The sequence below is a fragment of the Rhinoraja longicauda genome, chromosome 17 (genome assembly GCF_053455715.1).
Source record: "Rhinoraja longicauda isolate Sanriku21f chromosome 17, sRhiLon1.1, whole genome shotgun sequence".
Lineage (NCBI taxonomy): Eukaryota > Metazoa > Chordata > Chondrichthyes > Rajiformes > Arhynchobatidae > Rhinoraja > Rhinoraja longicauda.
Genome location: NC_135969.1, coordinates 30,812,006 through 30,884,094, shown reverse-complemented (window position 1 = coordinate 30,884,094; position 72,089 = coordinate 30,812,006). Strand labels below are relative to the sequence as shown.

The 72,089-nt window shown below is 43.0% G+C and overlaps 1 protein-coding gene across 1 annotated transcript; it reads left to right on the top strand.

The window, feature by feature from the left end:
- Positions 1-11,794: 11,794 nt before the first annotated feature.
- Positions 11,795-60,252, top strand: lrrn1 (leucine rich repeat neuronal 1). Its single transcript, XM_078414471.1, has 2 exons — positions 11,795-12,468; positions 55,269-60,252. Exon 2 carries the CDS (start codon positions 55,463-55,465, stop codon positions 57,611-57,613), a length of 2,151 nt encoding a protein of 716 aa, XP_078270597.1. The 5' UTR covers positions 11,795-12,468; positions 55,269-55,462; the 3' UTR covers positions 57,614-60,252.
- The last annotated feature ends 11,837 nt before the right edge of the window (positions 60,253-72,089 follow it).

The following is a 72,089-nucleotide window of genomic DNA, read 5'->3' as shown; positions in this document are numbered from 1 at the left end:
CTGAAATATCAGTTACATAACTATTCAGGCCCTTTACTCAGTACTTTGTTGAGGCACCTTTGGCAGCGATTACAGCCTCAAGTCTTGGGTATGGTGCTACAAGCTTGGCACACCTGTATTTGGGTAATTTCTCCCATTCTTCTCTGCAGATCCTCTCAAGCTCTGTTAGGTTGGATGGGGAGCGTTGAAGCACAGCTATTTTCAGGTCCTTCCAGAGATGTTCGATCTGGTTCAAGTCCAGGCTCTGGCTGGGCCACTCAAGGACATTCACAGACTTGTCATGAAGCCACTTCTGCATTGTCTTGGCTGTGTGCTGAGGGTCATTGTCCTGTTGGAAGGTGAACCTCTGCCCCAGTCTGAGGTCTAGAATGCTCTGGAGCAGGTTTTCATCAAGGATCTCTCTGTACATTGCTCCGTTCATCTTTCCCTCGATCCTGACTAGTCTCCCAGTTCCTGCCGCTGAAAAACATCCCCACTGCATGATGCTGCCACCACCATGCTTCACCGTAGGTATGGTATTGGCCAGGTGATGAGTGGTGCCTGGTTTCCTCCAGACATAACGCTTGGCATTCAGGCCAAAGAGTTCAATCTTGGTTTCATCAGACCAGAGAATCTTGTTTCTCACGGTCTGAGAGTCCTTTAGGTGCCTTTTGGGAAACTCCAAGTGGGCTGTCATGTGCCTTTTACTGAGGAGTGGCTTCCATCTGGCCACTCTACCATAAAGGCCTGATTGATGGAATAGAAACATAGAAACATAGAAAATAGGTGCAGGAGTAGGCCATTCGGCCCTTCGAGCCTGCACCGCCATTCAATATGATCATGGCTGATCATCCAGCTCAGTAACCTGTACCTGCCTTCTGCAGATATAGTTGTCCTTCTGCAAGGTTCCCCCATCTTCATAGAGGAACTCTGGAGCTCTGTCAGGGTGACCATCGGGTTCTTGGTCACCTCCCTGAACAAGGCCCTTCTCCCCTGGCTCAGTTTGGCCAGGCAGCGAGCTCTATGAAGATTCCTGGTGGTTCCAAAGTTCTTCCATTTAAGAATGATGGAGGCCACTATGCTCTTTGAGACCTGCAAAGCTGCAGAAATTGTTTTACACCCTTCCCCAGATCTGTGGCTCCACACAATCCTGTCTCGGAGGTCTACAGGCAATTCCTTCATCTTCATGGGTTGGGTTTCGCTCTGACATTCACTGTCAACTGTGGGACCTTATATAGACAGGTGTGTGCCTTTCAAAATCATGTCCAATCAATTTAATTTATCACTGGTGGACTCCAATCAAGTTGTAGAAACATCTCAAGGATAATCAATGGAAACAGGATGAACCTCAGTTCAATTTTGAGTATCATAGCAAAGGGTCTGAATACTTATGTAAATGTGATATTCCAGTTATTTCTTTTTAATTACTTTGCAAAAATTTTGAAACACCTGCTTTTGCTTCTTCATTCTGGGGTATTGTGTGTAGATTGATGATTAAAAAAAATTGAATTTAATCCATTTTAAAATAAGGCTGTTACGTAACAAAAAGTGGTAAATGCGAAGGGGTCTGAATACTTTCTGAATGCACTGTATCAAGCTATTCAGTTCAAGGGCATTTAGGAAAGGCAGCAAATGCTGACCTTGCCTATGGAACCAAATCTTGACAAATGAGCAAGTAAAAATAGATGCAGAATGCAGGATACACAAATATAGGGCTTTTTATTCTTTCATTTTAAGTACGATAAATGTCCATCCTACTAAAATGAAATCTTAAACTAATACAAAATACCAAAGCCAAATGATTGCTAAAAGGAATTTTCTTCCTGGAGAAGGAGATATCCCTCTTGACACAATTTCCAATTGAATTTATTGGACTGTCAATAAATGAAAATTGCCTTGATTAATTATTAATTTCATGATTTATTAGTGTAACAAATCAGCTCTTCCTGCAGAAATCTGATCCATGTCATTAAGATGAAAATGTTTATATTTTATTTGAGAGATGTGATTGTAAAATCAAAATCAACTAAAGAATTGCAGCGATTGTACAGGGTAAATGTTCCAATCCAACAGACCACTGCAGTCCGTTTGGTTTAGTTTGGTTTAGTTTAGTTTAGTTTAGTGTATTGTCAACAGGGAAAAGCTTTGGTTGTGTGCCAACCAGTCAGCGGAAATTCACAGTGTACAGATACATGATAAAGGGAATAACGTGAAAAACGTTTAGTGCAAGCTCCTTGTTTCCACTAATTTAGCTAATGTGATTGGCGAGTCACCATGTATACCATGCATCACATCACTGACCAGCAGACCCCTGTATCTGATGCTGCTCTCTCAGCATCACTTGAGAGGAAGAACAAGTTGGGCGGCATGTTTTCAGTTGGGCAGCATGGTGGCGCAGCAGTAGAGTTGCTGTTTTACAGTGCTTGCAGCTCCGGAGACCCGGGTTCGATCCTGACTATGGGTGCTGTCTGTATGGTGTTTGTACATTCTCCCTGTGACCTGCGTGGGTTTTCTCCAAGATCTTCGGTATCCTCCAAAGATGTACAGGTATGTAGGTAAATTGGCTTGGTGTATGTAAAAATTGTCCGTAGTGGGTGTAGGATAGTGTTAATATGCGGGGATCGCTGGTCGGCACGGACCTGGTAGACCGAAGGGCCTGTTACCGCACAATATCTCTAAACTAAATTAAACTAATACAGCATGGAAATGAAGCATTCACCACATTCTGGCAAAAAAATACTGATGAACTGAAAGTCGATGTGAGAAATTTCCCACCCATTGTTTCATTTCTAATTTTGGAACCATGTAAATCAATAGATGATGTTATAGCCATGCAAAAAGAAAATGAGAACTTTCTGTACTATCCTGGAGCCATGTTGTGTTGCATTGAGCAGAGGATCCATCCTAGTGCTTACTGGCATTCACTGGAGATTAATAAATATTGAAATGCAGGCATTTCTTAGCATACGTATTAGTGTCCGCATTACTCACTTTAGCTAGGCTGTACTATGCAAAACTGCTTATCACTAAAGACAGACCAAGGTGCTCAAGTATGACGTGACTTCCTTCAACATGTTACTTCTTGCCAGGTTGTTAAAGGTTATCACTTGGTAAATGCTTTGATATACGTCTGTGGGAGAAGGTTGCTTCAATACAAAATATTTCCTGAGTTCCATAAGAGCACTGGTTTGGATTATTTTTCCTTCGGTCCCGTTGTAAAGAAGGAAACCACTTTATGTCTGGCGGCTCTTTGCTGGAACAATATAAATCTTATTTCACTGGCCCATCTTTCTTCAGTGCTCTGTAATATCCTTGGCTTTATATATATATATATATACAACTGGCTCAGCCATTCCTTTTGAGTAGTGATATCTGCTCCGACAACTTTTGTCTCCAGTCGTTTAGTTTAGTTTAGATTAGTTTGGTTCAGTTTAGTTTAAGTTTATTGTCACATGTGTCGAGGTACAGTGAAAAGCTTTTGTTGCATGTTAACCAGTCAGCGGAAAGACAATGCATATGTATATGTAATATAAATGCCAGTGCCCCCTTGAGGCCAAGAGCAGAAGCTGGCCAATGGGCTTGTGCCTCGTGACTGAGGTCAGGTGACCTTCTAGAAGTTTCCTGGTGAAGGTTCATTAGTAAAATCTTCTTACAAGATGTCGGGCGTATATTCATTGTGCTAGCCACAACAGGGTCTTACAGCGGACATTACAATTACAATCGAGCCATCCACCGTGTACAGATACATGATAAAATAAATAACGTGAATAATGTTTAGTGCTAGATAAAGTCCAGTAAAAGAGCAGTATCCACAATGGATTTTATCAGTCCGTTTTACTGACTTACTGTTTATAAGTCAGTAATTGGTGGAAAAGACATGTCTCTGAATCTCCAACTTTATTACCTTGGGACAATTTGATTTTCTCTTTATCATAAACAGGATGCAAGGATTGGTGCCAGCATTTAATTCCCAACCCTAATTTCCATTAATAAGGTGAGGCTGTGTCATCTTCTTAAACTCCTGCAATCTTTGGAGTGCACACAGTGGTATTTGGTGAGGCCTCCAGCATTGTATCAGTGAGCGGATGAGAGCCCACTCGTTTGGATGTTGTGCAAATTGGAAGGGGATTTGCAAGTAATGTTGTTCCGAAACACTTGCTGCTTTGGTCTTTCCAGCTGGTAGAGGCAGGGCCGTCTTAACGCATGGGCCTGATGGGCACTTGCCCGGGGGCCCACGAGCATAGGGGCCCCATGCTGATCTGTGTATGTTAAGTGACTTGCAATAAATAAATACTACTTTCAAAATGTAGGTTCAATAAGTGCTTTTTTCGCAACATTTTCGCTCACTAAGTGCTTCTCACAGCGATCTGTAAGTGCTTTTCGCAACAATGTAGCACCGTAAGTCCATCGCTAAGTGCTTCTCGGTAAGTGCTTTTCGCCCGCACGACAGTGGGGGGGCTGGTAGGGAAAGGGGGGTGGGGGAGAGTAACGGTAGGGGCCCCAGTACACTGCTTTGCCCGGGGGCCCATAATGCTGTAAAAACGGCCCTGGGTAGAGGCCATGTGCTTGGGTCGAACTGTTGAAGGCAAATTACAACAGTCCATCCTTAGAGGGTACACATCACTGCGCATTCACTACACATTAGTAAACAGCAATATTTACTGAAGAAATTTTAGAATGATCGCTATAGTAGGCAGTGTAGGAAAATAACTGCAGATGCTGGTTAAAATTGAAGGTAGACACAAAATGCTGGAGTAACTCAGCGGGTCAGGCAGCATCTCAGGGGAGAAGGAATGGGTGACGTTTCGGGTCAAGACCCTTCTTCGGACTGATGTCAGGGGAGGGGGCGGGACAAAGATAGGATGTAGTAGGAGACAGGAAGACAGTGGGAGAACTGGGAAGGGGGAAGGGAAAGAGAGGGATAGAGGAACTATCTAATGCTGGAGAAGTAGTAGGTAGGATATCCAATTAGATGGAAGCAATAGCCAAGAAAACCCACCAATGCCTCTACTTCCTTAGGAGACTTTGGATGTTTGACATGTCCCCATCAACTCCCACCAACTTCTACAGATGTGCTGCATAAAGCATTTTATCGGGATGCATCGCAGCATGGTCTGGGAACAGCTCCATCCAAGACCGCAAGAAATTGCAGAGAATTGTGGACAAAGCCCAGACCATCACACAAACCAACCTCCCTTCCATTGACTCCATCTACACTTCACACTGCCTTGGCAAGGCCACCAGCACAATCAAGGACGAGTCTCACCCTCCTCTCTCCTCTCCAATCAGTCAAGAGGTATAGATGTGTGGAAATGCACACCTCCACACTTGTGGACAATTTCTTCCCTGCTATTATCAGGCAACTGAATCATTCTATCACCAAGTAGAGAGCGGTACCATCAACCTCATTGGAGACCCTCAGACTACTTAATCGAAATTTACTGGACTTCATCCACGGTGATTCCCTTTATCCTGTATTAGTACAGTGTGGACAGTGTGATTGTAACCATGTATTATCTTTCTGCTGGCTGGATAGCGCACAACAAAAAAGATTTCCACTGTACCTTGGTACACGTGACAATAAACTACACTAAAATAAAATTTCTTAGAAGGTGATGTGCTTTTTGATCAATGGCTGTGAACTCACCAAGGCAAGTGCATCGTATTCTGGTGTTGTATTGTAGATTTTGATAAGCACTCCATCCTCTAATCTGTTTCTATAGCCACTGTTATGTGGTTGCTTGAGTCAAGCTCTCAGTCAGTGGTGATACCAAGGATGTTGAAAGTGGGGATTAGATGTGTGGGAAGGAACTGCAGATGCTGGTTTAAACTGAAAATAGACATAAAATGCTGGAGTAACTCAGCGGGACAGGCAGCATCCTTGGAGAGAAGGAATGGGTGACGTTTCGGGTCGAAACCCTTCTTCAGACTGTAGGGGATTATATGGTGCTTATACAACTGGATGTCATGAGAAGGTAATTATATTGTCTCGTGTTGGAAATTTACCAAACCTGTCACTGCCTATTAAGTTAAATCTGTTAATTAGCTCAAAAAATTAATTAACTAAATGTGAATCAAACAAAGGAGATGCATTTGCAAGGCAAGTTGCAAAAGCTGCCATTCAACAACAACAACTCATAAATGACCAATCAGATTATATTTAAATAAACAGCAAATTGTCAGGCAGAAAATATAACAAAACTGACCAAATGTAATAATTTTTGTTCCAGCTCTCCTTAGTATGTTAACTATTGTAATTTGTAAACCAGATCCATCTATATATCACCATTTACTATTTGGTTTTAGTTTTTAGTTTTAGAGATACAGCGTGGAAACAGGCTCTTTGGCCCACCGAGTCTGCGTTGGCCAATGATCACCCGTACACTAGTTCTATCCTACACACACAGGACAATTTACAGATGCCAATTAACATACAAACTTGCATGTGTTTGGAGTGTGGGAGGAAACTGGAGTACCCGGAGAAAACCCACGCGGTCACAGGTAGAACGTACAAACTCCATACAGACAGCACCCATAGTCAGGATCGAACAGGGGTCTCTGGTGTTGTAAATCAGTAGTACCACCGCTGTTCCACTGTGCCGCCCCACTAGTGAAAGCATTCCAGCCCAAAAATTACCCCTTTATTCCAGCTCACTGGATAACTACCCCTTTATTCTTACTAATGTATCACTTCCAATTTCATGAGCTTTATTTTATGTAATAAAACATGATGTGACACCTCAATAAATGTCTTTTAAACATACTAATAATATTGTGTCTATTGGTTACCACCATTTGATATTTATTGTTACCACCATTTGATATTGATCAAGTTAATGAAGAAAGTTGGGTCCAATTGCCTAAGGAAATCTCCACTGTGATGTCCTGAAGCAGAGATGATTAACCTCCAAAAATCACAACTGTAATCTGTTGAGCAAGGAACCATTCTATTAAACATATTTTGATAATTAGACTGCGGTTGTTCATATTGTGGATAACATTTAGTGCAGGGAATAAGGCGTTTTTATCTATTTGTCCATTGTGTGTGAAGGATTTAATAGGTTCTATTTTGAAATTCAAATGGTTAACATTTGGTTGTCTAACATTTAAAATAACATTAGAATTTCAAAATGGAAGATATACTTGTCACCGGCAGCCATCCATTCTTCTCAATGCTTCTTAATACGTGGATATTATGATGAAAGTTCAAAGAATTTAAATGTCACCAGATAGCTCAATGTTATATTAACTTCAGTGAGGCTTGAAGTAAACAGTCCCATTACACTTTCCATCTGTTTTTCTTTCCATTGACATTAACAATCCCCTGTGTTGTTTTTCCTATTGAATGTGCTTGATGACTGGTCCCTGACAATAAAACTTTACTTTCTGAAGCACGACATCCATGGAATGGCAGCACAGTGGTGTAGCAGGTAGACCTGCTGACTCAGAGCACTAGAGACCCAGGTTTGATCCAGTCCTCAGGCGTTATCTGTGTGGAGATTGCACATTTTCCCTGTGACTATGTGGGTTTTCTCCGGGTGCTCCCGTTTTCTTTTCACACCCCGAAGACGTGTGGCTTTGAAGGCTAATTGGCCTCTCTCTGTACATTGCTGCTAGTGTTTAGGGGTGGATACGAAAGTGGGATGACATATGACTAGTGTGAAAGGGTGATCGATGGTCAGCATGGATTCGATGGGCCAAATGGCTATATCTTTCAAACAATTTCAATCAAAAATGTTATGGAAATGGAACTCTCATTGAGGTGTGCACTTACTGAGCCTGACCTGTGTTACCAAAAGATGTCACATTTATCTTTCTTTTCTTCCATTCCTTGGAATGCATTCCCTATTTTAGACCCCCCTCTCACACTTTATACCAGGGACAGACTCTTATTCTAGATTACAGGCTTTGGTCCAGTGTTGATCCTCACCCTAGCTTTCCTCCAAAGGATCATTCTCAAGATAATTATTGGGAGAATCTCCAATGAATTTCTCAGGTCAGATCGATGGCTGGGATTAATGTTAAAGAGGAAACCCAATGGATTCAGACTGGGCAATCCAAGTCAAACGTGAAAGAGAAAGACACAAAATTTCACAGATAAAAGGAGGCGAAAGTGGGGAAAATAAATCACTCTCTTTCCTTCTGGAATAGTGTTCAAGTCCTATCAAAACTCTAATAATCTATTTATGGATCATACAGCAATCCTGATGGTTTGGTATCTGCATCCCTTTCCGCTAACTGTGACCTTGGTTCTCACACTCTCTTTCCATGTACCTGGACCGCAGATCACATGCTCCTTTTAAACCTATCTTGTTCATTGGAAAATGTACCTCAAGACTGTGTACTATCTAATAAAAACAATGAAATGGAAACATGACCTTTACCCAAATAATGGGTTTCCAATCTCAGGTACAGACCGAGAAAGATTCTGAATAGTACCCAATTATTTACCCACATTGGACGAGATTCACCAAGAGAACTTACCCTGTAGTTGGTTTATGATGCAGCCTCAGTGGGGAAGGGGATAAATAGTTAAAGTGGTGGATTTAATGTCATCAGGCAAATGGTTTGTTCCTGGGTCAATGTAACCTTGTATTCAAGCACACGTGTCAGGTTCTCCCCTCATCAGGGTTCATGGATGGCAATTGGTTATTGCCAAGTCCGCACCATTCATGACCGCATGTGGCAGTGCAGCAAACCTTTGATCGGATCTGGCGGCTGTGGAATCACTTAGCATTGTCACTGGCATGCTGCTTCCATCATTAACACACCATTGGCAAAGCTAAGCAATGTTACTGCCTTCACTGTACAGCTGCCCATCAGATTGGCACCACATATTTAGGTGCCAACCCTGGCATGTCTTTCTATATTGCTTATTAAACCTGGGTAAGTCCCCTGCTTGGTGGCAATGATAAAGTGAAGGATAGACCTTGACAGTAATTGTGTCAGAATATAATTCTACTGCTGCTAAAGATGGACAAGTTTGGAGGGATATGGACCAAACGCAGGCAGGTGGGACTAGTGTAGCTGGGACATGTTGGCCATTGTGGGCAAGTTAGGCCGAAGGGCCTGTTTCCACACTGAGTTTGGTGGGCAGGTGTGCCTGCAGCAGGTTGACCGGTAAGAAGGACCTCCTCACGTTGGTTCTCTCATTACCTACTGTCCGTATGGAGGAAGTGGACATCAGCAGAAGGTTGCAGTGTTCATATTGGGTTGACATCATGGAGCTCCATAGGGTTCAGGAACAACGTTAGAGACTGTTACACCCACTTCCTTCTATGTGTGTAGCACAGTGCTGACAGCATGATTCAACGGCCAATGTCAGTGGAACAGGGACAGTCTTAGGGATTATGATGGAAACTATGAGCCTGCCATTCAAGGGTGGCGCAGTGATGTAGCAGTGGAGCTGCTGCCTTACATGCCAGGGACCCGGGCTCGATCCTGACTATGGGTGCTCATCTGAACGGAGTTTGTACATTCTTCCTGTGACTGCGTAGGGTTTCTCCGGGTGCTCTGGTTTCCTCCCACATTCCAAAGTTAAGGTTTCTGGGCTAATTGGCTTCAGTAAAATTGTTCCTAGTGGGTAGGATAGTGCTAGTGTACGAGGATCGCTGGTCAGCATGGACTCGGCGGGCCAAAGGGCCTGTTGCCTTGCTGTATCTCTAAACTAAACTAAACTCACTGGATTGGATTTGGGGACAGCTATAATTTAGGGTATATTCCCAGACATTAATGAGGAGGACTTCACATAGCAAATAGGCTATGTTCATATTTGCCAGTGCCTACACTCAATGCTGAGGTCAATGCTGGGTGGCCTGTCCTTATTACAATGTAGGAGCTGTTCAGTTGAGTCTTTGACTGCATCAGAGGACAGTTACAAGCTAATAACTCTGGTGTGTCAGAAGGAAGTGCAGATGCTGGTTTGATAGACACAAAGTGCTGGTGTAACACATGGGACCGGCAGCATCGCTGGATAGAAGGAATGGGTAAAGTTTCAGGTCTCACCCATTCCTTCTATCCGTGAGTTGCACCAGCATTTTGTGTCTAATAACTGGTGTTAGTCTGAAGCCACATATAGGCCAGAATAGGTGACCCTGGCAGATTTTATTTTCGCTAAATGAGGACATTAATAACTTTGAAATATAATTTGTTAGTTTCATTACTGTAGTTACTGCTGCAGTCTTTAACTTCGGATCTATTTAAAATAATAATATAAATGCCCAAATCTCCACTCTGGGATTGGAATTCCCATGACATGATCTCCTTCTCCACCATTTAAACAACTAATAAACTGAAGTTTCCAAAAATAAAGAAAACACCACAAAATTAACAATTTCAATGCCTTATAAGCTCCCCCCCTCCCCCCCCCCCCCCCCCGTCGTTATTTTCACCATGGCGTTAACCAAGAGTTTAATTTTTAGCTCCATGAGGTGTCAGTTATTCCCGATGGGCTAATTGCCCCAGCAACGATGCTAACCCTCCTTTGCAAGCACTGATCGCTCTGCCTTTATCTCAAGGAGAAAGGAAATAAGAAAGAAAATACTAAAAATAAAACTGCAGGATTGCAAAAGAACATTTCGCTCTGTCAGTGACGCTCCGTTTGACCTTCACCATATTCATGGAGGTACCAAGCTGGATTGGAGGCGAGAGTTACGTCTCAGCAGTCACAAGAATAATGGTGTCGGTAGCCATGTGTGGAGATGGAAAGAAAGTAGAAGGGCAGAAAGTAATTAGACGAAGGAGAAGATCTGGATATCCTGCACGTTCAACGTGATAAATCCACTGTCATGCATGTTTTCAGGCTTACAGAAGCCATCAAAACTACCAGAGATCTTTAATTTAAGTTTCAAGAAAATTTACAAGCAAGTCCAATTATATCAGGAAGCAGATCGTGCATTCCCGGCTGCTGCAGAACAAAAACATTTATTTCCTCGCTCATATATATCTTGTTTAAAAAAAAACACCTAAAGGGACAAATACATGCACAGATGACACATTTTAAAGAGGTCACTACTTTGTAAGTTGCATTGTATTAGCGTTAATGTGCACAATGGCTGCTTCAAGCCACCAAAAGAACCAATTATTAATTGAAGCCGGCAGCATTAAAAGACGGATTCTGACCCTCTTTTCATGCCGAGGGTGACATTTGGCCAAAAAAAATCAGCGTTCGGATTTCTGCACTGCAGTGCAAAAAAAAAACCTCAGGCTAGATGTTTTTCCAAGCAGTTCCTAAAACTAACTGGGCATCTTATCAAATGAGTTGCCCCCTAATCTCCTTGGACGCCAGCGGTCCTTACTTGGGAGTTTTAAAACAGAGGATAAGACTTCAGACATAACTCTCAGTCTGAAGAAGGGTCTCGACCCGAAAACGACACCCATCCCTTCTATCCGGAGATGCTGCCTGTCCCGCTGAGTTACTCCAGCATTTTGTGTCTACCTTCGGTGTAAGCCAGTATCTGCGGTTCCTTCCTACACACTCAGTATTGTAACAAGGGAGTCTCTAGACCCAAAGCGTCACCCATTCCTTTCCTTCTCTCCAGAGATGCTGCCTGACCCGCTGAGTTTCCCCATCTTTGTGTGTGTGTGTGTGTGTGTGTCTATTTTCGCTTTAAACCAACATCTGTAGTTCCTTCCTGCAAATTGTAACACACACAGAGGGCTGTCGCGTTTGGTCGGTTACCTTGAACGCTCAGGGAGAATAATGCTCGAGGGCATCCCTGACTACGCCGGCTTCCCCAAGCCCAAACTCTGCCTTGTTCTCACGGTAACTTCTCCCCACTCAAAGCGCCTCTTTTGTGTCCTCGACCGGCTTTGCAGATGGGTTTCTGCTTGACTGTGTTCTTTGATAGGCGGCGGGCAAGCGCCAATCAAGCGCTAGGAGTCATCCGACTGCTGTATTATATAGTCCCAGGTGCTCGCTGACAGAGGCTGTGGAGAGGAGAGTGTGTGTGAGAGAGAGAGAGAGAGGGGGAGAGAGGGAGAGAGAGAGAGAGAGAGAGAGAGAGAGTGTGAGAGAGTGTGTGTGAGAGAGTGTGTGTGAGAGAGAGGGAGAGAGTGTGTGTGAGAGAGGGAGAGAAAGGGAGAGAGGGTGTGAGTGTGAGTGAGGGCGAGAGAGAGAGAGAGAGAGAGAGAGAGAGAGAGAGAGAGAGAGAGAGAGAGCCTGCCTTGGCTCGCTGTCATCCTCCCAGCTGCAAGACTAACTCGCGTGTTGTTGCAGCCCGGGGGAGGGGGGAGAGGGAGGGGGGAGATCGTTTCCCCATGCAGCGATCGCGTCGTTCGTGAATTTGAAGCTTCCAGCTAAATGCTTCTTCTCGGCGATGGGGAGGAAATTGTGCTGAGATCCCGAGAACCGGGAGAGGACTGCGGGGTTGCTTGCAATTAACTAAACGAGCCTCTCACGGTGACTGCACACAAGCCCCGACTCACCGTGCGACCAGTTTGCACCCAGTGTATGACCTGCAGTTGGATGCAACACTTCACCTGACTTGGGTAAGCCTCTGCTATTCTTTCTCTCTTACACGAGTCTTTTGTGTTAGACTTGTGATTCCTCTGACAATTATTAATTTGAACAGTTTATATATATATATATATATATATATATGTATATATATATATATATATATATATATGTATATATATGTATATATATATATATGTATATATATATGCATTCTACCTACATTGTACACATATATATATATATATATATATATATATATATATATATATATATATATATATATATATGTACAATGTAGGTGGAATGCTTGCCTGTGAAACGCAAGGCATGCTCGCCCTCCACCCAGCCTCCCCTAATCTCTGATTTCCATTTAAATGAGGCTACATTCCCCTGCCTTTATTCGCAAGGAGGAATCTAAAGGGACAATGGGCCTTTTAAAGGGGAAGTGGGAAGCTCAGTGTGGGCCCTGTGTTTCCACGATCGTAGAGACCGCTGTCACCTTTCATAATGCTTGGCGAGGAGACTGGACGGAGACCTTCAGCTTGGCTGCTCTCTGTATGTGTCCCACCCTTGAAAGGCGACCCCCTCCCCCCTTCTCCCTCTCTCCCTCTCTCTCTCGGACCTCGAGTTCGACAGCAGACAAGGAAAGCTCACGGACAAAAGACTACTAACAAGTTGCGCGTGTGAACGTGGTTGTCAGAGTGTGACAGGGGTCTCAGACCTAGTCAAAGGGCTATTCATGCACAGGGACACAGTCCTTCACCCAACCCCCCCTCCTCCCACACCCCACCTCCCCCTCTTCGTAGCCTTACAAGGCAATCTTGGAGGAGGGGAGAGAGCGAGAGAGGGTTAACATCCAAACATTGTTGGTGATTTAAAAGGAGTCTGAGTGACCAAATGGAGCTAGTCTAAAGGTATGCAAACAAGCCTGGCAGCTGCTGCGGTGCTCTGTATATAAACTATACTAATGTGCCTCTTGTATTGACTTTGTGCTCCCTTGCCCTTACTCCCCTGAGCAGCTGTTCCTTCTTCGGGAAAGAATGCAGAGGGGTGGGGGGAGACGGGATAAGACAAGGCGCAACTTCTGCACAGTCTGTGGGATGCATCCTTAGACATTTACTTTCCCCACTCTACACAAAGTTTTACTTTGGGGCTCTTCCCTGCCCCCCCCCCCCCCCCTTCTCTTTTGGTTTGTAACGGTACATTTTCCTTTGCAGTTTTGTGTCTCTCTCCCCCCCCAAAAAAAATTCTCCCGTTTTAAGTGGATTAATTAGTGAGAAGACTAGCCTATGTTTCAACTATAAAAGTGATGTTTACAAAGGAAATGCCTGTAAGTTTTTTTTCCCCCAGTGTTTGGTGTTTTTGAAAAAAAAGGGACATATCGCGTTAAACAAACAGCTTATTCTTTTGATTTCCAATGCATTTGGATTAAAACACAGCGCACGTGCAGTAATTTTGGGACCTCCCTATTTTAAACTAAATATTTGTGTTTCCATAGACTGGGAGCGCTTGTGAAGTTATTCTCAGGGTGGGTTTTGATTTGACTCGGCGAGTTCCTGAGTCCCTGCACACATGGGACGTGCTACTCGAAGCGCCTCGATAGCAATGACCCAGGTCATCTTATCAGCAGTACCGGCAATTATTCAGAATGGCTTCCTAAAGCATTTAATAAAACTAACAGTGCAGTGGTCAAAAGGCATTTTTGGCCAACATGGGCTTCTAATTATAAGACAGAAAGTCATTCCACTTCCCAGTGTGTTCGCATGCTTGAGTTTAACACCCAATGCTAATGGTGTCTAATTAATGTAACCTATTGTGTATTTTGCCATCTGAATATGTAAATTTATGAAAAGCTATGCAGAATATCAGCCTTCCTTTTATCGACATGTTTTGCAGTGGAAGTAGGTCGTAGTTCGTGCTCGGAAATCTTCCTTACTTTTAAATGTTTCAATATTGCAATGCACTGCTGTATATTGCGAAGGGGTTTTTTTTTAGAAAATTATCTTGCATTCATGTTGCACGATGTGCATTCATTCAATTGTGCTTGATATTGATCTGTTTTTTTGAGCGTCAAATCCTAATCAATTACTGATATTTAATGGTTTATCAGTGGCTGAATATGTTCGGTGGTTACAATGGTTATTCAAAGCGAATTGCTTCAAACAATAACTTCAGTGACAATACTGCATGTCAGATACCACATTCCCCTTAAATAACGTTGCAGTGTGCAACTGCGAGGCCAATTCTCCTCGTCGAAAGGGCAGCTGCTGCAAACTCTCAGTCCCAAACAATTCACACACAAGTAAGTTTTCAAGTTCTCAGCGATACATGTTGGGGTGATGTCAGTCACTTGGAGACCCACGTGTAGGAAGGCACTGCAGATGCTGGTTTAAACCAAAGATGGACACAAAATGCTGGAGTAACTCAACGGGACAGGCAGTATCTCTGGAGAGAAGGAATGGGATGGGTGACGTTTCGGGTCGGTTGATGTGTTTTGAACATTTGATCTGAGGGTAGCACTCTGCTGCGTTGTGGGCTCGAGTCCGACTCCAGAGACTCGGGTACAAGATCTGGGTGGTGCACTGCTGCTGTTTGGACAAGACTGAGATCACATTTGCAGTCTCGGATGTATGCAAAAGATGTATCCCAAAGCACTATTTTGCAAACAGATGAGCCATCCCTTGTGCTCTTGCCAATGTTTACCCCTCAATCTCACTTACAGATTTATTTATTCCCTCAGGGAATGTGTACAGCACTGGCAAGGCATGCGTTTATCCTTCATGCCCAAGTGTTCCTTGAACGAGAACTTGTTTTTCAATATCAGTGGGCCGTTAAGCATTAATCATCTGGGGAAGGATGGAAAATGTATTTTCCTGGAGGATTATAATGAACCAGAGGGGCCTTTGCAGTCATCAGTAATTCAATATGGATTAGGTATCTTTATGGATAAAGCACTTTATTCTAGAGTTTATTGCTTGAATTTGTATTTCCCCCTGCTCTGTGGTGCATTTGAATGGGCATGTACAGTACTATCATATGGGCACACATGGCAAATTGCCACTTGTTGTTGTTTACTGTGTGCAAATTGGCTATTCCAATGGTGATTGCACTACAGAAATAATTCAATAGCCTGCTACACAGCCTTTTCTTGGAATGTCTCGAGATGTCCCTTAAAAAAACCCCTACATAAAGCAACTTGTACACCCTTGTTGAATAATAATAATAATAATAATAATAATAATAATAATAATAATAATAATAATAATAATAATAATAATAATAATAATAATAATAATAATAATAATAATAATAATAATAATAATAATAATAATAATAATTAATAATAATGCAACTGATGGTATTGCACCTCCTTGTTTAATGCATTGAAAGTTTAAAATTTATTATTCATTTATATCTCAAACTTCTGTCCAGGCTTTGCCAGTAAGCATGGATTTTATTTTAGAGTTCTGATACATTATTGCTGTTGCTACAAAAAAAAAAGCTTCTCGCCAGTCAGTAGTAGTAGTTGTGGTGGGGTTGGGGAACGAGCTAGGTGATGTTTGAAGATGGACACAAAAAGCTGGAGTAATGCTGGACAGGCAGCATCTCTGGAGAGAAGGAATGGGTGATGTTTCGGGTCGAGACCCTTCTTCAGACTGGTTATGGATAAGGGAAATGAGAGATATAGATGGTAACGGGAAACGAGAGATATAGAGAGGGAATGCCGGGGCTACTGTACGAGAGAGAAATCAATATTCATACCACTGGGCTGTAAGCTGATATTTGAGTTCTTGGTTGGGCTTGTCAGTTTTGCCCTGTAAAGCTCTGATGTTGGGGCACTCTAATGAGGGACCCAATACGCCGATCTTGGCTTGCCATTCTTTAACACCATCATGGCACTAAATAAATATTAATGAAGTCATCTGAATTGCTTCTGGCTGCCTTTGCGCATTAGTGCAGAGAAGTTTCAGCAGGAGGTAGTGAGTGCAAGTGACCTCTATTTCATGAACAAGGGATATGCAGCTATTTCTATCTGGGAAAAAAAGACATGCAATTAACACGATCATCAGGCTCCAAGGATGTTGACTTGTTCTAAAGATCTCTGCAGCGCCATTGTGGCTTTCTTTAACTCTATTTTAAAACATTAGTGCCATGTACATTTTTAGCATGATTTTCAGCAATTTGCTACAACCAAGCAGAAACCATTTGCACCAATGCACAAAATATTTGTTGTTGGAAACTGCAGAGCAAGCTCATTTTCCTTCTGCGCATTAAATAGAATTTAACCTCATCCTGGGGTCATGTGCTGTGAACAGCTTGAGTGGATTAAATAATCACAAGGCAGGGTTTAAAGGAAGCCATTAAGTTCATCATGGGTTGTCTAAGCTACATGTTTTGTTGCCCACAACCTCCACATCACTTTGTACAACAGGCAGTCACGTGTGTCAGCTCGACACAATGGTCGATTTCAAATAAGGACTTTCAAACATTTGCGCTAAACTTGTCTTTTGCATTTTGAATCTTTCGTAAAGCGATCAGTTTTATATGACCTTCTTTGAATCTAAAACTCGTGGAAATTAACTTCATTTAAGCCATTTAAAAGTAATCTTAAAAAAAAAACTATGACCTTAACGGATGCAAAGCAACTATATTTTTTAAAAAAAACGTTTTTCTATAGTGCAGTTGGCAGAAGATTGAATGGTCAATAAAAGTTACCATCAAAACCACTCAAAATGCATCTCCCTCATGTCTGTCCGAGACCTATTCCCAGTGACCCCGCAAAACGACTTGCCGGATTGGAAGTGTGGAAGCAGGCCCTTCGGCCCAACTTGTCCGCACTGACCAAAATGTTCCATCTACACTAGTCCAACAAATGAGAATCTTCAATGGTGGCAAAGGATAATTCATGGCTATCCAGGGGCATGTCACCATTCAATTTGTTGCTTCTGGTTAAAATGATCCAACCAAGCCAGTACTTTCGACTTTAAAAAAGTAAACTATTGGTCAAATCCATAATCCAGAAAGCAATAAGGCACTTTTTTTTAAATGGCACAACAGATCTACACTGAAAGATGAATGACAACACCTTTAGTTTAGTTGAGTGATGCAGCGTTGAAACGGGCCCTTTGGCCCACCGAGTCTGCACCGACCAGTGATCCTCGCACATTAACACTACCCTACACACACTAGAGACAATTTTACAATTATACCAGGACAATGAACCTGTACGTCTTTGGAGTGTGGGAGGAAACCGGAGATCTCGGAGAAAACCCACACAGGTCAGGGGGAGAACGTACAAACTCCGTACAGACAAGTACCCATAGTCGGCATCAAACCCGGGTCTCTGGTGCTGTAAGGCAGTAGCTCTACCGCTGTGCCACCGTGCCACACTGTGGGCACATTATCTGTCTCTCCACCTTCTGTTCTTCCGAGTACTTTATAAGCATCATTTGTGGCTTTTCCACTTACAGGTGAAATGCTGCAAGAACAGATTTCAGATTTCAGATTTCCATCAATGTGCGATGTACACACTGTGTACAATATCAACCGTTTGAGTTATTTTTAATATTGCTGGATCTAATATTGGTCTTATTTGTTAGGACGTCAAATATTAGAGGGAAAAGGCAGGAAAATGGGGTTGAGATGGAAATATAGAGCAGCCATGATTGAATGGTGGAGTAGACTTGATGGTCCGAAAGGCCTAATTCTGCTCCTTGGTCATGTGGTCTTATTTAATAACACGGCATTGTTCTTAATTTGCTTTTTCTGTTCGAAAAGTTGATTGCTTTCTTCAAAGCATTGAATGTTTGGCATTCTCTTCACTACTTTCCCCTTTGTCATCAAATGTTCAGGATTTCAATGGCTTCAATTTTTTTGTTTTGTCATTGAGATCAACTTTTTAATCTGAAATGCTGTTTGAGTTGGATTTATTAACTGACTGATTTAATTAGCTGAAGAGAAGCTGTTCCAGACTCGGCATCAAACATGACCGTAAACAAAGGCTTCACAGTCTGGGTGTCTGGTTGTTCTGGCAGGCATGTGCACTGTGCAGATGTCTCTTCACTTATTTCTGAGGTGGACAGTGGTGGCATTTATAGGGCTCCATAGTGATGGAATGAAATGCAGACGCGATGCTCGAAGGAGTTTAACATTGGTCTGGACTAATCTGAGTTCAGCTCAGCCACAGTTAGTCGCTGGTAAAAACCTAGTGGAGAATAGGTCTCCTTGTCTTAATAACCTGCCCATATGACTGAATCAATGGATGGTTAGTTCAGACTGCTGTGAATAAATAATCTATTGTTTTGCCACTACTACTTGTGGGTGTAAATTCTTCAGCTCAAAGTTTTAGTGGTACCTTGGGCTCACCAACAGTCATTTAAATTTGGGAATATGCAATCAATCTAAAAGCTATAACTGCTGTGATTGGGCTGTCTTTCCTTAATTTTGTGCTTGAAGAAAATTAGTGTTTACAACTAGTGTTTAATTTAGAGCCGTACAGTGTGGAAACAGGCCCTTCTGCCCAACTTGCCCACACTGACGAACATGTCCCATCTACACCTGTTCCACTTGCCTGCATTTGGCCCATATCCCTCTGAACCTGTCCTATCCATGTACCTGTCTAATTGGTTTTAAACGTTGCGATAGTCCCTGCCTCAACTACTTCCTCCGGGAGGGCACCAGTCGAGGGCGAGGTTGGCGGCTCGAGGGCAGTTTCAGTTTCAGTTTAGTTCATTGTCACGTGTACCGAGGTACAGCGAAAAGCTTTCTGTTGCGTGCTAACCTGTCGGTAAAAAGACAATACATGATTACAATCAATCCATTTATAGTGTATAGATACATGACAAGGGAATAACATTTAGTGCAAGGTAAAGCCAGCAAGGTCCGGTCAGGGATAGTCTGAGGGACATCAAAGAAGTAGATGGTCGGTTGTGGTAGGATGAATCAGTTGCCTGATAACAGCTGTGAAGAAACTGTCCCTGAAACTGGAGGTGTGCATTTTCACACTTCTATACCTTTTTGCCTGATGGGAGAGGGGAGAAGAGGACATGGCCAGGGTGTGACTTGTCCTTGATTATGCTGATGGCCGAACCGAGGTAGCGTGAGGTATAAATGGAATCGATAGAAGGAAGGTTGGTTTGTGTGATGGCCTGGGCCGTGTCCACAATTTGCTGCAATTTCTTACGGTCCTGGATGGAGCTGTTCCCAAACTGAGCTGTGACCAAACGGGTGGCACAGTCTGGGTCAGGGGCACTGGAGGTGGTGGACAGGTCGGCAGAGGGTGCTGCAGGTTGGACGGGCCACGTGGTGCCAGACATCTGGAAGTCGGACACGCTGCCAGAAACAAAGGGGGACCCAGCATTGGGGGCACCGAGACCATTGGAGACTAGATGGACTACTTTGTAACATAGTCAGCGCCCTATGTGTGGTGACTCTTTGCATACCTTGGGTACGTGAAAAAAAGAATCTCATTGTGGCATGTCACTTGTGACAATAAGGTATTATTCATTCATGCATTTATTCATTCATTCAATGTTACCCCTCAGATTCCTATTAAAATCTTTCCCCCTTCAACTTAAACCTATGCCCGAATCGGTTCTCGAATCCCGGCTCTGGGCTGGAGACTGTGCGTTTACCTGATCTATTCCTCTCATTCTTTTATATGGACTTTCTTGATGAACCCTCGTATTGGGAGAGCAATAGATTGGATCACAGTGATCAGAATGGGCACATCTTCAAATGGCTTGGTCATACTGCAGCGGCAGTATAAAGTGAGATAGCTAATTAACAACCTGCTTCTGCAATCCCCCCCTGTTCTCTGAATTAAAAGTAATCTTTTTACTTGCTAAACCACGTGGCTTGGCAACAGATGCCATGACTATTTCTCTCTGGGTAACCCCCTTCCTCGATTAGAGGCTGAACAAAGTCCCAGCGAGAATGACACAATGGAGACTAAAGAACTTTTAGCAGACCAAGGAGGACCTGCCCCCTATGCATCTGTTATACATGAGCTTGCAATTTGCATTTGCCGTAATTGTTTACCTCCTTTTTAGTTTAGTTTAGAGATGCAGTGCGGAAACAGGCCCTTTGGCCCACCGGGTCCACGTCGACCTGCGATCCCCGCACATTAACACCGTCCAACACCCACCAGGGACAAATTTTACATTTACCAAACCAATTAACCTACAAACCAGTATGTCTTCGGAGTGTGGGAGGAAACCGATGATCTCGGAGAAAACCCACACAGGTCACAGGGAGAACGTACAAACTCTACACAGACAACACCCGTAGTCGGGATGGAACCCGGGTCTCCGGCGCTGCATTCGCTGTAAGGCAGCAACTCTACTGCTGCGCCATCGTGACCACCCAATAATGTGTAATTTGGACAAGGTGGCACAGCTGATAGAGCAGCTACCTCACAGCACCAGAGAACCAGGTTCAATCCTGACATCGGGTGCTGTTAGTGTGGAGTTTACACGTTCTCCCTGTGAGACGTGTGGGTTTGTAGGTTAATTATCCTCTGTAAATTGCCTCTAGTGTGCAGGGGTGTGTATGCAAAAGTGGGATAACATAGAACAAGTGTGAAAGGATGATCGATGGTCATTGTGGATTGGTGGGCCTGTTTCCATTCTGCATCTTTACATCAATTGGGTAATGCGTTTGTTCGCTGATGGAGTGGAAGCTGTGTTGGAATAAATTTAACATGGCCGGCACTCTGACTAAAAAGGCAGCTCTTTGATTGTTTGTCAGCATCAAGAGACTATTTCCATGCTACATGACTCTGACTCTGTACAAGCTGTATACAATGCTTCCAGCCATCTTCTACAGTCGACAAGCCATTAGACTGAACAGTGAAAGACATCTATTTAGTTTAGTCTAGAGATACAGTGGAAACAGGCCCTTTGGACCATTGAGTCCGTGCTGACCAGTAACCAACCTGTACACTAACACTATGCTACACACTAGGGACAATTTACAATTACACAAAGCCAATTAGCCTACAAACCTGTATGTCTTTGGAGTGTGGGAGGAAACTGGAGGTCCCGGCGAAAACCCACGCAGGTCATGGGGAGAACCTGTGGTCAGGATCGAACCCGGGTCTCTGGTGCTGATTGTGCTTGATGTCCTTTGTTAATGGCTGTTGGCACATTGTACGCAATTGTATTTGAATGGGCTGGTGAAAGACTTGCCCCTTTGATATAGCAAGATCCCACAGAATCTGGCAATTCCTCTTAGGGACTACCTGGTGGTTGAGAGAATGATAGGGGATGTTTCCTGATCTATCTTAATCATGAGATGGAGCTTTTGAAGGCTACCTGAGCTAACAGTAAAGACAATTCTACTGCAGATGAATGCAGTCCACACCTCCCATCCTGATAGAAGTTGGGGCAGAGGACATACGTGGACGAAACAAACCACTTTTACATTTGCACTGGTCTTTAACATCCCCTTGCTAAACGTGTTCCCTTCCTGAAGCCTGGTCTGAATCTGCTACACTTTGACTCTAATTACTCTGCCAGCTCATGCCAGGCTGAGCTCAGGTGTCTCTGGTAACAAACTCCATGTAAACAGAAACCGGATTATCTATTCTGGCTGTCACTGCTGATTATCAGCCATCCCCACAGAGTTTGCTTTAGAAGAATCATGCTGACATAATACCCAAAGGTACCACTGCAGCTGCATAAACAGTGTTCTAGATTTGTGTCAAAGGTCCATTGAGACTTGAGTAAATAAATTAAGCCCACTGGTATTCAGGCACCTGAGTAGACCTGGTTACATTTATGCCCTAGATAAAGGGACCTTAACTTGCTGTATCAAGAAGGGTTAACATTTAAAGCATTCTCTTTTTTCGTAATGCCCATAACCAATGGAAGTTGAAGGCTTGTGTTTGCATCTGCTTTCTGCTTGGTTTGAGCTCCTGATTTTACTTCTGCACACCAGTGGGTACCAAGCATCTTCTAATGCACTTTGCGTATTTATTAATATTTTAAACATGTTCAGGGTGGCACAGGGGCACAACGGTAATGGCTCTGTCTCACAGTGCCAGAGATCCCAGCTCGATCCTGACACCAGTTGTTGTCTGTGTGGAGTTTGCACGTTCTCCCTGTGAACGTGTGGGGTTCACTCTGGGTGCTCGGGTTTCCAAAGACGTGCTGGTTTGAAGGTAAATTGGCTTCTGTAAATTGTCCCTAATGTACAGGGAGTGGATGCGAAAGTGGGATAACATAGAACGAGTGTGAACAGGTGAGCAATGGACTCGGTGGCCGAAGGTTGGTTTCCACACTGTATCTCAACTCTAAACTGGAAAGCAGACTAAGTCATTCAAGGGCATGTTTCCGGATGGAATCACTGTTGCATGGGTATTTATTCCAATCCAAATGTTAATCCACCACTTCTCATTAGGCAGTTTCGAACCTACAGGAATATTGGTGATTAATTTCTACAAACAATAAACCATCTTTCTCACAAAGCATGCAATGACTTGAACCAAGAGTAGCCAAGCTGAAGTAGCCAAGCTGATTTCTCAGTGGCGTCCACTCTTGTTTGTGGATTTGCAGCCAGCCATTTTCCTGGCTTAATCTTGCACCAATACCGATTGCAGCTATTCATTCTGTTCTTGGACCAATTACTGGCGAATAAAATAAATTTAAGAGGAGATTTTCATAAATCGGATCTGCAGAGATTTAGGTTGCAGAGGGGGGATTGTGCGTCAGGACTAAAATGTTTCCTTGTCACTGACGCGAGCACACCAAATGTATGAAAAAGGGACCAGTCCTGCTTGTAAGAAAAAAAATGATGGCTAAATCGAATGTTGTAAATTTGATCTGTGACAATTATGCTAACTGGTGTTCACATCCAAAATAAAATGCTTCACTGAGCAAATGAGCTTCTGCCAGAGTTTGTTTATTGTTCAAGTGTCATAGTCAACAAGAACAAACAAAAAACACAATTTATCTTTATCCTGTTTGGAGTAGGGATCATGCAAAACAAAATACCATGTAGCCAGCTGCAATAGGTACAACTGCCCCTTTTACCTCTGTAAATTAATAGTATTTGATGGGGATGATAGAGGGTTAAATTCAATGAGAAATATGAGCAATTGCACCTCTCCAGCAAACTTGATCCAAGTCATTAAGATGGAAGTTGGATCTTAATTTTCTGGAATAGGGTCCTTGTAAGTTTGGTGCCATGCACTAATTAAGCTTTGGATTTCTGATCAACAATTCCTCCTCATGAAAAAGTTTTACTCTAGTTTAACATTGGGTATTCCTTCCCTTCTTCATTCCTGGGGGCACGTGTTAACAAACCAGGCAGTGGCGCTACAGTCAGTTTGCTCTCTACTGTATATATGTACAGAGTATTTGGCAACATACTGAATCTCCTCTGACTTCTGAGGAATGAGAAATGTTATGTTTTTATTGTAATTGCATCACTGTGTTGGGCCCAAGACGGATCTTCAGAGATACTCCAGAACTAGAAACTACTGATCTCTCCACCACCATCCCATTGATGAAGACTGGTGCATTTTCCTTTTCTGATGTCAACAATGAGCTCCTTGGTCTTGTTGACATTGAGAGCAAGATTGATAATATGGTGCCAGTGCAACAATCTCCCCTCTGTGCTCTGATCCATCTCTGATGTACTCTAATCCATCATTACCCATTATTCATCGAAAAATGTTGGTAACATTGGCAAATTTAAAGATGATGTTGGAGCTGGATTTGGCTACACAGTCGTGAGTCTAGGAAGAGTAGCGCAGGGGACTGAGTGCACAACCTTGAAGCATTTGTGTGTCGATGGTCAGCAAGGTAGAAATGCTATTGCCAATTTGGACTGATTGCAGTCTGCCACCGAGATAGAGGATCCAATCGTTGCATAGAAATAAGCAAAGACAAGGTTCATGACCAGTCTAAGATTAGAGGGGATGATGGGCCTGACATAAACATTTGTGTGCAAATACGGAGAGCCAAGGAAATTGCATCCCCTGTTGAACTCTTGTTAACAAATTGTAGTGGGTCCAAGACCTTACTAAGGCAGGAGTTCATATGCATCATTAGCAACAACTCGAAGCACTTTATCACAATGGACATTGGTGTCAGTAGTCATTAAGTGTGTCACCTTGGGCACCAGTATTACGAATGTCCTTTAAAAACACATGGGAACCTAGGATGTAAGTAGTGAGGGGACTTAAAAGGGACAGGCTGCAGAGTAATTGAACATTATAGCATGGAGTGATGGCAAAGGGGATACAGCTTATTCATTAATGTGCACAAAGTCAGTAGTATAATTTGCCAGTCCAGGTCAATGAATGCTTTGCAGTTATTCTCAGCAGAAGCAAAAAAAAAACTCGGGAATTAATCGACAGCAGCTGATTATTTTAGAATGTTTTGTATTTCTTTTCCACCACCCTTGCTTGTTATACTTCTGAATCAAACTACATTATTGAGATAGTGTAAATACAATATTCATGGCTGTCGCCTTCAATTACTTGCCCCACCATACAGCAGGGGAAGAGTAGGAACGAAGCATCTTTTAATCCATTCAGCCTGCTGCAGTGATGTAGGTACAAATTGAAGGGAGGATAGGTACTTGTGTTACAGCAGTACATTTGACTTTTGCTAATGATCTTAGAAAAGGATTATCTAGGTCAGCAGAGAAATCTTGACAAAGAATGTACTGAATATGAGTACAGGACTGCAATTTTGCATCCTGAATGCATGAATGAATTTTGCATCCTATCTCCAGCCCATCCTTTGCTCTATTGCTGTTCATGGAGCACTTTAAGAAAATGGTTGAAAATCAACAGTAAAATGACTTTGTCCGTTCAGAGTGCAATTGTGGTTCATCTCAAATGAAAGAACATCCTTCACAAGATATGTTGAAAAACAGCTTTTACACCAAGATTGTCGTTTCACCTTTATTTGTTCACTTGTGTTGTACCTGTTTAATTATCAAAATGTTTTCTTTTTGGGTGGGTGAGAGATGGGGGGTGGGGGGGGGGGGGGGGGGGTGGGGGGGGGGGGGGGGGGGGGGGGGGAGGGGTGTACTTAATTCAAAAGTAAAATGTCTGCATGGTAATATTTTTGCTTTTAGTGACGACCTATTAAATATAACGGAGTAGTTTGGAAGAAGAAATTCTTGTATGCATTGATTGTTTTAAAAATGTGACAAGTGCATTTTTAAATGGTGGTTGCCAACCATTTGGACTCTCCTTCCCATTGCGACCTTTCTGTCCTTTGCCTCGGTAGCCTCAGTGAGGCCACATGTGAACTAGAGGAACAGCATCTTCTCTTCTGCTTGAGTAGTTTACACAAAGATATGAGCAAAAGGATTCTGCAATTTCAGGTAACATTCTTTCCTCCCCCCCCCACCCCCTTTCTTTCCTGTGCTCCCGTCTCCTTTCCTTCATTCTTGTTCCATTCCACCTATATCCCTCCTTCTGTCTTTGTACTTCACTCTTCTTCTCTCCCTATCTGACATCTTTTCATCCCTTGCCTTTGTCCAATATATGTTAATCAAACCTTTTCATCTGTATCCACCTGTCTGGCTTTGTCTTGTTCCACCTCTTTTCCAGCTTCCAGTTCTTCCCCCCCCCCCCCCCTTTACTTTATCTGAAGAAGGGTCCTAACCAGAAAGGTTGCCTATCCATGACCTCCAGAGGTGTAGCCTGACCTGTTGACTTACTCCATCCAGCACATTGTTTTGCTCAAGATTCCAGCACCTGCAGATCATTCTGTCCACTTTAAACACTTCTGAAATATTTTTCAAGCCAATCCATTTACAATGAATAGATAAAATTGATTATGGCAATCTGTTCTTCACGAGGACACATCAAGCAAAAGTTTTTTATTATGGGAGTATTCTCAATTTAAAACTAATTTATTTTCATAGATGAACTAAGCATGTAGATTGCAAGTCTGGAATTTGTAAGTCCTCGATTGTCTCCTGTACCGTGTTGGGCCATTATAGAGCGCAGAAATCAAATACACTGGGTGATCAAAGTCATCTACGCATAGGCCAAGCACTACTGAGCAACCTGTGAGCCACAGTCTTCCAACACCAAACAACCTGATAATCAATCCTTGGCTGTGCTTATGTTTTGCCTCAATGCCTTGCAGCCTAATCTTGCTTGCATATCACCTTGTAAAAGGTTTTTGGTTTAGGTACATTGCAAACTTGAAATAAATAATATTGGACAAATCTCTTAAATCGATCGCTTTAAATTTTAAATCATATGCCAATTCTATTTCCTAAATTCCCTGATACCATTTTACACTGGAATACTGTAGATTCTAGCATTTATACTGCCACTGTCAAGCTAAGAGATCAAAGTTATACTTTCCCTTGTCCCTTTCTTGAATAATGAGATGATATTTGCTACCCTTTCAATCTGTGAAAACCATTCTATGATTTATGAAAGATAGACACAAAAAGCTGGAGTAACTCAACGGGACAGGCAGCATCTCTGGAGAGAAGGAATGGGTGATGGGTGATGAGAGGGGATCTTATCGAAACATATAAGATTATTAAGGGGTTGGACACATTAGAGGCAGGAAACATGTTCCCAATGTTGGAAGAGTCCAGAACCAGAGGCCACAGTTTAAGAATAAGGAGTAGGCCATTTAGAACGGAGATGAGGAAAAACTTTTTCACTCAGAGAGTTGTAAATCTGTGGAATTCACTGCCTCAGAAGGCAGTGGAGGCCAATTCTCTGAATGCATTCAAGAGAGAGCTAGAAAGAGCTCTTAAGCATAGCGGAGTCAAGGGAAAAGCCAGGAACGGGGTACTGATTGAGAATGATCAGCCATGATCACATTGAATGGTGGTGCTGGCTCGAAGGGTCGAATGACCTACTCCTGCACCTATTGACTATTGTCTATTGTTTCAGGTCGAGACCTTTCTTCAGGCCTGACCTGAAACGTCACCCATTCCTTCTCTCCAGAGATGCTGCCTGTCCCGCTAAGTTACTCCAGCGTTTTGTGTCTATCTTCAGTTTAAACCAGCATCTGCAGTTCCTTCCTACACGTACTATGATTTATGAAAATTTGGACCATGGCAACCAATGCGCTGGTATCCAGTGCACCTCCTTCAAATGCTTTGAGATGCAACACCATACCAGTTTTCACTTCCATTAATATCTCCAACCTACATCTTTGTAGAGTACTGGGTAATACATATTCTTGATGAATTGAGGCCACTGCCTCCATTGAAACTATTTGCATTGCCAACCCATAAGGAATAGGTTAGCTTGCCACCCATTGTCCCATCTGTTTAAACCCAAAGCAGACAGGATTGAGGTTTCACTTTTTTAGCTGAATCTGACTTCACCATCCATTTGAAATCTAGACTGAATTATACAGTGAGAAAACAATAAATCAACAAAAATCCTTCATTTAATGAATGTTCAAAATAATCAATTTGTGATGGTTAATTTAAGACTCTTGACAAGTTTTATGCATTACTTTCTACTAGTATGGGTTTTCTTGACTCTACAAATGTAGATTATTTTATTGTGTATTGATGGCTCTTTTTGGCTAACAACCTTTACTAGAATTCTATGACATCTATATACTAAAACTCTTGTTTGTCTGTTTGTTCCTGAACTACAGATAAAACGGTACACGATAGCACAACAATTTTAGGCCCACCTTATTCACCGTCGTCCCTTTGGTGCCAATGGAGGAAGTTTCATTGAAATCGTTGTTATATTTTTAAAGTTATCCACATTTTAAAGTTTAAATCTATCTCCTAGGGAGGGAGAAGGGAGAAGGGAGGGAGGGATGAGGGAGGATAAGGGGAGTTGAGGGGGATGGAATGGGGGGGAGGGGGGAGGGGAGGGGAGGGCGGGGGGGAGGAGGTGAGGAGGAGAGAGTGCTGCACCAATGCAGGAGAGGTTTGGGCCCAGCGGGTCCACTTGGTCTAGTTGAATAATAAAACTAGATACATCTTAAGGGGGTAGATCTTGCACTCCCCCAAATCATGCCATTCAGTTTGGTGTGGTCCTGACAGCAGCTCTTCTGGAAGATCCCGCCACCTGCATGTCAACACAAGGCTGAAGCTCTTCTTGGCTGAGGCATCCATTTGCAGTTGTATAATGGGTTCGACAACTCCAGTGTCTGCTGCCTCCCCACTCACCCAGGGCCCAGCAGATGCCAATGCTTTCGCTGAAACTGAAAGCTCGTGAATGTTAAAACATCGTAAAGTACACAAATAACTTTAAAACATTTTCATACGCAATGGGAAAGAAGTTAATACATTTAAACTACCTCATTTGAATCAAAGATCGATTTGCAGTTTTAACAACTGTCTCTTCCCATTTGACTTCACTGAGGTTGCTCTGATTCTGTTGAATCTGGCACAAGTTTGAAAGGCACATTGTCTTTCTTAAATCTGTGCCAGTGCATCTATAACACTGCACACGCTGGGGGGAAACTAATTGTTGTTACGTGACCCATGAGGTGATGTCTTGGCAATTGAGAATGTAAATTTATATTTGGGATATTTTCGTATCTGAAAGGGCTGATTTACAAACTCTCATTCACTTAATACCTCTTTATTTGGAGAAAATGGTTGGAATGGACTATATTCCAAGAACCTTAGACAAATTCTTGAGAGCTCGCCTTCCGTAGCCAACAATGGTCCTACCAGGCATTGCCGTGCCTAAGGTCATTTATGGCCAGCCCTGATTGGTCCTGGTCTTTTCTCGCCTTCAGCTCTTTGCCTCTTTCCCCCCACACCCCCCACCCTATACCCCCTACTCTCAGTCTGAAGAAGGGTCCCGACCCGAAACATCACCCATCCTTTTCCACCAGGGATGCTGCTCGACCTACTGAGTTACTCCAGCACTTTGTGTCTAACCTTAAACGAATGATTGATTCCCTAACTGCCGCTTCTCCTGATGGAATCCCTAAGCAAATCCTTCCGATAGCTACCAATGAGAATAAAAACCCTTGGTACTGGATTTTAAGACTGGAGGCGGACACAGCTCTGTGCACCGTGAAATCTTCATGAGCATTCACAGTCATGGGAGAGCTGTCTTTGGTCCTGGGATTGTATCTCATTAACCAGTCAACTGCTTGGCCCTAAAATTGTATCTCGTTAACCAGTTCCCCATTCTGTCCTAGCATCTCTTTTAGAGGGAGAGATTGACTTGAATATTGACCCCGTTGACATGAAAGGCAACTACTTCCTGCCATCCCTTAATCAGCTAATAAACTTGTACTTGTCCCTATGTGAAATTTCTGAGTATCAAGGGTATAGAATGTACTTTGGATGGAGAACTTGTGTCTTGTGGTGCTATTTAGGTGTTTTTTTTGGAACAATTGCTACTTATGGTACATTCTGAGATGGTTCAGCACAGTGGCACAACCGGTAAAGATGCTGCTCCAGAGACCCGTGTTTGATCCTGACCTTTGGTACAGTCTGTGTGGAGCTTGCACGTTCTCCCTATGACCACATGGATTTGTTACTGTTTCCTCAAAACATCCAAACGAGGTGAGGGTTTGTAGGGTAAATTTACCCCCTGTGCGTAGGGAGTGGATGAGAAAGTGGGATAAACCTGTTGTGAATGGGTGATTGATAGTCAGCGTGGACCTGGTGGACCAAAGTGTGCCTTGACACAGTTTCCATACCGTCTCTTGAAAAAGAAAACTGGATCTATGCCAGCTTTCTCACCAGCCGTATTCACTTGGAGCTTTGCAACCTGCGGTGCCTAAAGCCTTCATCTCCTATTTTGGTTCTTTTGCTACTGAAAGACGATTTAGACTAGCCAACTAACCTACCAAGATGTCTTTGAAAGGTCTTCTATTGTCTTTCATAGGTCTTTTATTGTCACGTGCACCAATTAAGATACAGTGATATTCGAATTAACAAACAGCCATATCAAAAAGAAAGCAACAAGACACACAACTACATAAAAGTTAACATAAACATCCATCACAGCAGATTCCACACATTCCTGACTGTGATGGAAGGCAATAAAGTCTAAACATCTTCCCTCTTTATTCTCCTATGGCCGGGGCAATCGAACCAGCCGTCGGGGTGATCGAAGCTCCCACAGCTGGCGATCGAAGCTCTCGCGTCGGGGCGGTCGAAGCTCCTGCGGCCTGGAGCTCTCGAAGCTGTGGCCTGGAGCTAACCAGAGACCGTGAGCTCCACAATGTTAAAGTCCGTAGGCTCCCGCGGTTGGAGCTCCAGAGGTCGGTCTCCAGCAGAGGCCGCCGATTCCTCGATGTTAGGCCGCAGTGCGGACGGAGATACGATGCGGAATAAAATCGCATCTTCGTCGAGGTAAGAGATTTTTTTTTAAAATCCCCCAGCCAACCCCTCCATCCCCCACATAAAACAAGTTTAAAAACACAAAAACATACATTTAATACGTACTGTGAAACAACAAAGATGGAAGGGACAGACAGACTTGGCGAGGCAGCCATTGCTGGCGCCACCTGGTGGATACGTCACATGAGAGAATGTGAAGTAAATGATCAATATCTTGTTAAAAAATGTGGCCAATTCATGTACCTAGGAGGCTAATTCAAATGTGCACGAATTCAGATCCACCACTATAATCCGTGAGTGCAGATCTTGTGAAACACAATAACCACATGGGTAAGTCAGCAACTCTTTAACAGCACAGTGGCACAGCACCAGAGACCCGGGTTTGATCCCGACTATAGGTGCTGCCTGTATGGAGTTTTTGTACGTTCTCCCCGTGATGCATGAGTTTTCTCCGGGTGCTTCGTTTTCCCACTTACATTCTAAAGATGTGCAGGATAGTTGCCTTCTGTAAATTTCCCTTTGTGTGTAACATGCAAAACTGGGATAACGTAGAACCAGTGTACGGCTGATCAATGGTCAGAGTGGATTTGGTGGGCTGAAGGGCCTGTTTCCACGCTGTATATCTAAAACTAAAACACGCATGACATTGCCACAAGAGTTTCCATGATCACCGGGCAGCATGCGGTCATCTGTCAACATGGAATGCATCCTTCTTCAAAGCACTTAAAACACTTCCCACCATCAGGGAGTCTGAAAAAAAGTAATATGAAGGCTGAAGAAGAAACTAAGCACTTTTCACTGGCACAAACGCCAGTGCTCTGGTGCTAATTGTGAGGCGCTAATCATTCCGTGAGTGAAATCCTGCAGTTCTGAGTTGCGTAGCCACAAAGTGGTAAGATTCAAATGGTTAATTTCATTAATATGGAAGGATGTAATTCTGTTCTCCCTTTTGAAGATTATTCTGGCTGTATCCGAGATGAGGCATTGAAGAAAGCAGCATTTTGTGTTTCATGTTGCAGTGAATTTGTTTGATTTATTCAGACACCCCCAGCAGGTTAGTATACCCCACATCGCGATCCTCCATGTCCTTTGCAGATTCAAAGTACGCATTTAGTATCAGGCGTACTCTGACTCCAAGCATAAATGACCTCATTTATCATAAGTTGATCAATTATAGGAGCAGAATTAGGCCATTCGGCCCATCAAGTCTCCTCTGACATTCATTCCTGGCTGATCAATCTTTCCCTCTCAACATCGTTCTCCTGCCTTCTCCCCATAAACCCTGACACTCTTTATCCTTGAATGAAAAATGAAAGATATTATGGGAAATCAAGAATAGATTCTATCTAATTCACCTTTCTTGACATTCTGATTGCTACACATTCATGGATAGATTTCAAGAATTGCTCATCTCAGTGATTACAGTGGCACAGCTGGTAGAGCTACTGTCTCACAGCGTAAAAGACCCGGGTTCGATCCTGACCTCGGGTACTGTCTATGTGGAGTTTGCACATTCTACCTGTAACCGCGTATTTTTCCTCCAGCTGCTCTGGTCTCTTCCCACATCTCAAAGATGTGCGGGTTTGAAGGTAAATTACCCCTAGTGTGAGAAAGTGGGATAACATAGAATAGTGTGAATGGGTGACCGATGGTTGGCCTGGTTTGGTGGGCCGAACGGCCTCTTACTTCTGAAACACTAAATAATATATCAAACAAGGAGACACTTATGGATGTAATATCAGCTGCTACTCTGATCCAAATATATAGCTTGTTGGATCTGCTGCTTATAAGAACAAAAGAAATGGATTATATAATAATAATAATAATAATAAGCATTTATTTTATATAGCGCCTTATCAGGTGCTCAAAGCGCTTTACATAAACAATCATAACATAAAAACAAACAGACAAACTATCCTAACGGAAAAGCGGCGAATAAACAACGCCAGCGTCCTCTCACGTCAGGGTCCGGCAGTAGACAACAAAAAGCACAGGACACACAGATACAATTTTTACACAAACAGCCATCACAGTGATTGCTCTAGGCACACCCTCACTGTGATGGAAGGCAAAGAAAAGTCTTATCTCCTCCTCATTCTTCTCCCGTGGTGCCACGAGGTGATCGAGGCTCCCAACTTTTTGAAGCCCCCACCGGGCGATGGAAAGTCCCAGGGCCGAGCCGAGCAGGCCGATGAAGGTCCTGAGCCTCCACCGGGCGATGGAAAGTCCCAGGGCCGAGCCGAGCCGAGCAGGCCGATGAAGGTCCTGAGCCCCCACCGGGCGATGGAAAGTGCTGCGGCCGAGCCACGCAGGGCGATGAAGGGCCTGCGAGCGGGTCGATCGTACCTCGCGCTTCGGGGCGGTCGAAGCTGCTACGGCTGGAGCTTCCAAAAACTGGCCGCCAGCCAGGGACCTGCGAGCTCCCGATGTTGCGGTCTGCAGGGCCCATGGCCGAAGCCTCCGAGATGGTAAGTCCAGGCCCTGCGACCGGAGTCTTCAAGGTCGATCCCAGCTGGAGGCCGCCGACTCCACGATGTTAGGCCGTAGCGTGAACGGAGATACGACACGGTAAAGGTCGCATCTCCGTTGAGGAAGAGATTAGAAAAAAGGTTTCCCCCACCCCCCCACATACACAGAGTTAAAAATAGAACAAAACGCACATTAAACGATGACAATAGACAAAAAAACAAAAAAAAGACAGAGAGACTGCCGGTGAGCCGCAACTGCAGAACACAGCCACGCCCCATATAGTTTGGGTTCAAATGCTCTGTGACTTCAACTGTTTGCAGTCCAAATTGGACATTTTTCGGTTGGCAGTTCACTGTGTTTGAGAATTTGGGGAAAATCCACTGGTTTCAATTCCAATTTTTAAGCTGAACATTAATTTGGACATTTCCAGTATAAATAAATTCCTGGTGTCTTCTTGCTTCTTTGTATATAGATGGCTGAGGTGCTACCAGTATTGTCTGGTGCTGAAAGGCACAAGCAATCAATAAGGACATAATTGAGTGAATAATAGTGGAAGGTGATTTAGTTGAGCAAGAAGATGATTTGACTTAAGGTTAGATGAAAATACAATGTTGTGGAGCTTGGGTCTTGAATGATGATCAATAACTGTGAAATTGCTTCTCTACAGTTTTTACCAGCAGTCGAGGTGGTGATATCTGTGTATTGATTCCCTTAATTTGAGTTTTTGTTTGCTGCTCAGTTTTTGGAAACCTCTCCTGAATCAGTTTTCCTTAAAAGTGCAGTCCATTGCACATTGTTCTGTAAAAATGGTAGGATTCAACCTTCCCTTTGTTAGTGTGTGAATCGATGTAAATACTGTGGTAATTTGAAATGGTTGATTTTACTATCTGTATTCAATGCTCACTTCTTTTAGAAAACAGGCTTTTCATCGATCATTTTAAATCCTTTTCTTTTGGGGTGCTGAGATAGTTTTGGTTGTGAAGGCTTTGGATTCAAAGTGTCATCTCAATGCTGACAGATCTGATAAAACTCCCCTTAGTACTACACTAGAGTCCCCAATGAATTTGCGTGCAAATTCTCCAGTGGGGTATTAAACTGAGACATAGTCTGCTGGCTTGGGTGGAGATTAAGAGGTCGTGTAATATTAAAGGTAGAAAAACTAACTCTCCCTACTTGGCCATTTAGGCACCAGGGGCGGCACGGTAGCGCAGCGGTAGAGTTGCTGCTTTACAGCGAATGCAGTGCCGGAGACTCAGGTTCGATCCTGACTACGGGTGCTGCACTGTAAGGAGTTTGTACGTTCTCCCCGTGACCTGCGTGGGTTTTCTCCGAGATCTTTGGTTTCCTCCCACACTCCAAAGACGTACAGGTATGTAGGTTAATTGGCTGGGTAAATGTAAAAATTGTCCCTAGTGGGTGTAGGATAGTGTTAATGTACGGGGATCGCTGGGCGGCACGGACTTGGAGGGCCGAAAAGGCCTGTTTCTGGCTGTATATATATGATGATGAGACTTATTGCATCTGAGAGGTTGCTGAGTGAAAACTAACAGGCAAAATTGCGGTCGTGGATATTACAGTTCATTAATACATCGGGAAAAAGGTGCATGAAGTGCAGGTTCTGCTATATTTCCCAGATGTACACAGAATGCACTTTACTATTCAAGACTTTAGTTTATTTTTAGTTTAGAGATACAGCATGGAAACAGGCCCTTTGACCCACCGAGTCCGTGCCGACCAGCGATCCCTGCACATTATCACTATCCTACACACACTAGGGACAATTTACAATTTTACCAAGCCAATTCACCTATAAACCTGTATGTCTTTGGAGTGTGGCAGGAACCCGGAGAAAGCCCACGCAGGTTATGGGGAGAACATACAAACTCCGCACAGACAGCACCCATTGTCGGGATCGAACCCGGTCTCTGGTGCTAAGGCAGTAACTCTACCGCTGCACCACCGTGCCGCCTATGCGCTTGGATTGAAAACCCTTCACTCGAACTCTTTGACCTGAAATGTTAACTGTTTCACTTTCCACAGATGTTGCCTGACATGCCGAGTTATTTCTTTGTCTGTCATTTTCTGATTTTATTTCAGATTTCCAGTATCTTTACTCTTTTATCGTGGTTCACATCCTTAGGTCGAGTAGATTATTGACTTGGAGTGTTGGATAACTTGCACTAAATTTGTAAATACATTAAGTAGTACCTGAAATGGTAAACCTCCTTTGATAAGGACCAAAACGATGTAGCAAAAAAATGACTTTAGTGTTTAAAACGTTTCTTATTAAGCACACTTCTACAGTACGCAAGCATGGGGATATTATTTTTTTGATCTTCCTCGATTGTTTAATTACTTTAATCGGGGAAAGTGGCTTGTGATGGGTACCAGGGCTCCTACAGTCTCCCTTCACAACAGAGGCAGATGGGCCATGGAGAGCAGTCCACCTGAAGCACAGTGTGGTGCACTTGGCACCAAGGCTCAAAGCTGGATCCTGCAGAGTTAGTGGACAGATGGAAGACTTGTGATTATGAACAAGGTGATGATATGCCTACCTGCCTTATTGCTATATGCAGCAATAAAAAAAAGTAGCTTGTGCAAGCAGTAGAGATTCTTTTCCACAATTTTTACAATGCACTTCAGAAAACCTTTTCCTTTTGTATTTGCAAATTTGGTGCTAGTTATCCAAAGCACTATTTCAATAATCTACTCGACCTAAGGATGTGAACCATGATAAAAGTGTAAAGACACTGAAAATCTGAACTAATAGCAGAAAATGGATCATGTATTTTTTCTTCTTCTTGGAATGAGTAGTTCTTGAAATGCCTTGGGATAACGCTGATTTTTGTTCCATATTTTCTACTAATCTCTCTCAGTTGGTAGTCTATTAATTTTGAATAATAATTTTCACTGGGAAGAAATTACAGAGGAGACCTGCCACAGCTTATTAAAGCTTTTAAGTAAACAGTGGTAAATAGTACAATTCATTATTAATCTTTAACCTGAATGCCGCGGTTTAGACTCCTGCAAGATTTTTGAAATGTTCACTCAACCTCCTGAAATAGCTGACAGCCTAAATTAAAGCAGTGTTTGTCACTGCATCTTCAAAGACTACAAGCATTTTTTATCATTGTTGAAAATATAACCTTGCAACTGCTGCTATCACCTGTTGGAGATTAACAGCTCTGGGAATACATGGAGCACAGACGACGGATTGTTGAGTACAGGGTAGTGCATAAGTTACAGGAGCAGAATTAGGCCATTTGGCCTATCAAGTCTACTCCGCTATTCAATCGTAGCTGATCTATCTTTCCCTCTCAACCCCATTCTCCTGCCTTCTCCCCATAAACCCTGACACCCACACTAATCAAGCATCTATCAACCCCCACCTTAAAAATAGACAATAGACAATAAATAGGTGCAGGAGTAGGCCATTCGGCCCTTCGAGCCAGCACCACCATTCAATGTGATCATGGCTGATCATTCTCAATCAGTAGCCTGTTCCTGCTTTCTCCCCATACCCCCTGACTCCGCTATCCTTAAGAGCTCTATCTAGCTCTCTCATGAAAGCGAGAGAGAGCAAGTCAAATATCCATTGACTTGGGCTCCACAGCCTTCTGTGGCAATGAATTGCACAGACTCACCATCCTCTGACTAAATAAAATTCTCCTCATCTCCTTTCTAATAGTATGTTCTTTTATTCTGAGGCTGTGGCCTCTGGCCCTAGACTCTCCCACTAGTGGAAACATCCTCTCCACTTTCACTCTATCCAGGCCTGGTGGGTGTATGGATTGAGCTGCCCAGAGAGGTAGTTGACAACGGTTAAGAACCATTTAGACAGGTACATGAATAAGACAGGATTAGAGGTTTATGGGTCAAACGCAAGCAGGGGTGGGACTAGTGTAGATGGTATGTGTTGGTCAGGGTGGGTAGGTTGGGCCGAAGGTCTATTTCCATGCTGTATGACTCTATCTTGTTTCCACCTTTTTTTCTGCTCCCAAAATGGGAGGGCAGATCTTTATTTTTTGTGGAGGGTGGATACAGTTTGTATGTCAGAGCTGTAGGCAGCAGAACATGCTGAGTGCACAGCACATCTTGGCTTTAGGTTTATTATTGTAACATGTACCTAGGAGCAAAAAAGAAGCTTTGTTTTGCCTGCTATCAAATAAGTTCATACTACACATAAATACAACCAAGCCAAACTCAAGTACGGTCCCACCCCCGACATCAGTCTGAGGAAGGGTCTCAACCCGAAACGTCACCCATTCCTTCTCTCCCGAGATGCTGCCTGACCTGCTGAGTTACTCCAGCATTTTGTGAATAAATCGATTTGTACCAGCATCTGCAGTTATTTTCTTATACCACTGGTTGCTCCACTGCGATTTCTCTTCGAGGTATGTCCACTTTGAAGAAGTTCTCCTCCTCTCTTCGACGAGAGTTTAGCAACATGAGGTCCCACCCCCGACATCAGTCTGAGGAAGGGTCTCGACCCGAAACGTCACCCATTCCTTCTCTCCCGAGATGCTGCCTGACCTGCTGAGTTACTCCAGCATTTTGTGAATAAATCGATTTGTACCAGCATCTGCAGTTATTTTCTTATACCAAACTCAAGTACAATGGATAGAGCAAAGGGAAAGATGCAGAGTGCAGAATATAGTTCTCAGCATTGTAGCACAACAGATCCGGTGACAAAAGTCTAATGGTCCATATTAAGAGAGAGGGGAATCGGACAGCACCTAAGCCTATGGAAGGACCATTCAGGAGCCGAATAACAGACGGGAAGAAGCACAACTACACTGCAGATGCATTTTGTGGTTGTCAGGTACTGTCCTTTCCCTCTCCTTGGGAGGATATTTCAGTCCAAGGGGGAATAAACCTTTATCTATATTGGGTGTTAAGTTTAACGTGACCCATTCATTTCCTACCACTCTGGACCTTTTTAGAACAGTGTGTTGAGAGTCGCTGTTTGTTCGCTGAGCCGAACTGTGTAGAGATGATTCCAGCTTATTTCAATAAGGAAAGCAGCAGCAAGATATACTAGCACTGTGCATGACATTGACAGTTCAAATGCTCAGGATTGTGTCTGCTCTTGTGAAGGTAAAATACCGTGATTTTGTTAATAGTATTTTCTTGAAAGCTTAAAGCTTAATTTATCTGAATAAAGCTTAATAGTATGTGAAAGCTTAATTTTCCAGGAAGGGAAAAAGTTACTCTTCAAAGTAACATTACTGATTGAGTCCTTGGTTGACATCCAGTTTTTGAGCAAATCCCTTATGTTCTTCTTTTGTGCATTCTTAATATTCCAAATGGCTACATTGCATTTCAGTTCCCCATCCATTTCATTTGGACTGGTAGCCACACCTACAGAAAGCATGTGTGTAGAGCAGATGAACGACATGGTCCTTTTTAGTTTAGTTTAGTTTAGTTTAGAGATACAACGCAGAAACAGGCCCTTCGGCCCACCCAGCCCGCGCCGACCAGCGATCCCCGCACATCAACACTATCCTACACACACTACCAAGCAAATTAAACGACAAACCTGTACTTATTTGGAGTGTGGGAGGAAACCGAAGATCTCGGGGAAAACCCACGCAGTCACGGGGAAAACGTACAAACTCCGTACAGTTCAGCACCCATAGTTGGGATTTACCCCTGGTCTCTGGCGCTGCAAGCACTGTAAGGCAGCAACTCTACCACTGCGCCACAGTGCCGCCCACGCTAAGCCTTTCTTTTGAGCCTTTAGAGCCACTAATCCCCAGCACCACTGGCAGCTGTTGCAAGACTTTTTAAATAACAGTAAAACTAGTTTGCAGTCTTTGAAGTTAGGGGATATATTTTTTTAATGAACTGGTTGAATTTCTTTTCACTTTCTTTCTTTCACCACTCAAGCTGCCTAGACTGTTTGGAATGACTGCAATTTCCAATTGCGCCATACAGCTGGTCTTATGGATGCTGATACTCTAATAGTAAATATGCGGTATCTGAGTACTTTGTGACGTCTGGCAAATGGTTTGGATGTGTATACAGACCAGTTGTATGCAGAACCAGGCAGCATCGTGACATTGAGTTGAGATCTGAGCAGGAACTCACCAGGTGGCCTCCAAAAGGCATAACCTAATTGCAAGTGCTCCACTTGTCTATCAACCCTTTGTTTAGAGACAAATGGTGCTTTTGTTTTATTTGAGCTAGATCCACTGCAGATTGAAGAATTGTTCATGATGTTGTTGGGGTTCTTGCGATTTGAGCTTCCTGTCTGATTGTCCACCTGTAGCACACTTAGTTCTTCTTTACGTGAAATTGTAGCAAATCACTAGTGATGCTGTGCTGCTAGCGACTGGCAAGTGAGCTGGCACATTCCTTGGATGACAGACCCCATGGTTTTTGATTTAAAGATACAGTGTGGAAACAGGCCCTTCGGCCCACTGAGTCCATGCCGGCCATCGATCATCTGTTCTCAAAAGTTATCCCACTTTTCCCATCCACTCCCTGCACACTTAGGGGCAATTTATAGAGGTCAATAAACCTATAAACCCACGTCTTTGGGATGTGGGAGGGAACCAGAGCACCGGGAGGAAACCCACACGTTCACGGAGAGAAGGTGTAAACTCCACACAGACAGCACCCATGGTCAGGATCGAACTTGGATCTCTGATGCTAAGAGGCAGTAGCTCTACCAACTGCACCATTTTGTACTCTTTGTTGCTCTGATCTGCCTGGCAAGTGAACAGGCATAATCCAAGGGGGACATTTTCTATGATTGCTCATATATCTTTTTGTAGGAAACAGGGACTCAACAACAAATTGTAATTATATACGTTTAACATGGTAAAATCCCCCAATATGATAAAATGTCCAGACATACTTCAGTAGAATTTGATCAAACAGTATTTACCACTGAGCCAAAGAGATGTTGGAAGGGAGCATGAAAAGCTTGGACAAGGAGGAAGGATTAAAAGAACATCTTTGTGTGATGGGGTTGAGGGCAGAAGTTTGGTGATGTGATGCCAGTGTGTGGAACGTGAAGCTGCCAATTATGAGGCGACAGAAATCAAAGATGAGGAACTGCAGATGCTGGAATCTTCAGCAAAACACAAAGTGCTAGAGTAACTCGGTGGGTCAGGCAGCATCTGTGGAGGGAATGGTGGTCTGAAGTAAGGTCCTGACTCTCCACAGATGCCGACTGACCTGCTGAGTAATTCAAGCACTTTGCGTTTTGCTGCCATAAATCAAAGATGTGCACATCAGTGCCTCCAGTAAGGTAGTATAAGGGCTGGAAACACATGTGCACATCAGTGCCTCCAGTAAGGTAGTATAAGGGCTGGAAACACATGTGTGCCTTGATGTGGTTTGCAACCGTGCACTGCAAATTCCATTTTCTACCTGATATGTCTTTTCAGTTGAGCAAACGCGATGGTGTGCATAGTTTCACAGGATGGTTATTTAAAGCACACCCCCTAGGAACATGCACTCCATCCAAATGAGCACCAGTTAAAATTACTTCAGGGTGAGCCACTTGACATTGGAATTCTGTGCAATGTTTCCGAGAGCAGTAGAATCAACAGGAAATCAAAGTACACTTTTTTTCTATTTTTGGTGTCTGTTGCTATATGTGACCATGATAGTCAATCTGCATTCGTAAAATCAAAGGTGCATGTTTCCAAAATTAGTACCTCTCTATAATTTAACCAAGTCGAGCAAATTCCATCAGTGACATGATTTGCATCTTTGCTTTTGCCTTTCATTTCTCTGTCGTACTTCAGTGCGTCCTTGACTGAAATTAGCACTGTTCATTGACTTTAGTTCAGCTTTCAATACCATAGTCCCCACCAGACTTGCTGAGAAGCTGCTGGAACTGGGGATTAACACTCCTCTGCATGCCTTGGTCCTGGACTTTCTCACCGCCAGGCCCCAAATGGTCAGGATGGGGGAACACTCATCTAGCCCCCTCACCCTGAACACAGGATCCCCCCCAGGGTTGCGTCCTTAGCCCCCTACTGTACTCCCTGTACACACATGACTGTGTGGCCAGGTTCAGCTCAAACTCCATCATCAAGTTTGCTGATAACACTGTGGTGGTGGGCCGGATCTCCGACAACGATGAGAAGGCCTACCGGGAGGAGGTGGCTGATCTGGCACTCTGGTGTCAGGACAATAGCCTCCTCTTGAATGTCAAAAAAACTAAGGAGCTGATTGTGGACTTTAGAAGCGCTCAACATCCAAGGACGTACACGCCACTGGAAATAAATGGGTCTACTGTGGATAGGGTGAGCAGCTTTAAATACATGGGAGTCCACATCAAAGAGGATCTGACATGGACAACACACATTGTTGCACTGGTGGGTAAAGGCAAGGCAGCGCCTTTACCACCTCAGACAGCTGAGGAAATTCAGAGTGTCTCTGAGGATCCTTCAATGCTTCTACTCTGGGGCTGTAGAGAGCATCCTGTCCGGCAACATCACAGTCTGGTTTGGGAACAGCTCTGCCCAGGACAGGAAAGTCCTGCAGAGAGTAGTGCGTTGCGGCAGAACGCACCATGGGAACTACACTCGCCCCCCTGCAGGACCTATACATCAGGAGGTGCAGATCAAGAGCAAGCAAGATTATGAGGGACCCATACCACCCCAGCAACCGACTGTTCCAGCTGCTACGGTCAGGCAAGCGCCTCCGCTGTCACTCTGTGAAAACGGAGAGGATGAGACGGAGTGTGAGGTTATTCACTTTGGAAGTAAGAATAGAAAGGCAGATTATTATCTGAATGGTGTTAAGTTAGGAGGAGGGGGAGTTCAATGAGATCTGGGTGTCCTAGTGCATCAGTCAATGAAAGGAAGCATGCAGGTACAGCAGGCAGTGAAGAAAGCCAATGGAATGTTGGCCTTCATAACAAGAGTTGAGTATAGGAGCAAAGAGGTCCTTCTACAGTTGTACCGGGCCCTGGTGAGACCGCACCTGGAGTACTGTGTGCAGTTTTGGTCTCCAAATTTGAGGAAGGATATTCTTGCTATGGAGGGCGTGCAGCGTAGGTTCACTAGGTTAATTCCCGGAATGGCGGGACTGTCGTATGTTGAAAGGCTGGAGCGATTGGGCTTGTATACACTGGAATTTAGAAGGATGAGGGGGGATCTTATTGAAACATATAAGATAATTAGGGGATTGGACACATTAGAGGCAGGAAACATGTTCCCAATGTTGGGGGAGTCCAGAACAAGGGGCCACAGTTTAAGAATAAGGGGTAGGCCATTTAGAACGGAGGTGAGGAAGAACTTTTTCAGTCAGAGAGTGGCGAAGGTGTGGAATTCTCTGCCTCAGAAGGCAGTGGAGGCCAGTTCGTTGGATGCTTTCAAGAGAGAGCTGGATAGAGCTCTTAAGGATAGCGGAGTGAGGGGGTATGGGGAGAAGGCAGGAACGGGGTACTGATTGAGAGTGATCAGCCATGATCGCATTGAATGGCGGTGCTGGCTCGAAGGGCTGAATGGCCTGCTCCTGCACCTATTGTCTATTGTCTATTGTCACAGGCCATCTGGACTATTAACTATTATAACTCCAGGGACTAAATTTTCTTTTCTGTATTAATTTTAATTTATATGCTGTAATTGTTTTTGGTTTTTTTTGCACAATCCGCAGGCATTGCCACTTTCATTTCACTGCACATCGTGTATGTGTATGTGACAAATAAACTTGACTTGACTTGACTAGCAGTTACAAAAAAGCTTCTCACTGTACCTTGGCACACATACCTGTAAACTAAATTAAACTGAGCTGACTTTGTTCTGTTCAGAGGTACAGCATGGAAGCGAGTCCACGCTGACTATCGATCACCCGTTCACACTAGTACTATGTTATCCCTCTTTTCTCATCCACTCTCTACACACGAGGGGCAATTTACAGAGCCCTCTTAACCTGCAAACACCGGGATGTGAGAGGAAACCGGAGCACCTGGAAGTAAATCTCGTGGTCACAGAAAGAACGCACAAACTCCACACAGACAGCGCCCGAGGTCCGGACCGAACCTGTGTCTCAGTGACTGTGAGGCAGCAGCTCCAGCAGCTGCACCACTGTGCCACCCTACTTCAGCAGAGCAATTTGATTTTGAAGCTCCAAAAGTTAAAAAAAGGAATGAAAGAAATATTCTGGAGATTGAGACTACAATTTGAAGGAAAGCCCATAAACAGAACTTGAAAATAAAGTTTCTGCGAAATGAACCCAATATTAAAAGAAATGCAAAGCATACATTTAATAAATGAAGAATCATAATAATAATCAAAGAATCATTGCACTAGAGTGCTATCAAATGAATCAGAGGGGAACTATGGAGATTTGAAGCACTTCAATACCCCTGTAGACATGCAGGTACTTCAACGTCATTTGTTGGTTATATCCTATAACTGGCTTGAGTTATAGGTAGTGGTTGAGTAGGCTGGAATGAATGAATGAATGAATGAATGAATGAGTTTATTGGCCAAGTATGTGCATATACAAGGAATGTGCCTTGGTGCTCTGCTCACAAATGACAACACAAACATACAGTTAACAATTAAGAATAAAGCATAAACACATCAAAACAATAAGGATACACCATTACAGTCTAAAAATGTGGGTGAAAATAAACCAGAATGAAAAAGAGACTACAGACTTTGGTTATGGAGTAGAACTATCACTCGTAGGAAAAAAAGCTGTTTTTATGTCTGGCTGTGGCTGCTTTGACAGTCCGGAGTCGCCTTCCAGAGGGAAGTGCTTCAAAGAGTTTGTGGCAAGGGTAAGAGGGGTGAAAGATGATCTTGCCCGCTCGCTTCCTGGCCCTTGCAGTGTACAGTTCATCAATGGGGGGAAGGTTGCAGCCAACAACCTTCTCAGCTGTGCGAACGATCCGTTGCAGCCTCCGGATGTCGTGCTTGATGGCTGAGCCAAACCAGACCATGATGGAGAAGGTGAGGATGGACTCAATGATAGCAGTATAGAATTGGACCATCATTGCCTGTGGCAGATTGTGTTTCTTCAGTTGCCGCAGGAAGTACATCCTCTGTTGGGCCTTTTTGACTGTGGAGTCGATGGTGGCCCCCCATTTAAGGTCCCTGGAGATGATGGTTCCAAGGAACTTGAAAGACACCACAGATGATGTTGTTGATGGTGTTGTTGATGGTGAGTGGGGGGAGGGGAGGGGGATCTCTTCGAAAGTCTACAATTAGTTCCACTGTCTTGAGAGCATTGAGCTCCAGGTTATTGCGATGGCACCAGGATGCCAGCTGTGTCACTTCCCATCTGTAGGCAGATGCCTCTCCATCCTGGATCAGTCCAATCAGGGTAGTGTCATCCGCAAACATGAGGAGCTTGACAATGGAGTCTGTGGAGGTGCAGTCATTGGTGTAGAGAGAATAAAGGAGAGGGGAGAGTACGCAGCCTTGCGGTGCTCCTATGCAGAGGGTCTGCGGGTCCGAGATGTGCTTTCTCAGCCTCACATGCTGCTTCCTGTCCATCAGGAAGTTGATGATCCACTGACAGAGGGGTTCAGGCACAGTCAGTTGGGAGAGTTTGTAGTGTAGTAGCTCTGGCACAATGGTGTTAAAAGCAGAGTTAAAGTCCACAAGCAGAATCCTGGCATAGGTCCCCTTGTGGTCTAGGTGCTGGAGGATGAAGTGCAGGCCTAGATTGACTGTGTCGCCCACAGATCTATTGTCCCTGTATGCAAACTGCAGGGGGTCCATCAGGGGGTTTGTGATGTTTTTCAGCAGGTCCAGCATGTCTTTCAAAGGTCTTCATGACTACAGAGGTAAGTGTGACAGGCCTGTAGTCATTAAGACCAGGGATCCTTGTCTTTTTGGGTACAGGGACAATAGTGGAGACCTTGAAGCAGGCAGTTGTTTATCTTTGGAATCCAGGAGACTGAGGGACGACCTTACAGAATCATAATAGTTAATAATGAAGTAGAGTTTCAAAGTCTACAGAGAGACTTGGGCCTTTTGGAAGGGTGGGCTGAAAGATGGCAGATAAGTGTGCTGATAAGTGTGAGGTGCTGCATTTTGGTAGGACAAATCAAAATAGGACGTACAGGGTAAATGGTAGGGAATTGAGGAATGCAGTGGAACAGAGGGATCTGGGAATAACTGTGCATTGTTCCCTGAAGGTGGAATCTCATGTGGATAGGGTGGTGAAGAAGGCGTTTGGTATGCTTGCCTTTATAAATCAGAGCATCGAATATAGAAGTTGGGATGTAATGTTAAAATTGTACAGGGCATTGGTGAGGCCGAATCTGGAGTATGGTGTGCAGTTCTGGTCGCCAAATTATAGGAAGGATGTCGACAAAATGGAGAGGGTACAGAGGAGATTTACTAGAATATTGCCAGGGTTTCAGCACTTAAGCTACAGAGAGAGGTTGAACAGGTTGGGTCTTTATTCTTTGGAGCGTAGAAGGTTGAGGGGGGACTTGATAGAGGTTTTAAAAATTTTAAGAGGGACGGACAGAGTTGACGTGGGTAGGCTTTTCCCTTTGAGAGTGGGGAAGATTCCAACAAGGGGACATAGCTTCAGAATTGAGGGACAAAAGTTTAGGGGTAACATCAGGGGTAACTTCTTTACTCAGAGGGTGGTGGCTGTGTGGAATGAGCTTCCGGTGGAAGTGGTGGAGGCAGGCTCGATTTTATTATTTAAGAGTAAATTGGATAGGTATATGGATGAGAGGGGATTGGAGGGTTATGGTCTGAGAGCAGGTAGATGAGACTAGGTCAGAGAGAGTGGTCGGCGTGGACTGGTAGGGCCGAACGGGCCTGTTTCCATGCTGTAGTTGTTGTATGGTTATATGGTTATAACAGTTTTTCTACCCGAGTAGATAATACTAAAACTAAGGGCATAGGCATAAGATGAAAGGAGAGAGCTTTAAGAATTATCTTGGGGCAACCTTTTCATTCGGAAGGTAGTCTGTATCTGGAACGAGCTGCCGGAGGAAGTTTTGAAGCAGATACAATTACACCTTTAAAGGACGTATGGACAGATGTATGGGTAGGAAGGGTTTAGAGGGATATGGACCAAATGACGGGAAATGGGACTAGCCCCGAACGCCAACTTGGTTGGCATAGACAAGTTTGGCTAAAGGGCCTGTTTCCATGATGTATAGCTCTGTAACTCTTAAGTTCTTATTTAGAAGCTTTTGATTTTGAAATCTAGTCTTCTAAAACAGTACAGTCATTGCTCCATATTAATGACGTGCAATGAGCTGCTGAGCCCGAACATGCACCTGTTGGGCTGAATGATCTATTCTATGCTGTAAGGAATGTATAATACGCAAAAATAAAAGACCTTTGGACAAGAACAGATGCAGTACAGATTGAAAATGTTCCTGGTCCACATTTTTGTACTGAGTTGATGTGGGCCGGAACAAATCAAACTCTTTTACAGGAAACACTTTTAGAATCAAACATTGTTTCTGATATCTTCTTAAACACTAATATAGGCTCATCGCACATTTGGGGTAATAACTGCATTCTCTTGAGGGGATTGAAGGACAATCAGAGGAATTTCAAATGATTGAATGCTGTTTGCATATCTTAACTGACGCGTATGATACAAAATTAATGTGACGTCTACCTTTGGTATATTTAGGTTTATTATTGTCATATGTACCGAGGTACAGTAAAGAACTTTGTTTTGCCTGCTTTCCAAACAGACCAGATATTGCCACACATAGATATGGGGACACAGCTGAGAGGATCTCTGTTGCTCTTGGCCCATTAGACTTGGTTTTTGAAGGTTTTCTGTGATTTCTAAGTTTTGATCTTTTTAATCCATCATAAAAGGAAGTTTTTTTACTTTCCTGATGACTTAAAAATTTGAAGATCAAAGTTTTGTATCCGGCAGGCTCATGCGAAGAATTACCAGCAAATTATATTTTACAATGAAAGAAAAGCAGTGTTTAAAACTACACTCTCCTGTGTATTTTTTACTCTTATTTTGCCTAAAACGGCATTGTTTGCTGAGGCTGGCTGAGATTAATTCTCTCCAATGTAGGTGCAAGCAATTTGTCTCTCTCATGTATCGTTTCTGTTTGTGCTTTTTAAATCTGCAGAGTTGTTAAAAGTTGAACGTAACAAAAAATTCTCTGTATATGTCAGGCAGTTATTTACAATGAAATCCCTTTTAATCTGTTGATGCCATAAGAGTAGGGAGGTACCCTTAACATGTCCTCATTGCTTCAACCTGTTAAATGATCCTTTTAGCACAGCTGCAGGAGCAATGATTTATTTCAGCAGAAGGTTGGCATATTTATGTGATGTGAAAGTACTTATTGTTCCTGCTCCAGGGCTGGTAGTGAGAAATAAAATGGGGGTTTGATGTTTTCAAATTGCTCCCGTGATTGAGAACATAATAGTGATGAGACCTACAATTAGTTTAACAGAAGGCCAGTGTTTACAGTGAGGAAAATGACATGGTTGGGACCAACCACTAAAGCTCACGTTACAATGTTGTTGCACCCAGGGGGGCTTTTAGACTTTCTCTGAGGAAACATTCATGTTGTTTGTTCCGTGATGCTTAATGCAAATAGGCAGAGCTCTTGGAGTGGCTAAGTTAATCACCCATTCTAAACCACAAGATGAATTGCACCACCAACATAGCATTGTACATTTCACTTGGATGTTGGCTATGGCTCGATAGGAAGTACACTCTCACAAGCGGAGGTTGTGGATCATTTCCCAATCACAAATTGACAACGACTCTGCCGTATTCCACAATGTAGCATGGTGTAGCATTCTGCAAGGATGTAAATATCCCAGAACACCTTAGCAACATAGAGTCATAGCGGCATAGAGTGTTACAGCGTGGAAACAGGCCCTTCGGCCAAATTTGCCCACATCAGCCAACATGCACATCCCAGCTACACTAGTCCCACCTGCCTGCATTTGGCCCATATCCCTCCAAATCTGTCCGATCCATGTACCTGTTTAAATGTTTCTTAAACGTTGGGATAGTCCCTGTCTCAACTACCTCCTCTGGCAGCGTGTTCCATACACCCACTACCCTTTGTGTGAAAATGTTACCCCTCAGATTTCTATTGAATCTTTTCCCCTTCATCTTAAACTTGCCCATTATTTGTCTGAAGAAGGGTACCGACCTGAAACATCACCCATCCTTTTTCTCCAGAAATGCTGCCTGACCCAGTGAATTATTCCAGCACTATGTATCTAACTTCAGTATGAACCAGCATCCACAGTCCCTTTCTACACATTCTTCCTATTATTTATTTCCTCAGTTAAAATTACCTAGTCATTATCACAGCTGTTGCAGCAAGTTTTGTGCAAATTTGTTGTTTCATATCCTGCACCCTACTGACATTTATTAGGACATTCTGAAGTTGTGAAAAGTGCAGTTTCAATGCAAATCAGTTTTCTATTGCTTCCAACCAATAACTGGTGAATCGTTTTTGAGACTGCTGAGTGGAGAAACAAGAACATTTTTCCCAATTATTTGAGCAACAAAGATTTTCTACTGCGTATGTAAAAAGAATAGATTATAAGACAGCATGAAGTTGCCTTTGCCTGCAAGATGAGAACAGCTGTTATGCGAAAAAAAAAATTAAAAAATTGTGAACTTTACAACTTTGGACTCTACATGGCACCCAGTGGAAGAGCACAAAGTCGTGGAAACTCCCGTACTTAACATCATCCATGATCAGAACCTGTACCACATCAAGCCTTCCATGGCAACAGTTACCCCAGTCAAATGGATGGAGAGGAATAGAGATGGGGTAATGAGGGACCAGGGTATTAGGTAATTTGCATTTTTGAATTAATTTAGGGTTTACAATGGTTCTTGCATTTTAGTTTTCATTTTTTGAAAACTTATTTCTTTCTCCTTTTTGCTTTCTCTCCTTTCACCCCTTTCTTTCTTTCTTTCTCTCTCACCTCTCTCTCTTTCTCTCTCTCTTTCTCTCTCTCTTTCTCTCTTTCTCTCTCTTTCTCTCTCTCTCTCTCTCTCTCTCTCTCTCTCTCTCTCTCTCTCTCTCTCTCTCTCTCTCTCTCTCTCTCTCTCTCTCTCTCTCTCTCTCTCTCTCTCTCTCTCTCTCTTTTTCTCTCTCTCGCACTCTCTCTCACACTCTCTATCCCCCCATTACTCTTTTTCTCTATTTTTTCCTCCACACCACATAATAGTATTTACGTGAACAAGTCTCTGACCATTTGTGGGGCCTCACCTTTGAGGATTGTGGTTCACGTTGCAATTGTCTCTGGAGATCTGGGCTGCGGAGTATTTATACCTGCTGATCTCTACATTGTACCAGTAGACACTGTCCTTGTGATGATTTCGTTTATGTCTAGCCAGCAGAGGTCTGGGTTCAATCTCAGTTCCACACTAACATGGTCAATAATAAGTGGGGAAACAGGCACAGCCTCATTGCAAACTTGTTCGCAAGACATGGTGAGCCACTATCACTCTATTGCAGAACGTGGCTGGTCCCATCCACAATTTGCATGTGAATGGCATCATTATTATAATGGTTTCCAAAGTAAGAAGCAGGACTGCGCAGTTATGCAGGCAGCTCGGTTTGAGATGCCCCAAGGCTGCACTAAAACTGGCAATAATGCTGAACCATCTATAAAAGAATATCATTTAAAAAGGAAAATTAGCTCTAAATTGGAGAGGAAAAAACACATCCAGAAGGCAATGAGGTAATAGTCATCGTTGGAAACTGTTGGCTGACATGCTATTGAAGTGAAATCAGATTGGAGTTGGGTTTATTGTTTAGTCAGGATGTGTGCAATATACTGCTGCTACTGCTGACAAGGGGGAGATAAAATTATGCTGAATGTGCAAGTAGCTGATCACTAACTGGAATGGTATATTTTATTCTGTTTTTATTTTCCCATGCACTGAGGTGATTTTAACTGGGCCTAAATGCATTTTTGTTCTTGTGGCATAGTGCGTTATTTAAAGAGTCACTATCTTTTTTCTGGTATTGCATCTAACTGTATACACTGGAATTTAGAAGGATGAGAGGAGATCTTATCGAAATGTATATGATTATTAAGGGGTTGGACACGTTAGAGGCAGGAAACATGTTCCCAATGTTGGGGGAGTCCAGAACAAGGGGCCACAGTTTAAGAATAAGGGGTAGGCCATTTTGAACTGAGATGAGGAAAAACTTTTTCAGTCAGAGTTGTGAATCTGTGGAATTCTCTGCCTCAGAAGGCAGTGGAGGCCAATTCTCTGAATGCATTTAAGAGAGAGCTAGATAGAGCTCTTAAGGATAGTGGAGTCAGGGGGTATGGGGAGAAGGCAGGAACGGGGTACTGAGAATGATCAGCCATGATCACATTAAATAGCGGTGCTGGCTCGAAGGGCCGAATGGCCTCCTCCTGCACCTATTGTCTATTGTCTATTGTCTAACTGGAAAGTTTGTTTTAGTGCTTGATGGAATTGGGCTAGGGTTTGCAGTAAAAGTAACACTAACCTAGCAGGAAAAATACTGTATCTGCAATCCCAGTCCGGGTACTTTAGTTTAATTTAAAGATACTGCGAGGAAGCAGGCCCTTCAGCCCACCAAGTCCGCACCGACCAGCGATCCCTGTACACAAACATTATCCTCCACACTAGGGACAATTTACAATTTTACTGAAGCCAGTTACCCTACAAACCTATACGCCTTTGGAGTGTGGGAGGAAACCAGAGCACCTGGAGGAAACCCACGCAGGTCAGAGGAAGAATGTACAAACTCCGTAAAGACAGCACCCATAGTCAGGATCGAATCCGGGTCTCTGGCCTTGTAAGGCAGCAACACTACTGCTGCACGAGTTCTGTGATAATTCTATTGTTGCAGTCCAAAAAAAACTCGTGCAATAGAAAATCATACGGCAAATGTCAGTGGGGGAGAAAAAAAGGGTTAAGGACGAGAGAGTTTCACATTTGTAATAACATTTGTAATTTTTCCTGCAGGATGTTCAAAAATAAAGATATTTTCGATAACAATAAGTTTATTTTTGCTGTTGCAAGTTAAAAATGTCCAAGGCTGTAACATTGTTTAACAGAGCATCATTGCGATTGCCTGTCAGTGTCAATGATCACCCACTGTGACAGTGTGAAAGCAGGAGCTGTGTCCTTAAGAGACAATGACATCTGATTACTACAGGGAGGCTGCATGGAAGCAGATTTTTCTCTAAACTTTTTTTCGCAAAGACGACCTTTTGGTGCCAATTTCCAAAGTAAATTTTAAGCGGTTCTCTAGTTCCCAAACGAAATTCATTGAATCAACAATACAACTGGCGTTCCCTAATTCATCACTCATGTTATACTAAATTTGTGTTTTGGAAACACACGGTATAGTAGAACTACCTGCATAAAGTAAAACGTATTTCATACGGGTAGACATGTGCCATTGTAGGACATGGGAAGAGTAAGGGCTTGGTGATCAAAGAACTTGTCCTGGATCAAGGGTATGAACTAAATAAGACTCTGTCTGTAGCAACAAAGAACTGCAGATGCTGGTTAATAAACAAAAGGACACAAAGTGCTGGAATAACTCAGTGGGTCAGGCAGCATCCCTGGAGAACATGGATCAGTGACGTTTGTGGTCGAGTCCCTTCTTCGTTCTCTGTCTAGTCCCATTTGAATAACTTTTTAACTAATGGTATGATGAGCCATCATTATTATCAACTTTACTGGGAGGAACTTAAATCTGAATTTGTGTTTAAAAAAAAAATATCAATAGTGAATAGTCAAAAGTCAATTTATTTGTCACATACACATAAATGCGCAGTGAAATGAAAATTTCACTGCGCATTTATGTGTATGTGACAAATAAATTGACTATTGACTATTGGGCTTTAACGAGGTTAAAGAAGATCTTACTTAATGGCTGGTGCTGCTCCCTGCATTTCCCTTGGAGATGTCAAACAGTGAAGTTGGGTTCAATGTGTCTTTCAATGGACAGAATGTGCATTCCAATGCAGGGAACAGCTCTCCATCCAGTAGTGGGTAATTCTGACGATGACTTTCCATGTGGCAGAACCAGGGAGACACTTTCTGTAGTTACCAGAATACCAGGGAGACACTTTCTGTAGTTACCAGAATGCGACTTAAAAAAATCACGTATCTCTCTATTCTTTTTTTGTTCTGATTTGCTTTAGTTCTTTATTCTGCTGTCTTTACCTGATTTTGACATTAAATTTCTAGCATGTACATTCCAGTTCATGCTCTGTGCTGTTTATTGATGATCTTTCATTCTGATTATGGAGACCTGCATTTGCTTTATCAATTGACACAAGTCCCAGATGATCTGTCCGAGGGGGTTTGCTTTATAGACAATTACAAGAATTTTCAGTGGAGAAGCTTGCTAAGTCCACAGGACGACGGTGTTATTTTCAGCTGCTGGTGAATATAAAATCTGGGCAATTATTTTAATGAAGTAAATGAAAACGAACATTTTCTCTTTGCACCCGAGCATGATTTTTCAGTTCGTAAAGGTTAGAACTTCCTGCTTCATATTGTTTCTCGACATATAATTGCCAGTCATGCAACTGTGTAAGGTCATTGAGATTCTCTGCAGAATTCAAGCTTAACATTTTAATAAAAAGGACTCTTATTATTTCAAGGTTAAAGAATGAGAATAAATTTAATACTGAAAGATTTTTTTTAAATTGGCACTTGAAATGAATAGATGGAGTTCATGAATGATTTTGATTAGGATAAATAAGCAGAACAAGGCAAATGGGGGACATGGATTTGAGACGATTAGCAAAAGCAACAGAGGTGATGGAAATAAATGTTTAAATTGCACAGTAATTCATTGCGATCTAAATTGCATTGCCTGACAAAACTGGTGAAAGCAGATTTCACAGCAACCTTCAAGCAAACTGGAGAAATCTTTTGAAGGGAAAAGAATTACAAGTATAAGAAAGTAGAACTAATTCGATAGCTTTACCAAAAAACCCATCACTAAGATGGATTGAATGTGCCCCTCCTGTCAGTGTAATTCAATTTTGACAATGGCAATTAATTTCATCATGTGTAATTCAGGATTTAGTTGGCAATTTAATCTTACCCAACGACTATTATTTCATCACAACGTACCTTCTTTTTTGGTGGGTGGGGGGGAAGAGGAGAATGTGTTTTGGTGGAGCGATATCATTTGGATTTAGGGAATTACAGCAGTAATTTTACATCAGCATTCCCACTGAGTAATACATTCAAATAAGTTGTTTTAGGTTTTGCCCTGGGTTAGATATTGACAAGGTGTCCTTTGAACAGTGCTGCAATTATTCTGCTATGTCCATTTAAAACCTTGTCTTTCTTCTACATGTGATGTTCCCTTGCACGGTATTTTCTCTGTTCTACCTGAAGGACTAATGTAGAATGTGTTTGGCATAGTGTTGGAACCCATGGTTTTAAATCTCAGTCAGGACAGTGTTTAGTTTAGAGATACAATGTGGATACAGGCTCTTCGGCCCACCAAATCTGTGCCAACTAACGCCACCGTACATTAGTTGTATGTTATCCCAGTTTCACATCCTACACACTAAGGGCATTTTTGCACAAGTCAATTAACATGAACCTGCCGTCTTTGGAATGTGGGAGGAAACTGGAGCACCCGGACAAAACCCACACGGTCACAGGAAGAACATGCAATCTCCATATAGACAGCACCCGTAGTCAGGATCGAACCTGGAACTCTGGCATTGTGAGGCAGCAACTCTGCCGCTGCACCACTGTAAAACCCTATAACTCCACTGGTAACCTCCAATAAGCTGTTGTGTTAGGGACTTTGGTGCTGGATTAGTAGACTTTCTGAACGATTGGATGTTATATCCAAAATTTATTCAATTTTTTAATATTGCACAGCATTATATCAAAATTTATTTCTGGACCTGGTAATTTTAATGGGAATGTGGGAACTGGGAACCTAGCATGTTGGAAGGGAGCTCGAGGGTTGAGGGTCTCTTATGGTCATAGGAGATTGGCACGTATCTCCTGGTGAGCCTTTGGGATTTCTCAATGTTTGGACAGCGGATCACTTGGTCTTTTATGCTCTAACATAAGATGGGGTCCCTGAATCTTTTGCTCTGTGGAAGCATTCTCGCCCAAGTTTACACAAAGGGAAACAGAAATGTTTGAAATCCATGCTCCCTGAATCCCCAGAACTGTCCATGTACACTTCCAAATAACTGTAGTTGTTAAATCGTTCTAAGCTGAAATTTCACGTCTTCACATTTTAGGTTGAAAATCTATTGAAAGTGGGGTGAGCTGTGGGGGGAAAGAATGAGGACGCTAAAGAATGAATGCAACATTTTGAGCAGACACTATTGTCAGCTGCAATGTAGATAAATGTAGAGCAACATCTTTTATACATGAAATATAGTAAACCCTCGCAATACGGACCATGGGGATGAGGGGGGAGGGATGGTGTTCGTTATTGCCAATTGTCCACTCTAAGCAAGCAAAGGGGGAATAGTTTAACACAAGGCTGGAATGGAAGAAATGCGGCTTCGTGGTGGGGGTGGGGGGGGAGGGGGGAGGGGTGAGGGGGGTGAGGGGGGTGGGGGGGGTTAAACAAGCGGGAGGTCTCATGCTCGGGGGCCACAGAGTCCCCTGCCCCACACGCAGTGCGCCAGGGACGGGCCCAGTACTCACAACGCCTTTCATGCTGCTCGCTCTCTCCGCTCCTGCAACTGGTAGCACATGACGTAGCGCCATCTCCCAGGGTAACTGGCGGAAGTTGGGGGTGGTACAGCTTTCTGCGGCAAAGAATTCCACAGATTCACCACCCTCCGACGAAAATAATTTCTCCTCATCTCCTTCCTGGAAGAATGTCCTTTAATTCTGAGGCTATGACCTCTAGTTCGAGGCTCTCCCACTGTAATCGTGTCTTATTGAAGATTCCATTGCTATCAATATTTATAATTATCAATGCCATTCTGCTTTCTAAATGTTTGAAGCCACATTCCTGATGCTCATTCCTACAATGTCGCCAAAGTATTTGAACATTGCTGATTATGTGTCCAGAATGAGTATTTCTTTCAAGAAAAAAAAAAATCAATTGCAGTCAAGCTATGCTCTTTTTAAAAAAAAAAGCCTCATAATAATTTTTTTTCCATTTTATGTCACCTTGCAGATGTCGCTGATGCCAAGACAGACATCACATGGAGGTGAAATCTTTCATGCACCTACAACTAATGATCGTGATAATTGACGGCCAGCACTAAATCCCACATTCTCCACACCTCCGACGTCTGATGATTTCAGTTGCTCAAGCATTGAAGTCCCTTGATAATATATAAGTTTACTCAGAAAACGTTACCAAAAAAAATGGCAAAAAGGAGGATTTGTTCACTCTTTCATCATGCAGTGATCGTTTTTATGACCTTTTGGCTCGCCAAAGCAGCCCAGCAGCACAGCGAGTGCCCTCAGCTGTGTGTTTGTGAAATCCGCCCATGGTTCACACCACAGTCGACATACAGAGAAGCTGCCACTGTGGACTGCAATGATCTGCGGCTGACCAGAATCCCGAGCAACCTCTCGGCGGACACCCAGGTGCTCTTGCTTCAGAGCAACAACATCGGCAAGACCACCAACGAGTTTGAGCAGATGTTTAACCTCACCGAGCTCGATCTCTCGCAGAATAACTTTACCAATATTCAAGATGTGGGCTTGATCAACCTGACCCAGCTCACCACTCTCCATCTGGAAGAGAACCAGATAGCAGACCTGCCTGATTATAGTTTGCAGGATCTCGCCAGCCTCCAGGAGCTCTACATCAACCACAACCAAATCAGCAGCATCTCGCCCAAAGCCTTCTCTGGCCTGAGGAGCTTGTTGAGACTTCACCTGAACTCCAACAAACTGCGCGTCATTGACAGCCGTTGGTTTGAGTTCACGCTGAACTTGGAGATCCTCATGATTGGGGAGAACCCAGTCATCGGGATCCTGGATATGAACTTCAAGCCTCTGTGCAATCTGCGGAGTTTGGTTTTAGCCGGCATGGAGCTGACGGAAATCCCCGCCAATGCCCTAGTGGGTTTGGACAGTCTGGAGAGTCTCTCTTTCTATGACAACAAGCTGGGCCGGGTGCCTCAGCTTGCACTTCAGAAGGTGCCGGCTTTGAAATTCCTCGACTTGAACAAAAACCCTGTTCACAAAATTCAAGAGGGTGATTTCAGAAACATGCTTCGCCTGAAAGAACTTGGTATTAACAATATGATTGAGCTGGTCTCTATAGACAGGTATGCCTTGGACAATCTCCCTGAACTTACAAAACTAGAAGCCACAAATAACCCTAAACTGTCTTACATTCATCGCTATGCATTTCGGGAGGTTCCTTCCCTTGAAAGCCTGATGCTCAACAATAATGCATTGAATGCGCTTTATCAAAAGACTGTGGACAACCTTCCCAATCTGCGTGAAGTCAGCATTCACAGTAACCCCATCAGGTGCGACTGTGTTATTCAGTGGATGAGTTCGAACAAGACGACCATTCGCTTCATGGAGCCTCAGTCTATGTTTTGTGCGATGCCTCCAGAGTACAGAGGGCAACAAGTCAAGGAGGTCCTCCAGCAGGAGACCGCTGAACAGTGTCTTCCCATGATCGCACATGAGACTTTTCCAAATCACCTGAACGTGGACGTAGATATGACTGTGTCCTTGGATTGCCGCGCCATGGCAGAGCCTGAGCCTGAGATTTATTGGGTCACGCCACTTGGCAGTAAGATCACTGTGGACACCCTCTCGGATAAATATAAGCTGAGCACCGAGGGGACACTCGACATTTCTCACATTCACATTGAGGACTCTGGCCGATACACTTGCGTGGCCCAGAACTCTGAGGGAGCGGATACAAAGGTTGCAACCATTCGAGTCAATGGAACCTTGTTGGATGGAACTCAGGTGCTGAAAATATACGTGAAGCAAGCTGAGTCGCATTCCATCTTGGTTTCTTGGAGAGTGAACTCCAATGTCATGACCTCAAACTTAAAATGGTCGTCAGCCACCATGAAGATCGACAACCCCCACATCACGTACACTGCAAGGGTTCCAGTTGATGTCCACGAATACAACCTGACCCATCTCCAGCCTTCCACAGAGTATGAGGTCTGTCTAACCGTGTCCAATATCCACCAGCAGGCTCAGAAATCATGCGTCAATGTCACCACAAAAGGGGTGGCGTTCTCGCTGGCCATTTCTGACCAGGGAACAAGCACTGCCCTCGCTGCCGTGATGGGCTCAATGTTTGCCATCATTAGCATCGCTTCAATAGCTGTTTACACCGCCAAGCGCCTCAAGCGGAAGAACTACCACCATTCGCTGAAGAAGTACATGCAGAAGACTTCCTCCATTCCGTTGAACGAGCTTTACCCGCCACTTATAAATCTATGGGAAGGGGAGAGCGAGAAGGACAAAGATGGCTCATCTGACGTGAAGCCCACGCCCGTCGACACGTCGAGAAGCTATTATGTGTGGTAAAGGGAGGAATTTTTTGCTTCTAGTTAAAGGGAGCACAAGACTTTTTTTGCTTTTATCTGCAAAAGTGAAAGTTCAGAACCTTTTTTGTATTTTGACTTTGCTAACTTGTGGCAGAGCTGTGACGACAGGTGGATATTTCAGACTTTTAGTATAGGGTATCGCCTTTGTTTGACTTTTTTTTAAAAAGAAGGCAGCTCCATTTATCTTGCTAAATGCTTCAGTTACTGTGCTTGAATGTTCCTTTCTCTCCCCAATGCAGAACTCCCCAAAAATTAAATTGGTGGTAGTCCGGGTACACACTTTTAAAAGAACAACAAGCTTTTGAGGGGGCACTCATTCACTAAAAGCTGTTTACCTTAATTATCAGTTACTGATGCATTTCCATGTTATAGTTCTTTTTAGAATCTTGAAGCTGACAACTGGGATTAGACCCTTTCATTCTTCTATTGAATGCTGTTAGCTAACTAAATTGTATTGTTGTATCAACTATAATTTGCTCTTTTCTTGAAGTTGAAAGCCCAAACACCTGTAAATTTTATTTGCCACCTTTTTGCTTGAATTACTTTTACAACTTAGAAAAATTGTGTGGTTAATATTTAATAAAACAGTAATAGAATAAAGTGCTTTAAAAAAATGCTACATAAAAAAGGTACATTTAGGTGATTTTACTAAGGAATTTTAGCTGCCAGGGGTTTCTGAATGTCTCTAACTGCATTTAGTATCTATAGTTTAACATAATGAATTTTATTGTGAGAAGTAGATTGTAAAATGAGAACAAAACTACATTAAATCAGTTTTGATCTTGATTTTTATGGAGCTTTGAATCTCTGATTAAAGTGTTCTTCTTTGAGGTTGTTCCCATTGCCTCTGCAGATTTCCTACACAGTGTAACGTTTGACAAATTGAGGTCCTGTCGCTAATTCCCCCTTGATCGTAGTGAAAAAATTAAGCTCATCATTGAAAGTGGGTCTGACACCTGGCAACTTCAATGATTCAGTCCATATAAAACGGATATTGTGGAATTGGGGCCAGTACTGATGAAGTATAATTTTTCTTGGTAGGAACTAAAGTTAAGCAATCTTCAATCTCCTCTTAAATGAGTATTAAAAGGGGAGAAAAAAGTAGTTCTGAATATTTATAGAACTCCCCTTGAATGAAGCCTGAAAGGTTGACCAATGCTTGAACTCAATATGCTTTGGTGCTGCTTTTTAGCCCTTTAGATAAATAACTAGTGTCTCTTAGTAGAAAAGAACTAACCCCTTCTATGGGCCTCATTTAGTCGACCATTTTGCTTCTAGAAGCCTTCCTGCTGCCAGAATTGAAATGTAAACTGAAGCTTTTGTGCCCTAACTGAATGCAATAAGCAATGTCCGTAGCAATAATTTTAAAACATGTGCTGGGATTTTTGAAAGTCGCAACAGGTTCTGCAGGTTTACTATCTTTAACAAGTGTGTTTCCAGTTTTGGCAATCAACGGGTTCCTACCTCACCACAAATTAATAAGATAAAGATACAGAAGAAAGGACATTTTGGCACATGACCTTTTTTATTTTATTAAGAGGCAGTTGAATGATCACCAGTAATGGTCCTTGGAAATGGCTGGAGAAAGTTTATCTTAAGTTGGGTCTAAAGTTTTCGTAACTTTACTTTTCTTTGAGATAATCTCTTTCCTGTATCTCCATTGAATTTGTATCAAAAGCATGGTCTGATGATGTGGTTCATTTGTTTGCTCCAGTTAACGGCACTCACGGACAGAGGAGGTTCAACTCTGTCTTAAAAGCCACGTCCTTCACCTTTTCTGTGTTTTGTTCACAACTGCCTTTGTCCTTTTAAGGCTCCCCACATTTTGCTTGCTCTTGGGCCTTCAATGTATTCCTCATTTTCTATCCAGGCTTTATTCCATTTATCAGCACGGTTGGAATTTGTCATGCTCTGGGATGGGGCTGTAGCAAAGAACAATGGCTCAACCAAGCCATTAAATCACTCCCTGCAAATAAATGATGCCTTAGAGATTCAGTGTGTAGCAATATTTTAGTGCTGTCCTTCAAGGCTTATTACAAACATTAGTTTCAAGAGTACAGTAGCATAGTGGTTAAGATACCTGACTGGCATCCAGAGGCCTGGGCCATTTGATCCCGTGGCATGAGTTCAAAGCCTGTTTCCAATAGCTGGAGAACTTGAATTTGAGCAATTTAAATCTGGAATGCTAGCATCAGTAATGGTATCTACAGAATTCTGGTTTTAAAACTAATGCACACTAATGCACACACATGTGTCAGAGAAGCAAAAATATCATCCTTGCCCAATTTTGCCAAAATGTGACTCCAGTCTCACAAACATGGTTGACCTTTAACTGCTTCCTTAGTTAAAAGGCAATTATGGATAGATGATAAATGATGGTACTGTCCATTACACAGCAAAGGAATCCATCTTACCACTGTTTAAGGACCCCAGCATTATTGCCTTAATATACTACTTTAAAAGGCACAATTTTCATATAGAATATGTACAGAAGGTTTAAAGAATTGCTAGATCTGTGAAATGGTTTGAAATTAGATATTGTTAATTGTGATTGGTGCAGCAGAACTGTCATGGATGTGTTAATATTTTTGATTTAATAAACATTTGCTTTTTACAATATTCCTAGGCAGCCATTACTCTTTTTGTTCTATGGGAACATTTGACTCTCTATGGATACTCTTTATTGTTGAAGCCAGTAGCCAGCAGGCAAATTGGCTGATGAAAGCAAAATCCAGATATGAAACATTCTTCGCTAACTGATAGGGAATAATAAATTTTATTTTTGTTTTATCATTTTGGCACTTCCAGTCTTGCTAAGATACAGTGCAAGAGAGCCTTGTGTAGCTTCATTCCTTAAACCATGGTCTTGAAGCAGATTGATGATTGTAACGTTTATAATCTGATTAATATTGAATATAATATTATATTCTATTATGAAAGCTGTTTTGATGCAGTGGGATAATGCACTCGTATTCAAATATCACTTTTAAAGCACTTCCCTTTAGATTATTTATCCCCTCCTTTTAATGGATTTTTTAGTGAGTATCTGTATAACATTTCAAACTCAGCAGAAGGGTTTATGTCATAACCGGGCACAAGAATTTCATATTGGTAGAACATAACATTGTATTGAAAAATTTGCTGGTCATTTGGAAAAGAATCATAAGATTGATTGAATTTATGGAAAGATGCAGCATGGAAACAGGCCCTTCAGCCCACAGAATCCATGCCAACCATCGACTACCGGTTTACATTAATTCTATGTTATCTCACTTTCGTATCCACATCCAACACATTTAGAGCAATTTACAGAGGTCAATTAACCAACAAACCCGCATATCTAAATATGGGAAGAAACCGGAGCACTTGGAGGTTTCAGGAAGAACGTGCAAACTCCACACAGACAGCACCCGAGGACAGGATCGAACTCTGGCGCTCTGGCGCTGTGAGGTTAACGTTTTACCAGATTATTTTATTCACTGAAAGTAATTAACCAATTATACATAGCATTTCTCATACACCATACCTCAGATCATCTATTTATAACATTGGCATTTGTAACTCTGGGTTATTTGGCCTGTGGGGTGAGTTTTAAGCTGCGTAGCGGTATTTAATTTGAAAGAAAACTTAGCATTTGATGAAATATCTAAGCATTGTGGTTTAAATAATGACGTGTTGCTTTTGGCTGTCACTGCTTTGTTAAATTGACAGCAACTTGTATTGACCGCACACACAATTAACTGCAGTGATTAGTGTCAGAGAAGTTTCACTAACCATAGGTTACTCTATCAAAATCTTTGATGCAGTCAACATAATCTTAAATATTTCTTATTAATTTTATTTGTATGATCTGAAAAAAACATCAAGCGAATTTACAGAATTCTGTACAAAGCGAATTTACAGAAAACTCTGCTTTAAGTGTCGAATTTGAGAAAGATTTCAGAAAGTCCGTAAGACCATAAGACATAGGCCATTCAGCCCAACAGGTCTGCCCTGCCATTTGATCATGGCTGATCTATTTTGCACTCTCAACTCCAGTCTCCTGCCTTCTTCCTATAACCTATGATGGTCATAAGTCACAGAAAGTCATAATTTTTGCTGAATTAATTACAGTGTCATTCATGCCATTTTGGTAAAAGTCAAAAAAAGTTAAATATCTTGGCCAAGGATTTGATCCCCTTACATTTGGGCCATGACTGGATCCAAAATGGATTGGCAGGTAATGATGGCAATTCACCCAACGTTTGATTGGCAAACCAAAATTAATTGCCAAAGTTCACTGGAAGTAGTGGAATTATATCCACTTAGCAAAAGTCATCACGCAATTGAACCAACGCTGAAGTAAACTCAGGGCTGCACAAAGGCTGGTGCCATGCATTCTTTACTCACAAAGGAGTGACAAACCGTGTCCTTTTATTGAATAGGGATGGAGATTTTACCACTGTTGTTAAACATGCATCCGACTGCCCAAAGGGCACCTTTTAAATTCTGTGATTGAAATGTTGGATGTCACCTTTACTACCTGTCGTGTGACCATTTGTTTTCTGTCGAGCTGTAAATCTTAAAGCAGTCCTTGCCACACTTCTATTGGCATTCGGCTGGAACCTGGCAGGTTAATTATCAGGTTTCCATTGAGCGAAGCTATTCCTACAGGCCTCACAGGAATGGATGGGCATGAAGAAGGAGAATGTAAGCATGTGTGGGGAGGGGCACACCCTGGTGGGATGTGGGAGATAGGGGTTTGGCCCCTCCCCCCACCCCCACCCCCACCTCCACCCAACCCAACCCGCACCCTGTGAAGGTTTTGGAGATCTCAATTCCTAATAGTAAACACTGATAGTTTGTGAAATCTCTCTCTTAAATATCTCCTGTGCTCTGTTTTGTTTTCTAATTTACCAGTCCATTTTGATCACCTGTTCTTGTTTTAACCCCAGTGTATTGTTTCCCATTTCCTAGCTAGGCCAGACAGCTTTGACTTCCACTGAACTATCTCTTGTTATGAAGATCATACGACATGGGAGCATAATTAGGCCATTTTACCAAATTTGAAGACGCATGCTTTGCAATACATTGTCATTTACCCACCTACCCAGAGCTAATTATTGCTCTTTTGGTGCTATTTTCTGTCTAACTCTCTTTTTTTTGCTTGGGTTAAATTTTTTCTTGGCCATGAGGTGAATTTCTGCTGCTACTTGATGGTCTAAATGGGTATTGTATTTGGTACTTCTGACCAGTTGGGGAACCTATAAAAAAATAATCATTAGATCCATGAAATTTATCAATTATAAAATTCTTGACAGCTGCTGCTTACAGAATTGTATGGCATCTACAAGCAGACAACATGGGTATCTTCCTATGGACGGTCAGCATGGCTGTTCTGGGCTGAATGGCCTGTTCCTGTGCTGTATGACTGTGGCTCTAAAGGGGTCAGACACCTAAATTACAGCTTCTATGACAGCTGCATTTTAGATGCAGAAAGCTGCCACAGAGCTGAGGAATGGGGAGTATTGGAGAAACTGGAGAAAAATGATCAGTAGATTTGGCGATCCTCCGCTCGTTGATCTGATCGGTTTAAGTGGCCTAAAGCCGTCAATCGGTATGGGATAACAATGGGGCATGATAGGCTGCTGCTGTGGTCCAAACCAGAGGTGACTGTGGACAACATTGCAACCTGTGAAAATCATTATGGCAGAGTGGATACCCAGCACAGTGTACCAGTGGGGACGTATGAATCCATGCATGGCTAATGGCTTGCTCCTTCCTGGGTTGTCAGTTTAAAAATAGTTTTATATAAGTGTAACATTTTAGATGCAGAGCACCATAAACAAGCACTTGTGTAGGGAATAACTGCAGATGCTGGTTTACACCAAAGATAGACACAAAATGCTGGAGTAACTCAGCTGCTCAGGCAGTATCTCTCAAGTAAAAGGCAGCATCTCCAGAGATGCTGCCTGACCCACTGAGTTACTCCAGCATTTTGTATCTATAAACAAGCACTTTGCATTTTGATGATGAAGGCAGGTGGAGTTGCAGGTAGTGTTGAAGAACCTGGGAGTCTGCAGACTTGGTCAAGTTGGGCAAAGAAGTGGCAAATGGACTACAGCATAGCAAAGTGTACGGTCATGCACTTTGGTAGAAGGAATAAAGGCATAGCCTATTTTCTAAACGGGGAGAGGATTCAGAAATCAGAAGTGCAAAGGGGCTTGGGAGTGCTGGTTTATGATTCCCAAAAGGTTAATTTGCAGGTTGAGTCGGTATAAGGAAGGGAAATAAAATGTTAACATTCATTTCAAGAGGGTTAGAATCTAAAAGCAAGGATGTAAAGCTGAGGATTTAATGTTCTGATCAGACTGCATTTGGAATATTGTGAGTAGTTTTGGGCCCCAAATCTGAGGAAGGTTGTGCTTGTGTTGGAGAGGCAGAGGAGATCTTACGAAAATGATCCTGGAATGATTGGATTAATGTATGAGGTGTGTTTGATGGCTCTGAGCCTGTACTTGCTGGGGTTTAGAAGGACGAGTGGGGAATCTCATTGAAACCTATCAAATAGTGAAAGGCCTAGACATAGTGGATGTTGAAAAGATGTTTCCAGTAGAGGGAGAGTCTAAGACCAGAGGGCACAGCCTCAGAATAAAAGAAGGTATTTTTTAAAATGGAGATGGGGAGGAATTACCTAGGACAGAGGGTGGTGAATCAGGAATTCATTGCCACAAACGGCTGTGGACGCAAGTCTCTGGGTATTTTTTTAACCGGAGGTCGATGGGCTCTTGATCAGTAAGGGATTCAATGGTTGCTGGGAGAAGGCAGAGGAATGGGGTTAAAGGTAAAAATAGATCAGCCAGGATCGAATGGAGAAGAATGGGCCGAATGGCCTAATTCTGCTCCTATATCTTATGATTTTAGGATTATTACACTGGCACAAATGTAATGACTGCCATCCTTGAGTGTTTCACCACTGGAGGTGCCTGATCACGGATAAAGACTGTACCAGAAATGGGCACATCAGTTGAAACATGCACAGACTGGATTTACTGCGCCATCCTGCTCTCCTGCTTGGCACCTGTTCTTCATCAAGTGTTTCCCTGTGGATTTCTAGCACACTCCACTCTGCTGTAAATGCTAATTATAAGGTAATTGTGCCACATCGACATTTACTTCACAATGTGTCCGTATCTATTTACACGAGGGGCATATTCTTCCTTGCCTCTTTTGGCCCAGCATAATTGTAGAACATTTGCGATAACTTTGAAAGGAAACTGGCAAGGAATGTTGTATTTGTCGTTTAGAAATGAAGCTGTTCATTTTTTTGAGTTCAGCCTGGCATTGAGTTCCTGTTCCCTCACTCTTCCCTGTACACCGCAATATGGGTGATCAGTCACACGTGAAGTTTGGTTTAGTTTCGAGAGACAGCATGCAATCAGGCCCTTCAGCCCGCCGAGTCCGTGCCGACCAGTGATACCCATGCACCAGAACAATCCTAGACACCAGGGACAATTTTTACCAAAGCCAATTAACATACAAACCTGTACATCTTTGCAGTGTAGGAGGAAACCGGAGCACCCAGAGAAAACCCATGCAGTCACAGGGAGAACGTACAAACTCAATACAGGCAGCACCCATAGTCAGGATCGAACCTGGGTCTCTGGCGCTGTCAGGGAGTAACTCCCCCACCGCTGCATCACTGGACAGCCCACTCGCCCTTGCAGCTCAAGACAAATGTTGGAACGCAGGAATATGAAGGAAAATCTGTTTTCTTTTTCCAACACTGAAGGCCTATTTTGAAAACGAGGCCTGGATCAAAATATACCACTCATCATTCTGGCAATAATAATAACGTGAGGGTTTGGGGTGGTGGGGAGGGAGGAGTGCAGTGGAAGGGGAACAACAGTCGGCTGCCCTTCAGAAGTATTGCAGATGCTATACCCAGCCGGGGAGCACTGCCCAGGCCTCAAGTTCAGATCCTGCCCATTTCATTTATGTGCACCTCTTCAGCTCGCTCAAGTTTTAGTTTTGTTTTGTTTCAGAGATACAGTGCGGAAACAGGCCCATCCGCCCATTGAGTCCGCACCAACCAGCAATCCCTGCACATTAACACTATCCTACACACACTAGGGATAACTTACACTTATACCACGCCAATTAACCTACAAACCTATACGTTTTTGGAGTGTGGGAGGAAACCGAAGATCTCGGAGAAAACCCACACGGTCACGGGGAGAACATACAAACTCCATACAGACAGCACCCATAGTCAGGATCGAGCCCGGGTCTCTGGCGCTGCAAGAGCTGTAAGTCGGCCACTCTACCACTGCGCCACCGTGCTGCTCTTTGCCAGATCTTGGGCCAACATTCCCACCTGTGGAGTCCTGAAGAGCTGGGCTTTGGGTTGATGCATGTCTGTAGGAGGTGAGGGAAGGGTGCAGAGTGGACAGTGAGTGGAAAGGGACAGTGTGACAAATATTGGGTTCAGTGAGTGATTTCGAATCCTCCCGGTTCCATGGATTTTTAGATAGAAGTTAGACATTTTAACCCCTTCTGTGGCATTGGATCTTTGCAGACACCTTGGAATCTTGGGAAATTATGATCTTCCTGTCGGCTGGAAAATTGGACCATAATCACTTTGTGTTGCACATCAATCAACACTGGAATTTAATCCATGCAAGACAATTGCACGACACCCACTAATGTGGTTTCACATTAAACTCTAATGTTCTTCTGGAGATTTCAGCTAAGGTGTTATCTTGTGTTTAAAAAAAAAAAAACTTTTGATAGTTTTTTTTATTGCTAATACTACCACAACTTATTTTCATACCATAATAACTTCAATTATCTTTAGGCCTGATATCTCTACATTACCTTGGCTAGGTTGTCATGCAGCTTGGACCAATTTGTGGTTTTAATCCAAAACGGCATCCATGAGGAACTCCAGCCATTCTCTGATGCTATTTCCCTCTGAGCTGCCTCAATTGGTACCCATCTTGTCTCCCAGTCAGATGGTCCTAGATTCATGACCCATACCAATGAATTAGAATTTTACCCGTCTCTGGAACAGCTACATTAACAAGAGGGAAAGAGGTGTCTTCCATTTTCACATTCACAGAGGACATTTAAAATGGGATCTCGGTAGCTCTTTCAGATTGGTGTTGAAGATCCCGTGATCGTATCCATAGATCATCCAGAGCAGTTGCTCCATGTCCCAGCTAACAGTTATCCCAATCAGCATTGCTAATGAAGAACTGATAATCCTAAAATAATGACTGCGGTAGTTTGTTAGCTGGAAAACACCTGCCTAAGACCAATGCAAATGAAAACTGGAAAAGAGAACGCAGGAAAATGTGACCTGGAGCAGATGATTCAGCTGGACATATGGCGTTAAAACAACTTCACTCAATACATATGAATCACAAATGTTACTTGACCCAGAACCAACAGAAATGTGGAGCAGGTCAGCTTGCCACATGTTCAATATTCTGGCCAGTACTGCACATGCAGCTCTCCTGGATGAAATTTAGGATGACTACTTGCGAATAGAAACATAGAAACATAGAAAATAGGTGCAGGAGTAGGCCATTTGGCCCTTCGAGCCTGCACTGCCATTCAATATGATCATGGCTGATCATCCAGCTCAGTAACCTGTACCTGCCTTCTCTCCATACCCCCTGATCTCTTTAGCCACAAGGGCCACATCTAACTCCCTCTTAAATATAGCCAATGAACTGGCCTCAACTACCTTCTGTGGCAGAGAATTCCACAGACTCACCACTCTCTGTGTGAAGAAATGCATCTTTGAATTCCTTCAGAGAACATTGTTAGTTCACCATTTGCTACAGCAGAGCGGAGAAAATGCAGCACTATTATAACAAATGCATTAACCAAAAAACACCCAATCAATGCAATCCAATCTGATCAAATCATGTTGGTAGAACAGTCAAAATTCCTGTAATAATGCTTACCAATTCCACAGGTAAGTTCTCAACCATAATGAAGTTGGAGACATCTCATGCAATGCAACACCTTGTGTTTTAAAGTAAGGGACTATTTCTGGAGAAGCTTCTATTAATTGGAAAATTATTGGTTACCCTGACTGCAATTGTTTGTGAGCTGTAAATCGCTCTCCGAAGACCAATGCAAAGGAAGACTGTGAAAGAGAATGCAAGAAAAGTTGATCGTAAAAAGGAGATTTGGGTGGAAATATGGTGTTAAAAAGACATCACATATGAATCACAACTATTACTTGACCCTGATCCTCCCTGTATGTCTCATCCGATAGCTAAAAGTGATTTTGTGCTATTTGTGCACAAGAAGTACCAAAAGTAGAGCATTATTTAGGAGAAATAGAACGTGTATACCACAATGATAGGGTAGATTTCTTTTAAGGTGGAGCTCCTATATCTTCATAACCATGCCAAGCATATGAAATAGTTTTACACAATAATTCTATTTTCTCTTAAATTATAAAATAATCTCAAGCATCATTTAAATTAATTTATTATCATTTCTGTATGTTTGCCTTAGTTTTGTTTTTCTTCAACTGCAAATTGATTGGAAAATTCAAAACTGACTCTCAGAATTTGGGCACCGTTTTGAACAATGCAATTTTAATAAGCCCTCCAAGCAAGATCGAAAGAAATATATGAAAATTCTCATGGCTCCATCTCTATAAAGAACTTAAAATTACATAAGAAAGCAATGGGGCTTCTGAGACTTGTATTACATTGCACATTCTGATCAAGTGAGACACCAAAAACCACAATTCAAGTATGGCAAAGAGCTCATTAATCTTTTATGATTTAAATTTTCTATAAGTACAGAATAAAATGGAGCATTCTAGCTTCTGTGGAGCAGATCAATTCCTCCTGAAACTATATTCAACTCATTTAAACTCCTGAGGGAAATAAGTGAGCAAAAAGATAATCCACCCTCAAACTGTTCCCTAATTCTCCAAAGTGATCTATCAATACTGCAGTATATCAAATCTAACATTATAGATATTTTGTTCAACCGGGAACTCTCACGGCTACAATTTCTATGGTTCGGCTGCCCAGCAACTCTTAAAGTGATTTGAATGATGAGTCATTTGTGTATAATATTCTGAGAGCTTCAGACTGTTGAGGATGGCTGTTCTCTCTGATAGTCATCTCCAGAAAATCATTTATTTTAAACCTTGTACAATAAAACATTATTGCATAATTAGTCAACCCTCCCATTTGCCATTTGATGGCCCGGTTATACCTATCGTAAAACGTGGCTGTTGAGCCTGTTCCGTGTTTAGTGTATTGTTAAGCCCTTATGCTTTCATAAACAGTCATTGTTTCAAAATGTAAAGACATTGTAGGCTCATTTGTTGAATTGAAAATCTATAGATCTAGGTAAATAAGTTCTCCAAATCCAGCTATGGCTTTTATGTTTGTACGCTGTTGACATAAAATATGTCAATCAAGACCCAAAACTTCACTGATGGCAATAAGGAGAAGATCACTGAGTTCTAATGGGGTGTCAGGGTTATGGGGAGCAGGCAGGAGGAGAATGAGGTTGAGAGGGAAAGATGATCAGCCATGATTGAATGGTGGAGTAGACGATGGGCCGAATGGCCTATTTCTGCTTCTATCATTTATGTATAAGAAGATAACTGCAGATGCTGGTACAAATCAAAGGTATTTATTCACAAAATGCTGGAGTAACTCAGCAGGTCAGGCAGCATCTCGGGAGAGAAGGAATGGGTGACGTTTCGGGTCGAGATCCTTCTTCTATCATTTATGTAATTATTGGACCAAGTGGATCTGTTGGGCCCAAACCTCTCTTGCATTGGTGCAGCACTCTCCTTCCCCATCCTCCCCCTCTACCCCCTCCCACCCTCCCCCTCCCCACTCCCCCTTCTCCTCCCCTCTCCACCTCCTCCCCCTCCCCTCTCCCCCTCCCCCACCTCCCCTCCCCCGTCCCCCACCTCCCCTCCCCCTCCCTCTCCCCCCTCTCCCTCCCCCCTCCCTCCCTCCTTCCTCCCCCCTCCCCCTTCCTCCCCCTCCCTCTTCCCTATCCCTGCTCCCATCCCCACTCCCTCCACTCTCCTCCCCCTCCCCTACCCCCTCCCTCCTCCCCTTTCCTCCCCCTCCCTCCTCCTCTCCCCTCCCTCCTCTTCTGTCCCCCTCCCCTCCCCCACTTCCCCTCCCCCCCACTACATCCCTCTCATCCTCCTTATCCTCCCTCCTCCCCCCCTCCCTCCACCCCGTCCCTCCCTAGGAGATAGATTTAAACTTTAAAATGAGAATAACTTTAAAAATATAACCCCGATTTCAATTAAACTTCTTCCATTAGCATCATTAGCGACGGAGTAAGGTAAGCCTAAAATTGTTGCGCCATCGTGTACCGTTTTGGCTGTAGTTCAAGAACAAACAAACAAACGAGAGTTTTAGTATATAGATGAACTTATAACTGACTCGAATCCCTCAGCAAGATGATGTTGATGCTGTAATAATCGGCATGCCACCAAGAACCTGCATTCTCACACCAGCTGGAGATGGGTGAAGATAATTGAGCTTCATAGCAGTGTCCATGTCCCGAGGATGAAATAAGGGAACAAACTAAGCTGCAAGATGCGTGGGCACTTCCTGCAGATTGGAAACGTCACCGTGTGTTTGCACTTCCCGTGTGCAATGCCCACAACCTGCTTGTGCAGCCAGACAGTGCAATATGCGGGAACACAAACTACAATGTACAAGCTGTTAGAAGATCACCTAGAGTGATTTACATATAATTTGCAGGGTGCACTGATATCACAATGATATACACTGATTTTGTCTATTATCTTCATATCATTTTCCTTATCATCCACTTCCACTGAGACATCCATGTTGTATGAATCAGAGCGTTCTATGAAGATGATGAGTAACTAATCACCATCTATCTCAGATTCAGATAAATCACCACCTACATTATCTCTCTATAACCTGTCTGATTAATATCACTCGGGCAAAGGTGGCAATTCAAAAGCCTACCTTCCAGCAACATTCAATGTATTAACTTCAAGGTCCTTCAGAGATGCTGCCTGACCCATTGAGTTAATCCAGCACTTTGTGTTTGACACCAGATTCCAGCATCGGCAGTTTAGTTTAGTTTAGTTTAGAGATAAAGCGCAGAAACAGGCCCTTCGGCCCAACGAGTTTGCACCGACCAGCGATCCCTGCACACCAACACTATCCTACACACACTAGGGACAATTGACATTTATACCAAGTCAATTAACTTACAAACCTGTTCGGCTTTGGAGTGTGGAAGGAAACCGAAGATCCCAGAGAAAATCCACGCATGTCATGGGGAGAACGTACAAACTGTACAGACAAGCACCCATAGTCAGGATCAAACCCATGTCTCTGGTGCTGTAAGGAAGTAGCTTTACCACAACTTGTGTCAAGAGTCAAGAGTGTTTTACTGTCATAGGTCCCAGATAGAACAATTAAGTTCTTATTTGCTGCAGCACTACAGAATATGTAAGCATAGTACACTGTAAACAATATGTTAAACGAGAGAAAAAAAAATGTTCAGTGTGCATACACACACATACTTCTTCTTTCGTATGTCAACTACAACAATCAAAAGTGGCAATTGGTGCTTCAGAGTGCCGTAGTTGACGCTTTGCTGCAAATGTTGCCTGTTCCGTAGAACTACCCAGGGTGGACAACGAGCTCCCACCCCATACACATACTCACATGTACACACACATAGATACAGTATATACACACATACTCAATCATTCTCAATAATTCTTACATACTCCCAATAATTAGTGACAAGTTTCATCTCATCTTGGCAGTTTCTTAATCATTTGGCAGTTCAGAGAGTTATGATTGTGTCATAAAAAGTTTTATCACATCTAACAGAGATTTATTTCACAATTTCGGTTTTATCACATCGAACAGAGAGACGGTAACTAAAATGTCCATAAATGGACAAACAATGTCTGGGGAACATTGAAATCATGTGATATTCTGAGTAACATCCAGATTCCCAGCTGCTTTCTCAGCAGTTTAGTGGCAGCTGACGTTTTGAAATTGCATGATTCTAATTAAAATATCGCCGAACACTGTTAAGGGTCACTTAAAAATAGTCAGTTGATAGAAGATAGCTTCAAAACCAGTCCAGTGACTGATCTAATGTGCAGAATCTGTTAAAAATGTTAATTTAAAAAATGCTTGGGCAGCCCAGTGGTATGATTTCTCTAACTTCAAGGAACCATTGCATCCCCACACTCTCCGTCCCTCCCCCCCCCCCCCCCCCCCCCCCCCCCCCCCCCAGTCATCGTACTAGTTTCACTGTCGTCCTGTTGAGACTCACTGTCTGTATAACTCGTTATTACCTATCCCACAGCCAACAATGGACCATTGTGGGCTCCACCTTTCCTTGATCATCATTACCTTTTGCTTATCTTCCATTCATTTGTCCGAAGTACCGTCTATATCTCT

Bases quoted from the DNA above. Each gene is read 5' to 3' on its own strand.
- lrrn1 (XM_078414471.1), top strand. From the start codon at position 55,463: ATGGCAAAAAGGAGGATTTGTTCACTCTTTCATCATGCAGTGATCGTT.